Source organism: Miscanthus floridulus, chromosome 9 (genome assembly GCF_019320115.1).
Source record: "Miscanthus floridulus cultivar M001 chromosome 9, ASM1932011v1, whole genome shotgun sequence".
Lineage (NCBI taxonomy): Eukaryota > Viridiplantae > Streptophyta > Magnoliopsida > Poales > Poaceae > Miscanthus > Miscanthus floridulus.
In genome coordinates, this window is record NC_089588.1 from 108,474,489 (window position 1) to 108,544,759 (window position 70,271).

Sequence of the window (70,271 nt, forward strand, 5' to 3'; positions counted from 1 at the left end):
GCAACATGGCCCATTAGGGTTATTTGAGTCAAATGACACATGGCCTCACATGAACACATGAAATTTGACCCTTGTGGTCATGATCTGTATTTAGGGTTTTTGAAACACATCACATGAAATAACAACATTATGAAATAAACCTTATTTAGTGAATGCATTCAAAACTTTATACTATATGAATGCTTTGCAATGCACATGATGACATGTCAAATTTTAGTATTAGGTCAAAACACCAGAGGTGTTACAACGTGCGAGAATCGTACTATGCATAATGTCTCATAATACATCTCATAAGGGGTACATCATAGGGTACAACTTATGGAAGCTACTGTCATGACTCATGACCACGCAGGGTCATTCTACTCTAACTCGTACACCGCAGCTGGGATACGACTGTTCTGGATCTCGATCTCCTTGTTAGACTTGTGAAGTCGGGACACATACTTCAAGGCCTCGGCGAGCTCCTCAATAGGCTTGGCTCCAGGTAGGGTAGGGCAGGCATCTAGGTTGAGGTGAGTCGAGGCTAGCTCAAACTCCTCTATCCTAGGCTTCATCTTGCTGCGAATCTCCTTGGGCAGCTGATCCCACATTCCCTTCATCTCCCTGAGGTGCTTCCTGCCAGACTTCTGCCAAGCCTACCATGTCCTCTCACACTTGTCCTGTAGGTACTCGGTCTGCCTAAGTGCCTCGATCAGGTGACCCTGGTTGCGAACACCCTTCCTCCTGAACTCCTCTAGCTCTTAAGTCATGGTCTTGTTCCGAGATTGGATTTTTAGCATATCAATCCCCTTGGACCTTTCTCTGTCTCCTCTGCGGTTGAACTCGGCCTTCTTGTCATCCAACTCTCTCTGCAACTCCAAGAACTTGCTATCGAGGTAGCAGTTCCTGTTGCCTAGGTCGGCGGCTTTGTCCTGTAAGTCTGCGACCTCGGTTCTGTGGACTTCCTCACGATGGTTGGGCTCATCCTGTAGCTTGGCAACTGTCTCAAGTAGACTAGCTCGCTCCTGTGCTCCCTGCGAGTCTCGCTCCTGGTACTCCCACAGAAGGGCCTGGTCTTGACATCTCCTCTGCTCCAGCTGGGTCACATACCTGTCCTGCTCCAGTAGGTGGATAGCTGAGACACGAAGGCATTTGTCCTCCTCGGCAAAGATAACTCTACCAGCTGCGAAACTCTGCTCACTAGGGGTAAGGCTAAGGTCGAGGGCCTAGGGAAGTAGACGGAACTCTGTCGTCTTTAGGTGCTCGTAGTGGTCCCTCATCACTCTACGAAGTGCCTTCTGTGAGATAGCTCGCAGTCCCTCCTCAACTGTGTCCTCTATAATCAACTCGGTGAAAGCTGGGACAGAAGGTAAGGTAGTGCTAGCTAGGAACTCGACTGAGGTGACAACCGGTCCTTCGATTCCTCCTTCCTGAGCTGGCTTCCCGGTGCAGGTGACCTTGGCAAGCTCGTCGGGGATACCTAACATGACAAGAACTTGGCAGAGGGTCTATGCAAAACCCCCGAGCTCACGTAGGTTGAAGGTGAGCTTGGCTTGGTCCAGAGGTAGTGGTCCTAGAGGCGGCCAGTCGACGTTCGTTGTCATCTGCATGTTTTAAGGAACAGGTGTTAGCAGGTCAATAATAGATAAGCCTTGCATAAAAGTAAATGCAGGGTCGGTATATAACCGAAAGAAGGGCTATTCATGTCCTATTCTATCGTCCATTTCTAAGGGTTTCGTCCTATGGTCGAGTATGGCTCTGATACCAACTGAAGCGACCTGATTTCTGCGAAGGGAAATCCACAGAGTCGAAGTGTAATAAGACCGTTGTAGATCATATTACCCTAATTTCCAGTCGAATACCACATCCATACAACGATAATATCAGAGTACAAATAGTGCGGAATTACATAATTTATTACATCGCCGCATTGGCGGAATCCAAAGTAGCATTCATTCAGAACAGCTTGAAGATAAGATCGCCAAACTCGAGCGTAGGCACGAACCCCTCAACCATCAAACTCCTCGGAGCTATACTCCTCAACAGAACATGTGTGCCAAAATTTATCAGTACGATTTGTACTGGCCACTCCCACCCTATGAGCATTGCTTTGTGGAAATTGGATGCAAGTTGGATATAATCAAAAGGAACCTATATGGCTGGGGTTTCCGATGTATTTAGCATATCAAGTATATAATAGTATAGTAAAGTTTTAACACCATTCCCATACACATTCCGCCCCATTCCCTTTTCCGAGCCAGGTTTCGATCCTGGGATCGATATACCACCATCTCCATACTATCACCATACCATCGCTCAGTCGATAGGCTAACTCCCTCTTGGCACTGTCTCAAGGCCCGTAGCCCCTGGCTACGACCGACACTCTCTCACGGGGGAAGAAGAGAAGGACTCATCTCTCTATCTAGTTTAAGCGAAACCCAAGAAAGGTCCATAGCCGACAAGTTGGCACATGTATCGATCGATCAACCATACACTCTATAGAGGTTTTACATAACCACAAGATCCGCCTTCTTCACTGACCGTCATCAACTGGGCTGATTCCGGCCGCTTGCTAGCCTAGGATAATGCCACTCTACCATTCAGCCCTGGTACACCCCAAGTCTAGTCTGGGTTGGCTAAAACTGTGAGTCATGAGCCGGGTCCACAAGGTCTCCATGAAGTCTCAGAAGGGTGTGGGGGAAATCCTCCGCGCCCCGTACCTCCTTGCACTGTCCGCTATCAACCTAGCAGTAGTGGCAATATCCTACCAAGTAGTCCGGCCGTCCCGCACCATATAGGGCGAGTGGTACGTAAGGCTTCCCGGTGAATCTGAGTACTAGTAAGTCCTTAGGGATGACCAAGCCAGAATGTCTTCATCAGGGTTTCCATTTACCATGACACCACAGCACCTCCACCCTGGGCTCCTCCCATCACAGGTTCCCACCCGGGACCACCTCATATACCCTTTACCCACCACAGGTATCCATTTCCAGGGGTGCCCAGGTAGCACTACATGGCAAGACTTGCCCTAGGCTCATCGTATACTCCAACTTAGTCGACACAACCCTCATCCTCCACACACCCAAGTCACACACGCATCACTCTCCCCATAGTCCAGATATCACCAGTTTTCCACCACGCATGTAGTATATGCATAGTAGAAGTATAAGTAATGAAATATATAGCAGTAAGCGTGTGTCTAGCCTAATAGCAGGGTATGTAGGGGTAAGGTTGCATCAAGGTAAAGGCCTTCAAGTAAACATACTACCATGCAAGTCCTATCATAATCTGATCATAGCAGTAAAGTAAAGCAATAGCAGCTCTATATTAGCCATGCGTAATAGGTGCTACGAGATTGGTTGGGATGTGGCACCTTCAGTGTAGTCATCTCCGTACTCCTCACGGTATTCACGATCCTCGTCCGTCTGATTCTCCTCCGAGTCTGCAGACGATCGCATTGTAGTCGCGTTAGCAACGTCTATAGAATAGCACAAAGAAGCAATGAAAATTCAAAAGAGCCAAATACACTCAAACATGGGTTCATTGCGTAAAGCTTGATTTTAGATGAATTTTGGTCCTAGTTTCTTATTTTTCTGAGGTCGTATGAATATTTATGAATTTCCGAAGTTTAATTCATTTCTGAAAATGGAAAAGGCCGAATTAATCCTAGGCTGACACGTGTCACGCTGTGACTGGTCCACGTGGCATGCTGACGTCAGCATGATGTCAGCATGACGTCATCATCTTGGTTCCGAGCTGATAGGTGGGGTCCAGCTGACGTCAGCATGACGTCAGCAACGTCATCAGTTCCGACAGGTGGGTCCAGGGACTCTTGGGTCACTGACATGTGGGTCCGGTCAAAGTCAACATCAGTCAACGGGCGAGTCAATAGTCAACAGTCAACGGTCAATGGTCAGGGTCACTGACGTGTGGGGCCAGGGCTACTGACGTTAGCAGCTGATGTCATCGTGACGTCAGCACGACGTCACCCTGGCTGTGTTGTTACTGATAGGTGGGTCCCGCGTGACGTCGACATGACGTCAGCATGACATCACTGACTGACATGTGGGTCCTGAGTCTTTGTGACACTGACATGTGGGGCTAGGTCAACTGTCAACATTGACCGGTCAACGGTCAACTCGGACTGGGTCTCAAACGGGCTCTGGTGGGCTCGGGTTGGGCCGGTCTAGGCCGGGCTTTGGGCTGTCACGTGGCATGCTGTGGCGCTGCCACGTCATGTCCTTGGGCCTCTATTGGGCTCCGTCCACCGCTCAGCCCACACCGCGTGGCTCACGGTGGACCAGCGTTCATGGTCCATGGACAGTAGGCTGGGTCCTCGGTGGACCGAGTCCACCCTTCATCACCTCCATTGTGGTCTTCGTGAACCGGGTGCACGTGCGTGTGTGACCGGCGAGGAAGAATCCTCTGTTTCCTCCCTGGCGTGCTCCTGCCGGTGATGTGCTCTCCGGCGAGCTCCCACAACAGCTCAGGCGTCCAATTGAGGTGGGGAAAAGCCTTCCCATGCCATGGCGACTGCAACAGTGGGGTCAGGGCGACGGATAGGGCTTCCTAGGTCATTGGCCACGACGAATGGCGGCTCGAGCACAACCGACGTGCGGGGGTGGCACGAGTGCAGTGGCATAGGCCGAGTCTGTGGTGCGCGTGAGCGTCACGATGCTCCAGCGGGCATGTCGGGCAGGTTGAAGGGTCTTCTGGAGACCCCAGTGGCTTTGGCCACGGTGGCGGCTTGATTCGGCCATGGTGGAGGTTTGGTGGTGGTCTGGTGCTCGTGGCCAAGGCACTGCGGCTGGCTATCGACGACTCGGTCTACGTGGCTGTTCTCCAGACGTCACGGCGGTGCTACGACTACGTCCTAGTCCGGCGAGGCGGCCGGGTGCGCGAGTGGTGGTGCACGGCATGACGGCGGCATCGTGAGCATGGCGTGCACACGCTCTGCTACGGCATCCAAGGGCTCAGAGGTTGTCGCAGGTGTGCGCGTGAGTGTGCTGTGCTTGTGTACCTAGAGGCCAGAGATGGCCTTGGCCTACACGCTCACGGTATGGAGCACCATGGCCGGAGTAGCAAAGTCCGGCGGCAAGCAGGGGAGAGTCGGGCGCTCACCGTAGGTGTCGTGGAAGATTGGATGGCGACGCAGTGGCGAGTTGCGGCCGTGTAGCTCTGGAAGCCGTGCAGTGCTGACCCGTGACCGCGATGATGACGACGACGTCGCCCTTGGCTCCGCGACTTCGGCAGCACGCGGGTGGCTCCAATCCTCCTCTCCCGAACTCCTTCTCAGCCCTCTACTCTCGGTGCGGTGCGGCTGCTGGGCCACCAAGCGGCGGCGGTGGCTGAGGGAGCGTGGCTTTATAGCCGAGCACCATGCCTCCAATGGCGTCTGGTATCGTGCGGTGGAGAGGCGTGGGGCGCATCCGATGGTGGCGCGAGGTTGCGTGACCACGGCGCATGGGGGAGCAAAGCCATGCCCTGGGCGTGACCCCCTAGCCCACTCCTGCCAGCGCTGTCGGCCTCCGGTCACGCGGCAGTTGAGGCGTGGGCGTGGAGAAGATGAACAGGAAAGCTGACAGGTGGGGCTCGGCGGCAGTGAGAGCAAGCAAACGGGGAGGCGCGCAGGCGTGAGCAGCGCGCTGGCTGGCTTGCTGGGCCTACACGAGCTCGTGGGCCGGCCTGCTGCGGCTATGCGTGGGCCAGTGAAGCCAGGAGGGCGAGTCTGGGCCGGTTGGTTGCTTGGGCTGGCTTAGACTTTTCCTTTTTCTATTTTTCTTTTCTTCACCTTTGTTTGAATTCAAATTTGGTTTGGAATTTGAATTCAAAATTTGGTGTACCTTATTCATTGGAGTTTTAGGTAAGAGGCCCACAACATTCTTTTATATATATTAGGAACTTTATTTAGCTATTTTGTATAACAAAAATAGGGGTAGTTTTGTTATACAAAAATAGGATTATCTTTCCCTTTAAGCAATTATTCTTTGGTTTGAGTGATAACTACTTTATGACTTATTTCTTTAAAGGTGTTGTTAGACATTACATAAAACAATTGAAAATCCAAATCACTATTTGAGTTGACAATGTATGCTATGTTTCATTTGTCAGTATTTAAATAAACATGATAACAAATGGCATGCCATGCTCATGAAATTGTCTGGTTGGGTTACTTCTAATGCAACACTTAGGTTTGGCTCCTACAATGTCACTCATCATCACATGGGGTTTTGAAGAAAAATTTTGTAGTTGTGATTTTTAGTGTATGGATTTTTGGGTTGTTACACTAGTGACTATTGGAAATCATTTGGTAGAAAGAAAATGACTTAAACAAGAAGAAAGAAAAGGACTTAAAGAAGGAATCAAGGTTACTCATCAAGTTAAGTCTATCACTTGGATCAATCAATTAAGTCATTTCAGTGAGTATCAAGAATGATTCTTGGAGAAAGGTCACTTCTCCCTAGTGTAGGGGCTTACCGCCTATGTGTAGGTGAACCAAGTGTAGTACTTGGAAGGCTAACATGGAAGTGGTGATCTGAGGAACATTTGAGATGCTTAGTTGAAGCAATCAAAAGGGTTGATGAAGAAAAACAAGCAACACCTAAAAGAGAGCTAGTCATGATATTTCAAGTGGTATTCTCAAATTGATGCTCTCATGCAAGCAAAGATCAAAAGATAAAGCAAGCCAACTACAACAAGAAAGTGCACTTGATTATAAGTGGTATTCATTTCATATGGGTGAAGAATGAAATTCAACATGGTATCTATTGGTCTTCACCAAGCTTATAATTGGACTTCACATTGCTATTGGAGTAATGAATTGGAATCTATGTGACTATCCTCTACTCCAAAATAGCAAAGGTATTATTGTAATGTGCATGATCATTTCATCCCTTACTAGTATACGGTTAGTGCATATAGTACATACTTCATAGGATCATGCATAACAAATGAAATGCTTAAATTCATAGCCTACCACTATTGTTTGAATGATTACTTGATCTAGTGGTTAGTACATGAATTTGTTCATGAGCTAGTGAACCCAAGTACTTGACTCAATTTGGATTGCTAACAAGTGACAAGTACAACATTGGCAAGATAACCCTTGCAAGAGGTGTGAAGAAGCTTGTCGTTGGTTCAAACCGGACTTGAAAACTTAGGCAAATCAATTTAGTTCAAGTCAATCATAGAAGCTCATGATAGTGATAAGAGTACAAGCACAAGACAATAATGCAAATGGATATCTAGTTTGTTTGTATCAAATAGTATCTAGACTCAAGTATTTTATCAAGAATCTACAAGTTATGTCTAGATCAACTCACAAGTGATATCCTATAAGTGGTACTCATGAAGATAGCAAATGTTCAAGAAGTGGTTTTTATTGATAAATCAAACAATTGGTTCCATACTAGAAGATTCTTTTAAGTGATATCACATCTACACATAATATCAATCAAGCAAGACGATGGTTCCACAAGTGATCCTCAACTTTAAGTGATCATCAAATGAAGAATGCATCCCTCATCTACAAGAGCTCAAGTGTATCAAATGGATAACCTATACTATCACATAGGGGGAGGTGTACCACAAATTGATATCAAGATCAAAGATCCTATGTGTGGTATCTCAAGAAGCCCTACACAAGATACAAGTAGTACAAGTTACAAGTGGTATCTACAAATGGTGTCATTTCAACAAACAAGTGATGTCCATAAAAATGCAAGATTCAAGCCTCAACCATCTACCCCAAACGTATACCTTTGCATCAATGAGAAACTCACCTTTTATGGAAATTGATGACAAATGAGAGGTTGTACAAAGATATGAAAGCTTTTATAAGGGGAGAGATAAGATATGAAAGCTTAAGAGGTTGGACATGAATTTGGACAAAGAGGGAGCAACATTGAAGGAAAAAAGATGGATCAAAATTCTTGGACAAGAGAAGCACACAAGTAGGGGGAGCAAGCTCATGAACTTTGATTGATTGTATTTGATATGTGCATATTCATGTGCTTGCTTGCATTGCATAAGCTTTAAAATTCAATATGCATGCTTGTGTGGTGTATGCTAGTTGTAGAACTTGAATGATGATTTAATAACTAGCATGCATAGGATGATAGCTAGACACTTGGTATGCTTTTCAAAAGTAATGCTAGTACCTAGCTTTTAATGTTGATCTCACGAGGTATCTAATGCTTTTATGTCCAAGTGATATCTAGCTAACCATGGTGCTAAGGATGAACTTAAAGGTGCAACTCAATTGGTACACGCTTCAAAGGTTTATTCTATACACCTTAGCATCATTTGGTAGTAATTACTCTTCCACAATTTAAATCTATGCATATGTGCGAGCTTCAAAACAAACACTCTAGCACATATATAGGGGGAGCTAATACTACCATTTCGGGTTTGTGGTACTTGTCCAAAATCATTTTCACATGGTAAAATTGCTTGGGCAAGCAACATGAATCCAAAAAGAGCTTAATTTCCATATCTTTGTAGAGTTGTCATCAATTACCAAAAAGGGGGAGATTGAAAGGTCCTTGTGTGGTTTTGGTAATTGAGTGACAACCTAGGTGGACTAATTGTGTTTATGTAAGATACACAGGTGATTAGTCCACAGGTACATGTGTGTGAGCAACATATGCCATGAAGGTGAAAATGGCTTGGAGATGTTGCAAAGCTCACACATGTGATGCTGAAGGAGATTAAATGCACATGAGACATGACATTGAGTCATGTGATCAAGGTGGAGAAGATCAAGACAAGACGGCTTGATGGACCGGTTGTAAGCGTGAAGGGCAAGTCGAAGGCTTTGGAGTGATGGACCGTATGGCGGTGAAGCTTGAGCAAGACTTGGCGCCGATGGACGATGGCAACGGTGAAGAGCAAGTGAAGTCAAGATCGATGAACCAATATGATCACGTGATGATATGAAGTGGATCATATCATTGTTGATCATGTTGGTGCATGTGTTGCATCGACATTGAAGGAGATGGAATGGAATACGCAAGGCAAATGTATAACCTAGGGCATTTCATTTCACCGGTCATAGGTGTGTAGAGAAGTTTATGACCAGGTTTAGGATAGATGGCCGTACTATCAAGAGGGCCAAACTTGTTTGAATATCAGTCATCTAGTACCACTCGAGTGATCTAACTTTGCATCATCGCTAGGATCGAGTGGCATGGCAAGTTAAGTGGCTAATCCTTTGAAAAATGATTGTGAAAATGCTAACACACATACACATGATGGTGTACACTTGGTGGTGTTGGCACATTTGCAAAGGAGAAGAAGTTGGTGATGAAAACTGAAGCGACCTGATTTCCGCGAAGGGAAATCCACAGAGTCGAAGTGTAATAAGACCGTTGTAGATCATATTACCCAAATTTCCAGTCGAATACCACATCCATACAACGATAATATCAGAGTACAAATAGTGCGGAATTACATAATTTATTACATCGCCGCATTGGCGGAATCAAAAGTAGCATTCATTCATAACAGCTTGAAGATAAGATCGCCAAACTCAAGCGTAGGAACAAATCCCTCAACCGTCAAACTCATCGGAGCTATACTCCTCAACAGAACCTGTGTGCCAAAATATATCAGTATGATTTGTACTGGCGACTCCCACCCTATGAGTATTGCTTTGTGGAAGTTGGATGCAAGTGAGATATAATCAAAAAGGAACCTATAAGGCTAGGGTTTCCTATGTTTTAGCATATCAAGTATATAATATTATAGTTAAGTTTTAACACCATTTCCACACCCACTCCACCTTGTTTCCGTCCAGAGCCAGGTTTCAATCCTGGGATCGATATACCACCATCACCACATCATCACCACATCACTACCATACCATCGCTCAGTCGACAGGCCAACTCCCTCTCGGCACTATCTCAAGGCCCGTAGCCCCTGGCTACGACCGACACTCTCTCACGAGGGAAGAAGAGAAGGACTCATCTCTCTATCTAGTTTAAGCGAAACCCAAGAAAGGTCCATAGCCGACAAGTCGGCACATGTATCGATCGATCAACCATACACTCTGTAGAGGTTTTACATAATCGCAAGATCTGCCTTCTTCGCTGACCGTCGTCAACTAAACTGATTCTAGCCGCTTGCTAGCCTAGGATAATGCCACTCTACCATTCAGCCCTGGTACACCCCAAGTCTAGTCTGGGGTGGCTGAAATTATGAGTCATGAGTCGGGTCCACAAGGTCTCCATGAAGTCTTGGAAGGGTGTGGGGAAATTCCTCCGCGCCCCGTACCTCCTTACACTGTCCGCTATCAACCTAGCAGTAGTGGCAATATCCTACCAAGTAGTCCGATCGTCCCGCACCATATAGGGCGAGTGGTACGTAAGGCTTTCTGGTGAATCTGAGTACTAGTAAGTCCTTAGGGATGACCAAGCCAGAATGTCTTCATCAGGGTTTCCATTTATCATGCCACCACAGCACCTCCATCCCGGGCTCCTCCCATCATAGGTTCACACCTAGGACCACCTTATATACCATTTACCCACCACAGGTATCCATTTCCAAGGGTGCCTAGGTAGCACCCCATGGCAAGACTTGCCCCAGGCTTGTCGTATACTCCAACTTGGTCGACACAACCCTCACCCTCCACACACCCAAGTCACACACGCAGCACTCTCCCCATAGTCCAGATAACACCAGTTTCCACCACGCATTAATGTAGTATAAGCGTAGTAGAAGTGTAAGCAATGAAATATAGCAGTAAGCGTGTGTCTAGCCTAATAGCAGGGTATGCAGGGGTAATGTTGCGTCAAGGTAAAGGCCATCAAGTGAGCATAGTACCATGCAAGTCCTATCATAGTATGATTATAACAGTGAAGTAAAGCAATAGCAGTTCTATATTAGCCATGCGTAATAGGTGCTACGAGATTTGGTGGGATGTGGCACCTTCAGTGTAGTCGTCTTCGTACTCCTCACGGTACTCACGATCCTCATCCATCTGGTTCTCCTCCGAGTCTGCATACGTTCGAATTATAGTCGCATTAGCGATGTCTATATAATAGCATAAAGAAGCAATGAAAATTCAAAAGAGCCAAATGCACTCAAACATGGGTCCATTGCGTAAAGCTCAATTTTAGATGAATTTTGGTCCTGGTTTTGTATTTTTCTAAGGTCGTATGAATTAGTTATGAATTTCCGAAGTTTTAACCATTTTTTAAAATAAGAAAAGGCTGGATTAATATCGTGCTGACATGTGTCACGCTGTGACTGGTCCACGTGGCATGCTGACGTCAGCATGACGTCATCATCTCGATTCTGAGCTGGCAGGTGGGGTCCTGCTGACGTCATCTTGACGCCAGCATGACGTCATCAACGTCATCGTTTCCGACAGGTGGGGCCAAAGGCTCTTGGGTCACTGACTTGTGGGTCCGGTCAAAGTCAACGTTAAGTCAACGGGTGAGTCAACGGTCAACGGGTCATAGTCACTGACGTGTGGGGCCAGGGCTGCTGACATCAGCAGCTGACGTCACCATGATGTCACCTCAGCTGTGTTTGTTATTGGCAGGTGGGACCCGCGTGACGTCAGCATGATGTCATTTACTGACAAGTGGGTCCATAGTCTCTGTGTCGCTGACATGTGGGCCCGGTCAACAGTCAACGTTGACCGGTCAATGGTCAACTAGGTTGGGTCTCGACTGGGCTTTGGTGGGCCTAGACATGGGCTGGGCTTTGGCCCACCACGTGGCATGCTGTGGCGCTGCCACGTCGTAGCCAAGGGCCTCCACTGGGCTTCGTCCACAGCTCGGCCCACACCGCATGGCTCACGGTGAACTCGTGTTCACGGTCCATGGATCGTTGGCTGGGTCTTCGGTGGACCGAGTCCACCCTTCTTCCCTCTAGCATGGTCCATGTGCACCGGGTGCAGGCGTGTGTGGCCGGCGAGGAACGATTCCTCTGCTTCCTTCCCCGACGTGCCCCCGCCGGTGGTGTGCTCTTCGGCGAGCTCCCACAGCGGCGTTGGCGTCCAATTGAGGTGGGGAAAAGCTTCGTCAGGCCTCGGCGAATACGGTAGTGGGGTCAAGGTGGTGGCCAGGGCTTCCCAGGGCGTTGGCCATGGTGGTTGGCGGCTTGGTCGTGGCGGTGCTCGCTGGCGGGGTATCTAGGGGCTGTTCCAGGGGTCCTGGTGCCCCGTTCCCTTTCAGACGGCTAGCGGGCGATAGGGTAAAGTGTTGATGATGACCAAAGGGCGTGGCGGAGTCCGCGCGCGGTGGTGGTGCATGGTGGAGCTCCGGCTGGTGGTCTGGTGCTCGTGGCCAAGGCGCTACGGCCGGCTATCGGGGACTCGGTCTACGCGACTATCCTCCGGTCATCACAGTGGTGCTACGGCTACTTCCTAGTCCAGCGAGGTGGCTGGGTGCGCAAGTGGTGGCCGCGCCATGACGGCGGCGTCGTGAGCGCGGCGTGCGCGTGCTCTGCTACGGCGTCCAAGGGCTAGGAGGAGGTCTCAGCCAAAAAGACTCACCGAGTGGTGCTGGCGGCGTTCGGTGGTGGTGCGGTGGTGAGGCGCGTTGTCGGGGTAGGCGCTTAGGGCGGCGCTCCGACTCCGGTGATCGACGTCTCCAAGCTCTCTGCTCGCCCCCCCTCTTCTGAACTCCTTCTCGGCCCTCTTCTCTCGGTGCGGTGCGGGCTGTTGGGCCACCGAGCGGCGGCGTCATGGGCTGAGGAATCCCTAGGGCGCTCTGGCGTCGCTTTATAGCCCCGGTGCCCAAGCTTCATCCATGGCGGACGGGGCGGACGACTGGCGATGCATCGAGGGCATCGAACGGTATCGCGGGCGCAGGTGGTTGGCGCAGAGGTTGCATGGGTGCGGCACCTAAGGGAGCAAGGCCAGGTGATTCGCGTGACCCCGGGCCCGCGCCTGTCACTTTGGTTGGGACTTGTTCGGAGGCGGTGCCGGCGTGGGGAGGAAGATGACACTGTGGCGGGGGGTGGCTGACACGTGGGGTCAGGTTGGCAGCGACAGCAGGCGAAGCAGGAAGGCACGCGGGCATGAGCAGCGCACTGGGCTGGCTTGCTAGGCCGGCTGCTGCTGCGCGCAAGCTGGGCTGGCTAGCGGGCCTTCTTCTTTTCTTTTCCTTTTTCTGTTTTATTTTTCTTCTCCTTTGTTTAAATTCAAATTTGATTTGGAATTTGAATTCAAAATTGGTGTACCTTATTCATTGGAGTTTTAGATATGAGGCCCACAATATTCTTTTATATATATTAGGAACTTTATTTAGCTATTTTGTATAACAAAAATAGGTGTAGTTTTGTTATACAAAAATATAAATAGTTTTCTCTTTAAGCATTTATTTTTTGGTTTGATTAATAATTACTTTATGGTTTATTTCTTTAAAGGAGTTGTTAGGCATTACATAAAACAAATGGAAATCCAAATCACCATTTGAGTTAACAATGTATGCTATATTTTATTTGTCAGTATTTAAATAAACATAATTAACAAATGACATGCCATGCTCATGAAATTGTTTAGTTAGTTTACAACTAATGCAACACATAGGGTTGGCTCCTACAGATGTCACTCAACATTGCATGGGGTTTTGAAGAAAAAATTTTGTAGTTGTGATTTTTGGTGTGTGGATTTTTGGGTTGTTACAAAAATGAATGAGTCACGCTGGTTACAGAGTGACCGGACACGTCCGGTATTTGGCGGCGTACTTAGCGATCGAACGCGTCCGGTCTCCACACCGGACGCGTCCGGTGTGAATCAAAAAAGGCAGTGTTCGGCAGAGCAGTCGATCGGACATTGGTAGCATCTGGTCCGGTGTGACCAGACGCGTCCGGTCGTCGATGGGTGCTTACTATACTCGACCGAATGCTGAGGCTCAGCGTCCGGTCAGTTTCTAACTATCGCGTCCGGTCAGCCCTGGAAGCTTACTGGACTCGACCGGACACAGCGGTCGGGCGTCCGGTCGTTTCATGCTGAGCATCCGGTCATCTTGTCAGAGAGCCGTTGGAGGCAACGGTAGGACACGTGGTGGTCAGACAGCTACCGGACACGTCCGGTATAGCGACCGAACGTGTCCGGTATTCACGATCGGTGCGTCCGGTCGACCCGAAAAACGTCTAGTGAAGGGGTAACGGCTAGTTTAGCCTTTGGGGCTATAAATAGAAGTGGCCCTCGGCCATGGCTGGTGCTGAGCACCTTGGGGGACTTTGTGTCCATGCTTGAGAGTGCTTAGGAGCCCTCCATCTCACACATACTTGATAGTGATCATCCGATTATGTGAGTGAGCGATTCTAGTGCGATTGCATCATGAGGTTGCATCGAGTGGCACTAGGTGATCGAGTTGCAAGCCGATGGTGCTTGTTACTCTTGGAGGTTGCCACCTCCTAGATGGCTTGGTGGTGGTTTCCGTGGAAGCCCGCAAGAAGCTTGTGTGGAGCTCCAGTGAAGAGCTTTGTGAGGGGCATTGTGCTCGCCCCGTGGGAGCCGCGAAGAGCAACTTTAGTAAAGCGTGTCATTGAGATACCCTCACTTCCGGGGTAGGTTCTTGCGGCGCCCGACGTGCGGCCTTAGCGGGTGATGCTAATTAGCCGCCGAACCACCAAGTGAGCGGTCGACACAACGGGGACTAGCGTGTTGGCAAACACGTGAACCTCGGGAGAAAAATCATTGTGTCAACCTTGTTCTTCCCGTTGGTTTGCATCCCCATTACACAAGCTTGCAATTACTTTTATACATATTAAGCTTGTATAGTTGCTCTTGTAATTAGTTAGCTTGTGTAGCATACTAGTTACCTTCTTGCTTGTGTAGCATAGAAGTAGCTCCCTCGTGTGGCTAATTTGGTTTGCGTAACCTTGTTAGTCACATTGCTTAGTTTGTGTAGCTAAGTAATTGCGCTCTCTAATTTGGCATTGGTTGCCTTGTTATTGAGCATTGCTAGTGAGCTTAGTTGGCTTTGTGCTTTTGCTTACTAGCATGTATAGGAGCTCCCTTGTCGCTTAAAGTACTAGTGGCATAGGTTTGTGTGGGTTAGGAGAGCTCTAGCTAGCCCGGCACCTTTGTTGCTTAATTAGTATCTTTGAAAAGTGCTAGTGAATATAGATAGAGGGGTGTAGTCTTGGCTAGACCGATAGTTATAATTCCGCACTGGTTTCGGTTAGCCGACGCGATTAAGTTATAGAAAAGACTATTCACCCCCCTCTAGTCGCCATCTTGACCCTTTCACACTCTCTAAGTGTTTTGATCATCAAAACAAAATAGTTTCTACCATTTATACCTTTGTCTTGAGCCTTTTATTTTTCTCTTTCTTCTTTTCAAGTCCAAGCACTTGATCATCACCATGGCATCACCATCATCATGTCATGATCTTCAATTGCTTCACCACTTGGAATGTGCTACCTATCTCATAATCACTTGATAAACTAGGTTAGCACTTAGGGTTTCATCAATTCACCGAAACCAAACTAGAGCTTTCAATTGGGCCGGCGGCGCGAGGCAGGGCCAGCGACGTGAGGCTGGGCCGGCGTAGGGAGCGCGAGGCCAGCGACGATAGGGCCGAGGGTGGAGGAGCAGGCGACACGAGGTGGGACCGGGAGGCTAGCCGTCGGGGATGGGGGGGCGTGCGCCGACGGTGGGAGCACGGCATGGGAGGACGGCGGGCGTGGGCGCGGGGCACTGGGTGTGCGAGTGGCTGTGTGTGTGCGCGTGTGGCCGACCGTGGGGTGTATATAAGGTGGGTTTGCCGAGTGCCCTGATCTGACACTCGGCAAACCTAGATTTGTCGAGTGCCAGATCAGGGGCACTCGGCAAACCCATTTTTTCATTGTCACTGTGCGTGTGTCAGGCTGATGGGGGGGGTTTGCCGAGTGTCCCAGATCTGACACTCGGCCAGATGAGGGGCACTCGACAAACTTTTTTTTCATTTTCCTTCTTTTCCTTAACGTGTTTTTCTAAATTTGTTTCGATATACTTTGAAAATACCCTATCAAATTCACTCAACAATATATATTTGATTTTTCTACGAATATTATTCCATTATTTCATGCAGTTATAATTCAAATTCAATTTATATCAATTAAAATTCTATAATTGCACTTAATAAATTAAAAATTATCAAACAGATCCAAAAGTTTACCAAAATTTCACATGAAATAATCTATGTTCTTTATTGCCTATAGAAAATTTTTTGAAGTCAAACCCCAATTCGACCGTCACTTTGACTCTAAATCTTACCGAATCATTCTCAACGCTACGATTCTTCTTCTAAGATGCTTCGGTTTCTAGACATCGTACGTGACAGATTGTGCGAAACCTTCTCAATTTTTTACCATAGCCTCCATGTATGATATTATGAGATCTTGACAAATGTCATGATTTTGATACTTCGTTTGCTTTTTTAGAATTTAAAAACCATTCGGCCACACGTTCGGGGTCGTGTTTTCTTAACAAGATGTTTAAAATTTCTTTTCATTTTTCAGGTAAGGCCTCACACTGGACTCAATAACATGAATATCATTTTTGTACTCATTTTATTCTATTATTTGAATCACTTGCGGTTCAAATTTGACTTATACCAAAAAAAATCCTTGAAATGCAATAAACTAATTAAATATAGCAAACAGATCCAGAAATATACCAAATCTTAACATGAAGTACCACATGTTGTATGTGGAGAGTAGAAAAAGTTTCATAGTTAGAAGAGAAAAAACTTAATATTTCATGCAATTATAACTCAAATTCAATTTATATCAATTAAAATTCTATAATTGCACTTAATAAATTAAAATTATCAAACATATCCAAAAATAACCAAAATTTCACATGAAACAATCTATGTTCTCTATTACCTATACAACAAGTTTTGAAGTTAAACCCCAATTTGACCATCACTTTGACTCCAAATCTTACCGCATCCTTCTCAATGCTACGATTCTTCTTCTCAGATGCTTCGATTTGTAAACATCGTATGTGACAGATTGTGCGAAACCTTCTTAGTTTTTTACCACAGCCTCCACGTATGATATCATAAGATCTTGACAAATCTCATGATTTTTAGACTTCGTTTGCTTTTTTAGAATTTAAAAACCATTCGGTCACACGTTCGTGGTCAGGTTTCCTAAACAATATGTTCAAAATTTCTTGTCATTTCCTAGGTAAGGCCTCACACTGGACTCAATAACATGAATATTATTTTTACTCATTTTATTCTATTATTTGAATCACTTACGATTCAAATTTGACTTATACCAAAAAAATTCCTTAAAATACAGTAAACTAATTAAATATATCAAACAGATCTAGAAATATACCAAATATTAACATGAAGTACCACATGTTGTATGTGGAGAGTAGAAAAAGTTTCAAGGTCAGAAGAAAAAAAAACTTATTTATTTGCCGAGTGCTAAAAGACACTCGACAAACTTATTTATTTGCCGAGTGAAAAAAACACTCGGCAAACTCATTTCTTTGCCTAGTGCCACTAATGGACACTCGACAAACTCCTAACGGCCAACACACTAACTGACGGATGTCCACGTGGCGGTTTGTTGCCGAGTGTCTCTCTTTTGTCGAGTGTTGTTTTTAGCACTCGGTAAAGAGTTTGTTTGTCGAGTGCCATTATTTTGCCAAGTATGTTTTTTTGCAGCACTCGGCAAAGAGCTTGTTTGCCGAGTGCCCAATAGAATAAACTCGATAAACATTTTTGCACTCGGTAAATCTGCTGTTTTCGGTAGTGCACTGTCTTCGTCCATACCTACTTATATTCAGACCCTCCCTCGTACTGCAATTTCATTATTTTACTATATCTGAAATAAATTCGGGAAAAGAAAATTCTTGTGCGCAAAGTTATTATAGTATTTGTTGGGTATAAGTTTATTGGGCCAGAGATGCGTGTTGATTTTGTTTACCCCGTTAAAACACATAGGCACTTTGCTAGACAAAGCAATGAGCGAAGTTGACAAGAATCGTGTACAGATACAAATAGAAATGAATTTAAGTTCTCTTTTAGCCCCTCAACTGTTGGGTTCGTCTAATTTTGACCCTCAATTACAAAACCATCATATGCTGGTACCTCAACTGTCAAAACCGTTCAGTTTTAGCACCTGGATGCGGGCGGGGCTATGTTTGTCCGACGTGGAGCGGGTTTGACCATACCACATAGGACGTTGGCCTCCATCTCAACGACATGTGGGCCCCACATGTCAACCACTCATCCCCTCCCTCTCCATCCTCACGGCAGCGCCCCCACGCCACCATTGCCCGAGCGACGTTGGCGCCGTCCCCCACGCCAGCGCCGCCCCTATGCGGCCCCCACGTCTCATCGTGGCCAGCAGGCAAAATCCCGATGCCGCACCCTACCTATTGCCTACACCAGCCCTCCCGCGCGTGGCGCGCCCCATCGTTGGACTACGCCGCTGCGGCGCCACGGCCATGGTGTCGTCGCTGCCACAGCTGCCTACGCGTGAACCCGGGCTGAGCCCCCTCCGCCCTAGTCGCGCCCTCTGTCGAGCCCCCTCCGCTGAGCCGCGGCCGACCCCAAGACCACATGGGCCTGGCATTGCTCGCCGGTCGGCGTCCTCCGCTGCTGGCTAGTCCTACCGGCCACTCCCCCGCCGCCTCCTACCGGCGAGTCACCGGGGAGCAGGGCCCTATGGATCTGACCGGCTAGAGAGCAGGGTGTTACGGATCCGGTCGACATTGAGGCGGGGAAGAAGCCAGCCCGCACCCACACTGGGCGGCTGGCCCGCGCCAGCGAGAGGAGTAGAGGCCAGCGCCGCCACGTCGAAGAGAGCAGCGCCCTCGCCGTCGCGCCAGAAAGAGGAGGTGGCAGGGGAGTGGCCATGAGGATGGAGAGGGAGGGAATGAGTGGGTGACGTGTGGGCCCCACATGTCACTAAGATGGAGTTGGCGTCCTACGTGGCGGTCAATGCCAGCGTGACGTGGTCAAACCTGCTCCACATCGGACAAAACAGATCTGATGGTGCCTAGGTGCTAAAAGTAAACGGTTTTGATAGTTAGGGTACTCGCATTTGACGGTTTTATAGTTGATGGTCAAAATTAGACCAACTCAATAGATTAAGGTCCAAAAGTAACTTTTGTTTTTATTTCACCGAGCACAGTAATAAGAACACAAAACAACGGTCGCAACCTACAGAACGAAAAAAAGGAGAGGGCGCGAGATAACTACGACTGTAGATCTATGCCAACCACCGTACACAACGATTTTTTGCAAGCAAATAGTAAAAGAAGAGGAAGAGCCGAAGAGGTGAGCGATCGGAGATCGAAACCAAAATGGATTACTCGCCTCTTTTCGTCGGGCAATCGGACAACCTAATCTGAAGCCAAATCCGTACCCGTACACCTGCACATCACAGCAGAAAGGCGACGATGAGGGCCGAGCTACGACGGCGAAGTTGATGGGCAGGTGCGAGAGGCGGGGGATGGAGTTATACCAGAAACCAACGGGAACGTGGGGAGCCTGAGGATCCCGGTGCTCCGGCGGCGCGCGCTCCGCGCCGCCTTCTCCCGTGCTCCAGCCGCTGCGCCGGCGGCGGAGCGCGTCCGGAGAGACAAGCTAGTGGCGGTGGCAGGCCGAGCGGCGCGGGTGGAGGAGTGACCGAGTGAGGCTTTGGCCGACTCCCGAGCCGGAAAAGGACGCCTTGTCTGGCGGGCCCCAAGCGTCACATATGGGCCAAGTTCAACAATAAAAAACTCGGGCAGCCCACTAGCCCACCGAAGGCCGAAGCTTCCTCCTGCTTTGCCCGCTGCCCGGTCAACCATTCGGCGACACGCGCCACCCAACCTGCCTCCACGGCACCCACTGACAGTACAGCCCCACCGGACGCGCTGGCGGGCCCAGCGCGTCATCCTCCCGCGGCTAGCCCGCCGCCGCGTCGCGGAAGAAGGCTATACCTCGCTTCGCCGCTAGTCCACCTCTCCACCCGCCCGCACGCACACACCTAACCCCAGCTCCTCGCCAACCTCCCCGTCCCGTCCCGTCGATTCGATTCGGTCGAAGCGGGCGGGCGGAGGAGAGGCTAGGGATTCGGATGGGCGTGGCTCCGAGGAGGCTCTAGAGGCGCCAGCCGAGGTGGTGGTCCGTGGGGACGGGGAGGGGAGCGGCGGGCGGGAGGGCGGCGATGGAGGAGAAGGCGTCGTCGCCGCTGATCCCGCCGCCGTCGGAGATCGACCTGGAAGCGGGCGGCGGCGGGGAGCAGCTCCAGTGCCGGATCTGCCTCGAGACCGACGGTGAGGGAGGCTCCGCGGTCCCGGCCGGACTCGCGCGTGCCGTTGCTGGCTGCGTTTTTTTTAATATTTTGTTTCCCCTGATTGTTTTGGTCGGGATGGCAGGGCGGCGGAGATCTGACTGGTTGTGTGGGTGTGCGTGCGCAGGGAGGGACTTCATCGCGCCCTGCAAGTGCAAGGGGACGTCCAAGTACGTGCACCGCGACTGCCTCGACCACTGGAGGGCGGTAAAGGTGAGCGCTGCAGTGCTTACTCGGTTACCGCTCCTCCCCTTTGTGCGGGTGGATGCTCAGGAATTGCTAAATGATGTCGCTTAGAGTTGGGGTGGACGGGGTTTTGTCTGCATTTTCTGTTTGGAGCTGTTTCAGTGGCATCTGACTGCAGGAAGTGGTTGAATTGCATGGTGAATCCGTCCAAGGTTGAATCCGTGACTTGATTTGCCTCATCCTGTGAATACGTGGAGGATTGATCTTCTTGATTTGTTCTTAGATGTTGTAGCTTTTTGTTCTGTTTGGGTGCTGTTTGATACTCCCTCCATTCCAAAGTATAAGATGTTTTGTTTTTTCTAGACACACAGCTTTTGCAATGCACTTATATATATACACTATGTGTAGATACATAGCAATAGTAATTGCATCTAACAAAGACAAAACGTCTTATAGTTTCAAACAGGGGGAGTATTTTGCGATCTCTTAGTGCTGTAATTTGAAAAGAACTTAGCAGCATTTCTTGTAGATTGTCGATTCTTTTCTTATCAATCTTCTTAGTGACCTACATTGTTTTTTCCAGAATTTTGCTATAGATAATAGGAATATGTTATGAATGTGTTGAAGGTTACAGTTGTAATCTTCATGATTTATTGGTTTAGCTATGCAAATGGTGGAAGCTTTACACCTTTGCCTTCTGGAGATGTGTTGTGCATATCTATAATTGTCAAAATACTTTGTTCTTTTTTTGTGTAGTAGCAAGTCAGTGAGTAGTTGCAATCACTTAGCCAATAGAACATGAGATGCAGACCTTTTGTTCCCTCAATATTGGAGATGTGTTGCCTATCGGATTGGTTGAATTAGCTATTGACCTCTTATTGGAGCCATTTTTGCTTATGTTCCTATGTTTGGTTAATGCCATATTGAGTCTCATCTGTCTAATGGGCAAATGGAATTGGCTCATGTGTTTATGAAGCTTTGCTAGTTGCCTGGTTTTGTTGACATCACTTGGCATAGCTTCTTGTTTTCACAAGGCGCATTACATATTCGCATAACCTCTTTGCCCTTGTGCAGGTTTAGTGTGTTTGCTTTGGTTGGGTCGTTTCATCCTGTCACAGGCAAGTTGGATTGCTAGTAGCATGGTTTTTGTGGTGTTGGTGTGTGTGTTTGTAGGGCTCTTCCCCTATTTTTCTTCTTAATATAATGATGTGCAGCTCTCCTGCATGTTCGAGAATTTTTTTTTGCATGACATCATTGTTATTACACCTGATGTAAGTAAAATTTCAGTTTGTGCAAGTCAGTTTGACAGGACAGTAGCATAACTATAATGTATAATTTTATTTTATGCATGAGGCTACTGTTTCTCACAAATATCTTAACCTATTTGTGTTTTATCAGTTGGATCTATGGTTACATCAATAGAAATTTTTGAAACTGTTATGAATAACTTTATTCGGACAAAAAGTTATCTCAATCAGGCTTGCTTATTCATTAAAGTCCATCGAAGACTAGAAATTTGTTGTCACTATTTACACATGTAATAAAGATCTAGCTCAATCTGATTGAAACACATAGTTTGACATGACTTGAGTTCACCAAAAAGGGTATTCTTTTAAAGCTTATAAATTTCTGTGTATAATGAAAACTTGTCATGGTGGATTTTTTTCTTTGATGAAAGTTATTTGATTGAATTATAATAGGTCGATCATTTTCCCTGTTTCTTTAGCTTATATTTTACTCTTCACATGGAATTCCAATATGTGGGTGCCAGTGGTTAGACAGGGGTTCCCAGGTCAAAATCTGGTTGGTGGTATTGCACATTTTGCTTTCTGTTAGGGTGTTGGAATGTCTACATCCATTTGGAAGTTGTGCTGCTTGGTAACCGCAGATGCAGACTTGGATGGGATTTTACATTGAACTTGGATGGTTCAGGAGTTTGGGACTTAAAGGCTTTGTTGTTGTTGTTGTTGTTGTTGGATGGTTCAGGACTTCAGGTTATGCCAAGAAACATGTTAACGAACTGAGAACTATAGTTTACTGTTTGGGTTAGAAAGGCTGCACCTTTTTTCTGCCAAGTCATTCCTTGATATGTGAATTCTTTTGTGCAGCACAAATTAACTAGTGTCTCTTCCTGGTGTAAGTATATATAAGTATGAAAGAATTCGGTAGTTTGTCTTCATTTTGCTGCCTGTCCTATCTAGAGCTTGCTACCAAAAATTGATTGTTGATTTCTTTGCAAGATCAGTAAACTAACCAGGTTTCGATGCTTCACAAACAGGAGGGATTTGCATTTTCCCATTGTACCACCTGCAAGGCTCCATATTACTTGAGGGTTCATTCCCACACTGACAGGAAATGGCGAACACTGAAGTTTCGTTTCTTTGTTACTAGAGATATACTATTCATCTTTGCTCTAGTCCAGATTGTAAGTTTTTGAAACATTCTTTTATTCATATCCCTATCTACATTCAATTGAGTGACCAGTGGTATTTTCTTATTCCTTCATTCAGGTCATCTCTGCATTGGCATATTTGGTACATTTTATTGATGGGTACCAGCAATATTGGTTAAGGACAGCCTGGGGTTTTGATAATGAAGTTAGTTTTTATTATATATGTGGTAAACTGCTTAATCTTTCCTTTATTACTACTTTCACCTGTTTTTGCATGCCTGTTCGATAAAAATCATGCCCTGATTTCTATGATATCTATTGTCACCATGGATCCTTAGAACTCAGTAACTGCATGAGAATTTTTTAGGTTTATAAATTAATGTGAAAAAGAATATGAGTAAAGAATAAGGAAAAGCATTAGGATTCAGTGTTCTTTGTCAGAATAAAAATGCAATTATTGGGAGTTAACATGCAAGGTGCCATGAAAAGCTTTGCTTGCAACTTAAACATCTATCCATGGCCCAGATCAATCAGTGTTTGTTATTCTTATAGAAGTGATCAGATGTGTTTGCAATTATTATGATTCATAAAAAGCGTACAGGCATGTGACGAAACTGAGCTCAGAGAGAAGATGTTGAAAGTTGTATTATCATTGATATATAGAAAGTTGTATCATTGACATATATACTTCAACAATATGAGCCAAACTGCTCAAACTTTTACTGGAAGACTATGTTGCTAGCATTTTAGTCCATTCTGTGGCACATAATGTTTTCCTTCTGAACTGATTGTGAACTTATCTCTTGGTTACAGGTGCATTATTGTTTTTTGCTTTGTTGGGACTATCGGGATGCTTCATAACCTGTTATGACCGAAGAGTACGGAATGACTTGGCTCAGCCTTGTCGAGAATTATGTCTTTGTTGCTGTCAGCCAGGGTATGCATTTGGTTAGCTCAGTCTTCAAGTCATAAAATACTGTCTTAAACTAAAGCTATGTCTCTTAACCCCGAAAAACATTCGTCAACACAGTTATTGTGCCATAGTAAAAATGTACACAAAAGTAACGTAAAGAGATTGTGTTTTTTATCTAATTATTTGAATGGAGGCTAAACTTCATAAAAGATATACAGATGGTTTGTTGCAGCACTTACCCAGTTTCACTGGATTGATAAAGCACCCAATTTCACTGGACTGATGAAGCTTGTTCACCTGTGCATATGCATTTATCCTGTGTTCGTCATGTATTCTCACAGGCCATGGTTTTCATGCCTGTACTGTTTGATTGTACCGACATGTATTCTATTTCATTCAGGATGTGTGCAGATTGCCATCTACCTGGCACGCTTTGCATGTGGACTGACTGCACTACCTGCTTCGAAGGCTGCGCTACCACAGCTGGCGAGTGTGGTGGTTGCTTGGGAGGTGCTGGGGAAGCTGGGCTACCGTTGCTCCTCATCATGGGGGTTATTATGCTTGGGCTTTTCACGGTTATCGGCATATTCTACAGTGTCCTGGTCGCAACAATGGTTGGCCAGCGGATCTGGCAGCGGCATTATCACATTCTTGCCAAACGAATGCTAACCAAGGTGAGTACTTCCATGTGTTCATCAGCTGTCTCATCTACCATGGTTTTACTCATGTTTGGTGTCAATATCTTCCAGGAGTATGTCGTAGAGGATGTTGATGGCGAGCGCACAGACTGGTCTCCGCCGTCACTACCCGCGGAGCACATCAGCCAGCTGAAGTCTCTGGGGCTTCTATAATAGCTCACGCCATCACGTCGATGGCAGGTGATGACCATAAGCTAGGACTCGGCGTGGCATTACCCAGCTGTACAGAAGGCGATACAAAGCAGGAAGTCAGGCATTCTGTGTTGAAATGTGGCAATGTTGATATCTTATTTTTCTTTTTGTACATTGTAACGGCAAAGATTTCTTCCTGACAAACCAAACTCAAAATTTTTATACCAAGTGAAATCGCGTACTTTACTGAAGTCTGTGTGACCTGTCACACTGCAAATGACTTCATGTATGAACTCGTTCAGAATGACGACTGGGATTCATTGTACGAACCTCGAATTCTGTAACTGGGACCTCCGTAAACCATTGTTCGCCATTTCTACTCGATTCTGCATGCACAATATAAATAAAATGGATTTTTTTTGAAAGGAATAAAAAGGATTTAAAACTTACAAGCCCCAACTCCCAACTTCGGAAGCGGGCCTGTTGGGCTTAATACTTTGGTCCGATGGGTCCCATTTCCATTGACGCCTTACGTTATGAAGGCTTCCCCTTCCCAGCCAACGAGGCCTAGCTCACTTCGCTTCGCACTTTCTTCCCCACGAAACCAGAGCAAATCCGGCGAGCCGGTGCGGCGGCAGCGGCGGAGGAGGGAGACGACGGCGCGAGCAGGAGCATCAGGAGGAGGCAGCGGAGATGGATCCGGACTCGGTCAAGTCGACGCTCTCTAACCTTGCCTTCGGCAACGTCATCGCCGCCGCCGCCCGCGACCTCCAGAAGGTGACCGACTTCTCCCCCAATATTCCGGCGCCGCCTTACGCTGCCGCCCTGCCGCAACTCTGCCTTTTGTACCGCAACTGGATCGCGGAGTTTGACTAGGAGGTAGCTAGCACCCGCGCGCCGGATCTCAAGGCTGGCGCGCGCGTACGAGGAGTTTGATCCAGACTATGTTTTTTGATCGGAATAGTAGCTGCTGGTTTCGGCCCGCGAGTTGCTGAGTTGCGCCTCTGGGAACGTTTGCATGTTTGCTCGCAGATCAGTAAACTGGTTGCGAGTTCAAACGTAACCTGATGTTATGTTGGAGAGTTTAGTTGGGTGTGATCCATGGGAGTAATGGAATGTAAGTTTCAGGTGTTCGATAGAGTGATGGTGCTGGATGCACAAGTACTTCTTGTGAACAAATCATTTCATGGGTTTGCACAAACGAGTTTTGTCTAGCTGGGATGTACTGGATTTTGGTGTGGAGTGTGCTTCGGCCTTTGGGGAATAAGTAACTGGATTTTCCTGTCTTGGGAGCAGAGTTGTATCCGTTGCGAATCCTGGTATTCAAGTTGCTCTTCTTGAGTTCTCCACTCATCAAAAATATCTTATTAGTGAACTTCCTGATTTTACAATGTTTGGTCTAGGGGGGATAGTGTGTTTATTCATGAATATTGTACTTGTGACGCTTTGCATTGTCTCAGGTGGTTTGTGTATGGCAGTGAGTTTTTAGTTAAAGGGCTTATTTCAGCAGTGAGCATGAGCTAGGAATTGCTTGAAATTGGTAAAGTTTAGAACTCTTAGCCTGTTGGAGGACCATGGATTCGTCAATTTTTTTTTTTGTATAAGCCCCCTTACTTTGTACCCCTTTATATAGAAGAAGATGGATCGATTGACTCCTGCATACAACATTGTCTGGCTATCATGGAAAACTTCATTTACCAATTTCGTTATTTCTGACATTTTTTTACGGTCTGTTAACCCATATTAATTGTTTATTTGTTGTATCATTGTTTTCTTTCCATCATTGTACTGTGGTTGGCAGACTCCCCACCTTGTTTCTATCATTTTCAGTTGTTTTCGACTTTCCAGTATGGTATAGAGATTAAATGTTTCTCCTTTTTTCCTTTGAATTTCACTTCTGACATTGTAAATGGAGCATGTTTTCTATGTGTTCCATTATGGATTTTAATTTCGTCATGCTGACATTGCTGCACTTCATCTTAGGAAATGGTGGCTAAAGACAAAGCTCAAGCAGCACCTGCAAGCCATGATGAAGTTGATCTTGATGAGTTGATGGATGTGAGTAGAAGGAGAAATGTTTATTTACTTATCCCTTGTATTTGCCTTATTTGTATGGCACATAGTATTGTGTCATATTGTGGGTTGTCAAATTCATGGAACTTTTCACCAGGACCCAGAACTTGAGAAGTTGCACGCGGAGAGAATTGCTGCCCTTAAGGTACTGATCTCCATCTTTCACTTATGAAGCTTATGCAAGTGTCATGTTCTTTTTATTCATGAAAGCTCTCTATGCAACAGAAAGAGGCTGAGAAGCGTGAAGTGCTAAAAAGGCAAGGTCACGGTGAATACAGGGAGATAACTGAAGGGGACTTCCTTGGGGAGGTTACTGGCATTGAAAAAGTCATATGCCATTTCTATCACCGTGAATTTTACCGTTGCAAGTATGGCATAACTTACGTTCTTGTTTTTTGAGATATTGTTTTGCTTTTGGTACTTAAGGAAATTATTTTCTGTGAATATTTGCTAGGATCATGGATAAACATTTGAAGGCCCTTGCCCCAATCTATGTGGGAACAAAATTCGTCAAGCTTGATGCTGAAGTCTGTATACTACCACTTGGCTATAAATTACTTTCTTTTAAGAACCCTGAAGCCTAATGTTATCTATAACTTACTGCAGAATGCTCCATTCTTTGTGGCCAAACTGGCAATCAAAACATTGCCATGTGTAATATTGTTCAAGTAAGTGCACAAGTTTTTCATAACTCCTGCCTATTTGATAATGTTTATTGGTGTTTGGTACCCTGCAATCTTCCTGCTTCACCATACTATGATCCCTGTCCTATGTCAGGAAGGGTATTGCTGTTGACCGGTTAGTTGGGTTTCAAGATCTCAGAAGCAAAGACGATTTTTCAACAAGAGCATTGGAAAATATTCTCAAGATGAAAGGTAACCATGAAAACTATACGGCAGTCCTTGACAATTTTGGGATGACAATGCGTTAACGTCCAAAAACAAATTCTAGGGATAATTGATGAGAAGAAGAAAGATGATGACGATGATGAAGAAAGTGAGTCTAAGAATAGGAGGGTTAGATCTTCAACTGCTCAAGATTCTGACTCAGACTGAACATGAGATGAAGATTGGGGATTCACCTTTTTGCACTCTAGATTTTGTTTGTCTGTTCTGTACTGTAATTGATTTGTGTGACCCATGTATCGATACCAGATACCAGATACCAGAACAAGAGCATGTACAAGAGATTCTTTACTAACTCAGCATCTATTAGGGTTTGTGTAAAAGCTAGGGTTTGTGGCTGCCTTTTATTTTCTTGCTCATTTGTCATAAGATGGTACGACTGATTGTCTGCTGTGGGCATCAGATTTATTTTTTAGCGTCCGCTAGAGTGAAAAAGGTCGCATGATCACCATAATGGTCTGGCGGCTGGTTAGATGTGTGGGCCCCACGCGCCAATGCAAATCCGTTCGTACTTGAGATTCTCATTATTAGTATTAGGGTTTGAGCAATAATTGTCCGCTGTGTTCAGTCACTAGTCCACTAGTACTCTGAAGCACTGTCCGTGACCGACCGAACCACTCGCTTAAACATGAGAGTGTTTCGCTGCGGTTGCAGTAGATTTTTTTTTTAAAAGCCGACAGTAGAATATTGTGTCTCTTTGACCAAATACTAGATGGTCATTTCTTATGTTGCCCATTTTTTACCACATATGATTTGACCAACAATTGACACGTGTTTTACTGGCAATTTGTTTTGCCACCCATCGGAAACGGCATGTACTTTCTTTTTACAATTCTTTTCAATCATAGTATATGTATAAATGTAAACGCTCACTCTATAAATACACGCTCACGCACCCTAACTTATGAACACGTCTAAAATATTGAGCTGGCATATTTTAATTGATGAAGTAACATAGTTGAGAGAGAGAATTAAATAGTATTAGTCTTAAAACTAGAGGTGGTTACGTCTTACATATACAGGCTCTGTTCGCTTCGCTGAAAAAACAAGACGAAACACTGTTTTCGGCTGATTTGTTGTGAGAGAAAAACACTGTTCCAGCTGAAAAAACAATCTGAAAAAGACGGATTATAAGAGAAACGAACGGGGCCATACTAGGACGGTGGGAGTTTATCTAGAGAGGCATATTTTAATTGATGAAGTAACATAGTTGTCTCGCTACCAACGGATACATTGGCTACCATTAAAACCTATAAACACACTATGCACACACGCATCTTACCTTATAAGTACTTTTGAAATATTGAGTCGATATATGTAGAGATTGACGAAGTCACCATAAACATCTTACTGTCGAAGGATACGTCGCCTACCACTGAAAAACATCGTTAGATCCTAAAATACCTTTTTAAAATAAATTTGTGAACACCCAGGTCAAACCTAATGGGCAGGTTCCGTTACAAAGAACTTAACCGGTTGAGTTATACTTCATCCGCAGTGAACTTAACATTTATTTGTATAACTCGACAAAACGTGGATTCTGTCATGCAAAAAGAAACTTGTAGGATTAATGAAAATTCATTCTCATCTTTTTCACGCAAAACATGTCCAATTTCTAAGATGTGTTTTGTTTCTTAGTAAATTTTGGTGACCAAAGTTGGTCAAATCTAAAGCAATCGATTTGGTGACTAAAGTTTGACCATACCAAAATTTAGATTGGTTAGGAGATGGTAAAAACTAAAACACCCCTATGTTTGGATGCACCAGCTAAATTATAGCTAGCTAAATTTAGCTGTGGTGCATCCAAACACCCCATTCTATTAGCAGCTAAAAGGCCTCCCAACTAATGGGAACCAGGCAACCAGCTAATCCAATTAGCTTGGTTATTAGGAGATGGTAAAAACTAAAACACCTCTGTGTTTTACTAACTTAAAAGGCAAAACGGAGAAAAGAAGAAGAAACAAAATAAAGATTCTATTTGGCTGATCCCGCATCTGATAAGTGCTATTTTTGTTGTCTGAGGAAAAAAAAAAAAACCCTGCAGGACTGACGGGCTAAGTGAACAGCGCGCTCATTCTGCTACTGCACACTGCAGCGCCATTAGCCAGTAGCCCGGTACACCCCACTATCAGCAATTCGAGATTCCTGCGTCCCACTCCCACCCCCGCACCTCCGTTACTCCCCATTGCTCCCAGTCGCCTGGCTCCACCCACCCGGCCACCCCTGCCTCCCTGTTCTGTGCCCTCACACGGTCACCCCTCCGGCTCTCCCCTCGCCAAGAACCAACAAAACCCCATGCCTGCCTGCCACTGTGCGCACGTGAGCGACCCACTGCCCTGCTCGCCCGGGATCGAGCCGCGTTGGCCGCATTGCCGCGTCCGTCCTGGAGTCGCCGCCGCCACGGAGGTTTCGGTGAGTGAGGTTCTCTCGTCGCCTCTTTGACTAGCTGTTGAGCTGGGATTCTTGAGTTCTAGGCTACTGGACTGTGGAATCGGGTGGGGTAGGTAAGAAAGTATGTCTCTTTCCTGTGCTATAAATAAAGCCCTGGTGGTTTAAGGCGGGTTTTAGGTTAATCCTTGGGTGGATTCTTGGTTTGGTTTGGATTCTCTGATGCGCTGCATTTGATTGATTTGGGGATCCCTTGATCCGGGCTCTAGAGAGGTTCCCATACCGATTTCGGGGGCGCCTTGGTCTGGAATGAAAACCACATTCTACTGTATTGAGGATGAAGAAGAGGGGGGAAACATTTTTGCCCCAATTACCCCTTTTGCCCATTCCGTCCTGCTGGTAGGAATGTAGGATAATGCTGGTTTCAACTTTCAAGAACCGGATTTGCGTAGTGCCCTGGTCACCACCTGGGGATTTGGGGGCTGCATTAGGAAGATTACCGTGGTGCTGAAGTGCTGCTTTTGAGGTAGTAATGGGTTTTATCATTTTTTTTCTCTCACTATATGATACAGTTGTTTGATCAGAGGTTGGAATTGGAGAAAGGTCTCGCTTTACTGGTTCCTTTTCTTACTCTGTTGTGCCAGCTTATCTGCTGCCACAGCCCCTGCTTGCTTTAATCATAAGACTGCTTGCTTTAATCATGGCACAGGCTTCCAAGAAATACACTTTGACCATTGGCTTATGATGTGTTGTCAGTGTTGAGCGCTTGAGGTTATCTTGTGAAGCAACAAAAGATTGGTTGGTTCTTATACCTGCGCCATGTCCTACTCTTATAGTCTGATATCTTCAATCAGTGTCAATTGTTCTGCCCTTTTTATCTTTCGTGTACCAGATTAATTGTCTGCCTGAAATGACTATTGTGAGGCTGTGTAATGTGTGCCACTTCAGCTCAAGTTGGTGGCAGATGTGGCCAATTTTTGTGTACAGTGGCCCTACATTGAGTATTTAGTTATTGCCCTATTCAAGTGCTCTGTAGTTTGATTTAGGTCAATTCTGTTAAGTGTTAAATTCATTTCTGTATTTTACATGTTCTGTACTCTGACAAGTATTGTTTTTTTCTGTTGATAGGATCTGAGGAGCAAAGACCATTACTTGTCATAAGCAAGATTTCTAAATTGGTGGAGCTTTCATCTGTAGTTGGACTGTGATGAATTTACTGGTCTCTAGTATACAGTAGGGAATCAGTTTAGTGCAACTCAATGGGTTCTTCTCCTTCCAAAGCCACTGGAGAGGACGCCCTGGTTCTGTGCAAGGATCGGATGCGCCATATCAGACAAGCCATTGACTCAAGAGATGCACTGTCAGCAGCACACTTATCTTACACACAATCCCTCCGTACTGTGGGTACTGCACTGCGGCGGTATGCTGAGTCTGAGATCTTACCAGAATCATCACTCTCCATTTCAGAAGTGGATAAGTCGCCATCGCATTCCTCTATGGCATCTCCCTCGCCTTCACGTGCAGTAGAGAGTGTTGCCTCTCCGGCGCATCGAGCAAGTCCATTGACTACTCCGCCCTCAACAAGAATCCATTGCATGAAAGCAGCCGCAACCGCTCCTTTGACCTTTGTGATAGATCCAACTGCTGCTGAATTTGCGGGGCATGAATCCCCAGTCTCAGCTTTTGTCCCACCCCCGCCACCATTGCCTCCAGAATTGTGTACCACATGGGACTTCTTTGATCCCATTGATGCTGCTGGTAGCTCTTCCTCCAACAATGAGAATGGGGTAACCCTGAACTTCAGTAGATTGAAGGGTCTAAGAGAGTCAAGGGTAGCTGAAGTAGTTCCATTGAAAGAAGGTGAAGAAGAAATCATGTCTGACAGAAGGCATACAGAACTTCCTGATGATAATGCACTATCTAAGCAGGAAAGAGAGCCAGAGCAAGGTGAGACCAGGAAACCAAGTCAGTTGGTGGATACTTCAACCAAAGCTACCTCTGAGCAGGTTGCTGCGAAGTTGGGGGAAAGCGAAATGGAAAAAGAATTATGTGCAGAGGCAGAGGATCCTTCAGAGTTCATCACTCATCGAGCCAAAGATTTTGTGTCGAGCATGAAGGACATTGAATCCCGGTTTATGCGTGCAGCTGAAGCAGGAAATGAGGTTTCCAGAATGCTTGAAACCAAGAAAATCAGACTTGACATATGTGCTAAAATACCAGGTGATAATCATGAGTGTTGCATGTCTTTTTTTTTTCAGGATTGTGTCAGCATTTTTTGAATAATTTTTAATTCGTTATATTACCCAAATTCTAGGTTCTCCAGGCAAGCTACCTACTGCCCGATTTATGTCAGCACTTCAAGTGTGCTGCAATCGTGATGTTATTCTCAACCAGGGTAACCAGGGTGTTTTCATTATTCTCTTCCCTATCATAATGTTTTCCTGAAGTACTAATTTTAAGTGTCTCTGTAGAAACTGCACAGCATGTCTCAAAGGTTGTCACATGGAAGCGTTCTGTTTCATCTCTGTCATCATCATCTAAGAGTGCACTTATGACATCAATAATTAAAGATGATTTGGATGACAGTAATAGTGATTTTGTTGAGGAATTCGCCATGGTATCTGGAAGCCACTCTTCTACGTTGGACAGGCTACACGCATGGGAGAGAAAACTATACGATGAAATCAAGGTACATCATAAATACATATTCAGCAAGCTCATCTAATATGCTGTCAATCTCAAACCTTTTGCTAGTCTCATGAATACCTCTACATGGAATGCCTGTTCTTTTATAGATGTCAAGTAAAAACTGGTGTGTTTAATCTTCAAGCACTTATGACTTTATTTTTGAGACGTGGTACATTGTCACAAGGGTCGTTAAATGAGAACATGTAATGCATGATCTTTATTAATATTGCATTTTTTAGTCTAATAGTTCAAATGTAGTTTGTAGATCGTTTATTGTGTGCTAAGTGCTAACTACTCTCTCTATTCCAAATTATAAGACGTTTTGGCTTTTGCTATGCACTTAGATATACACTATGTCCAGATACACTGTAAAAACAATGTATCTAGAAAAGCCAAAACATCTTATAATTTGGAATGGAGGGAGTAGCAAAGAAACTAGGGTGTAGGCTATGAGATGTTTGGACACTTGATGGCATAACGAATCATTGTTACTGCCTTACCGCCTTACTTGGTTTATGTAGGCAAGTGAAAATGTTAGAAAGGCCTATGATGAGAAATGTAACCTCCTCCGGCGCCAATTTGCACGAGGCCTAAATGCGCAGCTGATTGATAAGACTAGAGCTGTTGTGAAGGATCTCCATTCCAGGGTATCTGTTGCGATTCAGGCTGTTGATGCAATCTCCAAAAGAATTGAGAAGATAAGGGATGAAGAACTGCAGCCACAGCTTGTCGAGCTAATTCAAGGGTATATATACCTGATAGACAGCATTTCTTATACCAGAATTTCGAATGCAAATCTTCCTGTTTCATTTTTTTACAGTGTATGTGAGTAAAGATTTTTTTTTCTCGAACACATAAGAGTTGCACGCCATTCCATTAATAGGTAGAAAATGGTCAATTACATGCCGATTCCACTGCTCTGGTTAATATCACACCAAGTTTAGTAAATATTTTAACTGTCAATATCACTCCAAATTTATTTTTGGCAGAATGATAGTACAATGCTGAGAATCAGAAGATTACAGTTCACAACCTATTCTCAGAAGTTACCTTGTTTTGCTGAAATATTCTGATGGCTCATAATTCTACCTTCAGTCTTAGCTGATCAAAATCCTGTTTTTGACATTTCTTGTCTACTAACCTTGATCTGACTTCATATAGGCTAATCAGAATGTGGAAATTGATGCTGGAATGTCACCACAAACAGTTCATCACGACCACATTGGCATACCATGTGAAAAACTCAACCCCAGTGCATCAAGGTGAGCACCGCCGCCAGGCGGCAATGCATCTGTGGAATGAGATGGACAGCTTCTCCTCCAGCTTCAGAAACTGGGTCACTGCTCACAAATCATATGTCGAGGCCCTCAATGCATGGCTCCAGAAGTGTGTCCTGCAGCCACCCCAGGACCGACGCAGGCGCAAGCGCAAGGTCTCCTTCCCTCCTCGCCAGGCCATATCCCCTCCCATATTCATCCTCTGCAGGGACTGGCTCGCCATGACAGAATCTCTCCCTGCTGACGAGCCATGCAAGTCCCTCAAAGATGTGATGCAGCTCCTCCGTGACTCGTTTGAGCACCACGACGAGCAGAACAAGCCAAGAAGCGAGTCGCAGGAGTGTGGGATGCTGGAGAACAATAGCGAGCAGGAGGCGGCAAAGAGTGGGAGTGTAGCATCAGCTGAAGGGCTGCAGTCGAGACTAACGGCGGTTCTTGACCGCCTGACAAAGTTCTCAGAGGCATCACTGAAGTGCTACGAGGAGCTCAAGCAGAACTATGAGATGGCCTGTGCTGATTATAAGAGAGTTGGACCAAATGCTCAGCTTTCTTAGGATTATGTTGATTGTGGTATATGACTTCTTGCTATCTGTTCTGGATGACAAATTCTAGTGTTTTGGTATATATTTTGTGAGCAATCAGGTTATAGTACAATCTTTGGCCTAATATTTACTGATTTAGTGGGTATGCCTCAGTGTTGGGCAGATTTTAAGCTTCATCACCTGCCATGCTTGGAAAGGCATATGAGAACCGTTTTCGCAAAGATATCACAGGCAAGATATCATGATTTCTGTGCGCAAGTAATCTGCTACTCATCTTGCAGCTATGGCATAGGTACCGGCATTACTTTTTACAGGAGTTCTGCAAGCATGTAATCTCCTACTCACCTTGCAGCAATGTCATAGGTACTGGCATTATTTTTACATTGATGGAGAATAAGCGGCTTCATTCGAAATTTATCGAACCAAGTGAAAATCAAATCTATATAGCCATTTTTAGCTCACTGATAAAAATATTCATTCAAAACAATTGAGCCAAAAAAATCTGACAATTCATTCACAAGGAGCCAGTGCTTTGCATTTACTGTTTACATATACTACTGAAACTTATTTGCTCATCTATATATACCTTAATTGCAACTTCGTAATATATGAACTTATCGGACCTATTGTTTGTATGTATATACTCTACTAGAAGCCCACATACTGGGTGTATTGTGCATAGGCCTCCGATTGCATTCCAATTGGGGCACGGATGATGAGATCTGGAAGGTCAAATGCGTCGATGAGTTCTCGTGCCACTAGCCTCACTTGGTAACTGAGGTAGTCTGTCAGCTTATGAATAGCCTGCAGACATACAAGGGAGTACTGCTGTCAGGTTCTGGGATTCAGGTTACAGTGTGAAGCTAGAGCTAAAATTGCAGTATGAGATGAGACCACACACCTTAGCTTTGTTTGGGGCAACATAGTCTACATTCCGATATGTTCCAATATCTTTCCAGATCCTGTCGAGCGCATAAAGGTCGCACACCAGCTTCAATACTCCCCGTGTTTTTTCGTCAGGGCAACTGCATGTATGCATTGTAAGTGGTTGCCAATTGTGGTCACAATAAAGAGCCAGAATATTTCAAAAGAGGTATGAAAGACATCTGAACTATTAGCTGCCTCAGATATAGTTTAACTACAGTTTATTTGTTGTGGTTTGCCCGTTCAGTAAAACAGAAAAGCTAGGATAACAAGGGTTAAAACAAAAAAGGAGTTCCAAGTAGCTAAAGCCGGGTGTCCATAACAGAATAATATAAAGAGCTCAGCACTACAAGGGTTCTGCTATTCAATGATTTTGTGGCTTGATGATTCAAAGAGTTCATTCGAAGCACAAAGAATCCGAACCAAAGCGGGTGCAAAAATGCAATCAGAAGAAACTCACTAGAAGAATTTACGTTTTCACTGATTCAATGTACTTTGCAAGGATGACAGACTCAATGTGTGATTCTGCAAGTGTAAGCAGGTGATTCAAGCATCTATTCCACGCACCAAAACCTCCAAGTGTCTTGCTATGTTTCTGTAGCCGAGCAGCGACACTATGTAGCAACCGAGATGTTCGGTACTGAGAAGAAAGGTTGCCCAATCAGTACCGGAAGTGAACATGAGAGAACTCTCAGTAAATAGGAAGAAATGACTCACTCTGAATGCATCCAGCTGGAAATTAGGATCCCGCAGATGATCTTCGCCCTCCCATCGGGCAGTGACAGGATTAGGCTGGGACAGGTAAGTACCCATGGAGTCTCTCAAGTAATTCCAGGTAACTGAAAGTGTCCCTCCCTTAAATTTCTCCTGGTATTGCTTCAGGAGATCTCCAGCAACCTACAAGAGCATGAGAAGATGCACATTATTTAAGGAAAAGTAACTTCATAGCATTTTTAGAAACTGATCCCAACTTCTTCTGAGCTCAGGTTATTTGAGCAAACATGCCCCTCAAATATTGTCAGTCTGAAAACAAACCATCAGCTGGCTCTTATGAAGGATGCGATCAGTACCTGCTGCAGAAGAACTGTGTTATCCCCCTCAAACGTTTGGAATATATCATGGTCATTGCGCAGAGCTCCAAAACGATTTACAGCAGCATAGCCATGGCCACCACATGCTTCTCTGCATATGCTTATAGACTTTGCTGTATATGAAGTTATGTAGGCCTTCAACCCAGATGAAAGAACATGTACGTCAACAATAAGATCCTCATCATTGGTTTTCTTCATTTCCGAGTACTTATCCACTAACTGTACCGTGGCAAAGTGAAACCCATATGACGATGCTAACATGGGCATTAATTTGTTCTGGTGAGACTGATAATCCAACACACTGATCTCAGGCTGCTTAGGTGGACCGAATTGGTGGCGCAGAAGAGCATACCTCACAGCAATTGTTACTGCGACTTTGAGAACACCCACAGAACAATATGCAATGCCAACTCGACCACCGACAAGCTCCCCAAGGGTTGCTGCAAATCTTTTGTTAATTGTGGGCAGACTGCTTGTGTATTTTCCATCCCGTGACACATCACCAAATCGATTCAGAAGATTATCTCTGGGTATCCTAACTGAGCGGAATCTCAGTGCACCATTGTCTACACCATTAAGGCCAATCTTGTGCCCACAATCATTGATCTCGATTCCAGGAAGAACAGCATGAGTTTCAAGGTCCCGTGTGGGGACGATAAATGCATGGATGCCCATATCAGCAGGTTCCCCTCCTTTTCCTTGAAGGGGTAAAATTAACCTTGCAAAGACAGTAGCAAATTTTCCATGAACTGCAGCATTGCCAATCCACCACTTAATAGCTCCATCATTTGGGGTGTTAATAATGAATTCATCAGTGACAGGATCAAATGTAGCGGTAGTCTGGGGCTTGGACATTCGATCCTATTTGCAGGAAAAGAGTAATAATGGTAAGGGGAATTGAGTATCAATTCTTTTGAATATGTAACAGTGCGTTAGGTGCTGGGTACAAGCCCTACTGTACGCCATTCAAAATAAATAAAACACAACAGTATTGAGGCACTGTAGCTGCACTGTACATTGATAGACTGCCAAGCAACAAAAGAATAGAGACATCACTGATTAGTGGATAATAAATAAATAAGTGGAGAACCTAACCATGATGTAGTTCTGTCATTGCAAAACAGCCTGGATAATCCAAATTGTCAATTCCATCAAAGTACTTATCTCTGTGCTTTTTGGTTCCTAGATTTATGACAGAACCACCCCAGAGGCTGCATTAGCAAGGACGTTAAGGTAGTACAATATGAGAGACTAAGACTGCCATTAGGTAGAGAGTATATAGCTGGCTACAAAATTTAATCCACAAGGACACTTTCACAAATTCAAATATGTTGAAATGTACAACTGATAATAATGGCAGCAGAGTTTGGATCTGGGCCCATCATCAAAATAAACAAAACCATATAGTAGAGAAAAAAAGTGTCCACATTGATTGTGATTTCAAGGCAAGTAGTTTGATCATTATCATCTGTCTGATCAGTTTAATGGCTGAAAAACAGCCGCAGCAGAAAGTTCTCCAAAAGCAACCTCAACTGCTCAAGTACATTTTTGCGTGAGATTGAACAAATCATGGTCCTGAGTAATTAATGCATCTTTATGGTAATATGTTAAGCAGGACCTCATTCGCAAGAAGGAAACTGAAATCCTATGTACACCCAAAACGGAAAATTTCATCCCAATAAAAGAAGGGGAAATAATGGAAAAGAAAATGAGCTCAAACTCTGTTTTCATAAACCCTGTCACTGAAAACCACTCGCACCAATACAGGTGAGGCTTCAATGGAGAATAGTTCAATTCAGATATTAACAAACCCAACCTCATTCTCACAGCAGTAAGCATCCTTATAATCCTTTTGAATGTGACAACAGATTGCATGTGAAGCCTATAAAGAAAAGGTTGCTAGGTATTTGTACAGACAGCTGGATCAGTTCAATTGGCCCATAAATTAGGTAGCATGGTCTATGTACCCTGTCCCCTATGATCGATCATGTTATATTAAATAGCATACTTGAATTTTCGGCTTTCTTTAAAGCAGGCACACAAAAGTCATGCAGCCTAAAATTTTACAACGAATTGGGCCTTGTTTAGTTGGCGAAATTTTTGGCGAAATGGTACTGTAGCACTTTCGTTGTTATTTGACAATTAGTGTCCAATCATAATCTAATTAGGCTTAAAAGATTCGTCTCGTGAATTTCGTCTAAACTGTGTAATTAATTTTATTTTTTATTTATATTTAATACTTCATGCATGCGTCTAAAGATTCGATGTGATGGGGAATTTTGAAAAAATTTGCAAAATTTTGAGAACTAAACACTACCTTGGAAGCGGGGGCAGATAATTTTTGTTCGTAACCGTCATCCCCTAGTAAAATTAGTTACCACGTATTTTAGCCATAAGCCCTCTGCAGTGCTGATTAACAAACAACTAACGCCAATGAACACTGATCTAACTCCATCACCTACCGACATGTGTGTGTCAACATTAATAATAATTGTTCATGAGGTCTATACATCTTGTGTTTACCTCCGACTGTTGGAAGGTTTACAGTTTTGTTGACTACCTCCAGCTATCCAAAACAAAGTGACAAGATATGGAATCCCTAAATTTTGCATTGGATACAACATCAGCATAGTGATTTTTAATTTACCTTAGGTGTTAATTAATTAAATCAAAAGTCTGTCACATGTTCTAGATACTGACTTTAATGAACTCGCTCTTGATGGCATCATTATCCCACATGGACAATGGACATTGACTTTGGATTTATCCTATGGACTAATGGAAGCATTTAATGAACCTCAATTAGGGGTTACTCTCATTATAGATGAAAGGAAATTGTGCCTTACTGTTGTTAAGGTATTGCGTCCATAAAGATCTTCGATAAGAATATCTTGTGGAAAGAAATGCACATTCTTCGTGGTTCACTCTTTAGGAGTTTTATGAACAATAAATAAACTCATATAGCTTGAGGCTAATCATGAGTGGATCATGTCTCTAGATTTTCAAACTATTAAAGACTATGATCATATTGTTCATACAATTTGCTTCCACTAGTAAAAGCAAAAGGCCTAATGTGCAATATGAGTAATGGCAATATGAACCCAAGAATGACAGAGTAATGTCATATATGTGGTTGTGTTTAGCATAGCGCTAAACAATGCCGTACTCTTAAATTTATAGTTGATATATATATCAACATTCTATAAGGGATGAAACATGAGTTACAGAAATAAGATATGAAGGGTGCTTCAATCTTAAAATCTGAAGTTACATAAGAGATTGGTTGTTTATGCTGGATCTTATGGGATCACATAACAACACTTCTCCTTTTCTCGTAAAGAGAACATAATATAGATGGGCAACATGATCATCGAATATGCTTCGAATGATTCGTTTTGAGATTCGGTATAATCTCATGGTCAGTAAATAATATGTGATAATGTCCATCGAAGATGTTGTAATACTTGTGTTGTCAACGCATAACTATTGTGGGTATCATATTGATGTATTTGATACTCAGCAATATTTATGGATTTCTATATATTAGACGAGAATCTCATTAAACTCTTGTCATATATAGATAGTACGAGAATCTTTCCAATGTGGAATGATATGTGCCTAGTGAGCATTTGTTCCACAAACTCTATAACTAGGGAAGCAAAATGTTTTTGGTTCTTATGACAAGAAGAGAGAATATTTTGGCCATCGCTGATGCGATGCAGTTTGGCCTATTTTGCCACTATCATTCTTCCTTAGATACTGAGTTAGCAATTGAGAATATTTAATTATGTCCCAATTCAACTCGCATCTTACTAAATTATAGAGATATCCAAATGTGTTTTTGTATGTGAACACAAAAGGACAACATTGGATATGGCATATAAGTAATGAGATAAGTCTCATTTTGGTTGTATTATGTATACAACCATCCCCGCACAACATGTTGCGTGTAAGATAAATTTTCACACTGTTGATGCATTCCGGATTTAGAATGAACAACTTGGCCATCATATGGGATGATGTGGAAAATTATTGGCAATTCTTTTGGTCAAGATTTCCCCAAAGTATGGATACGATAACTGTCACAAGAGAATATGTGTGGGTTCGATACAAAGATTGTATGAATAGTTCAGGCATTTCATGGTTGTAAAGATACATCTATAAGATGATCTAAAATGTGTGAAAGTATCCACACTCAGTCATGCATTTGGTAAATAATGGCTCTTGTTGTGAGCTCATAATCCTAAACACTTCTAAATTTTTGTACCTAAAATGATGATTGTTTGGTATAACAAGAATTTAGTTACATATCCGAAAGGATAAATGGAATCTATGAGTATGACATCAAGTTCATAGCAGGACCGTTGTTAGTGAATTGCTATTTGTCAACCTCGTGTTGGGGTCAGGTAGATTTACACACTCCTAATTTGAGATTAACTGCATATCCCCCATATGCATTTAGTACGTGAGAATCCAAAAAGATTTCCTATTTGCGTAAGATTGAGTACGTTGTATACGTACCAATCTCACAATCACATCATACATTGATGTGTACACACAGGAAACTGAGGATCAATGTGAGATTTCAATCTCCGTCGATTGTTAAGCATTTAGATCTCTTATGGAGGATCCATTTACGACTGATATGCTAGTTTTATTTTGATAATGAGCATTTTCAGGCATTAAGGGGAGATTTGATGTACCATATATAATGCTAGGAAATTATTTGGAATGCATAAAGCATTTCAAGCTTAGGATCACATACTAAATGTTGAGTTCAAAGAATGATTGATTTGCATAATATTACAAATAAACTACCAAATGCATTTACTGGTTGCTAAGGTGTCTTATAAATTTTTTAAATTTTAAATTTAAAAAAATCAAACATAGTTAGATGATCTCAAATGAAAAAGTTGTCAACTACAAACTTCTATAACTTTTTGAGACCTACAACTTTTATTTTGGTCATCTTTTCTTGTGACTTTATTTGAATAATTCAAAATTTGAATTTTAAAAAATGACTACTTCAAACAAAATTTTGAACTAGTAAATGATTTTAGCTGAAAAGTCATCAACAACAAAGTTGTAGAACTCATCAAGATTTACAACCTTTATTTATGTCATTTGTTCATCTGACAAATTGATAGTATACATTGTTCACAAATTTACATATCTCTCTTATAGTTCACGAAACTAAACGAGAGATACATAAATTTATGAACAATTTTACCATCATTTGCTCGGATGAAGAAATGACCAAAATAAAAGTTGTAGATCTTGATGAGTTCTACAACTTTGTTGTTGATGACTTTTTTATTTGAAATCATTTTCTCCTTCAAATTGTTGATTTAATTTACCATTTTTAAATTCAAATTTTGAATTGATAAAACAAAGTGACATGAAAATGACCAAAATAATAGGTGTAACAACACAACAAATTGATAGAGCATCATTTTAGAAAAAATTAAGAAAAAAATAATCAAATTTAAAGTTAGTACGAGGAAGAAAGACTAGTTAGAAGTTTTAGCCAGAGATTAAAAAGAGAAATCAGCGTTCTTCAACAATTTAAAAATTGAATTTTCAACAGCCTTTTGAAATAGTAAATAATTTCAAATGAAAAAGTTATAAACAACAAAGTTCTATAACTTTTTGAGATCTACAACTTTAATTTTTGTCGTTTGGACAAATTTAAATTTTAATACTTATTTTTTACTATTTAGCATCTATTTGTAGGGGTGCCTCTATATCTAGCCACCCCTATAAATCAGATTTGTAAGGACGGCTAGATATAGAGCCGCCCCTATAAATAGGGTCATTTTTAGGGACGTCTAGTAACACCAGCCACCCCTACAAATGGATTTGCAGGGGCAGCTCGTTTAAGAACCATTTGTAGGGGCGGGTCAATATAGAGCCGCCTCTAAAAGAAGGCGTTGCTATAAATCATTTTTGTAGTAGTGATTTATCTGTGGTTCAAAAACCTTATAAGATATTTACCAAATATTTTGTTAATTAAAGAAAAAAATAGAACTATATTTAGGCCATGTTTGGATCTATGGGGCTAAAGTTTAGCTCACCCCTTTTGTCACCTTTTAACCCTCATGGATCTAAACAGGAGGGCTAATAGTGGGGGCTAAAATTTAGCCCACCCCTTCTTCATTAGCCCCTCCAAGGTGGGCTAAAGAGGGCTAAAAGTGGTCCATTCGTAGCAAAAGAAGGCGCATATGACCCCCAACCACCCTCTTTTAGTCATGTGCATGAGTATTAATTAAGGACAAATGGGTCATGGCAAGGTAAATGGCTAATCTTTAGCCCCTGGATCCAAACAGCCCATGGGCTAAACTTTAGCCCCTTCATTCTGAGGGCTGATCTTTAGCCCGGGCTAAAGTTTAGTCTCATGGATGCAAACACGGCCTTAAAATCACTCTAAACCAGGAAAAACATAGTTTGAATGGTTTTAGAATTCAGTGATGTCCGATTAGTTGATGGCCAAAATTTAGTTGTCAAAACTTGGAGAAGCCAAGATTTGGTTTGGTACTAAAATTTTTGCAATATCTCACAATTGGTATACCAAATCTATGGTAAATATTTATTTCTATGTTTTGATATATTTTTTTTCTCAAATCTTTGGCATGGCAAAATTTGATAGCCAGCCAAGCTGGCCCAAAATGCCTGGTTTTGGAGTTGGGAAAAAAATCAGACTATAGTGATGGTAGAATAGAATTTGCATTTTGTGCTGTCCATGAGCACCAGATAGAAGAACTTGTCGAGAGGGAGTTGGTCCACTAAACCAGACACGACTAGCAAACGAGTTTGAGACAGATGATCCATTGTTTGGAGCAGTGCTGATAGCTCTGGATTGGGATGGTGGAGGGCTAGCTTCCGTGGTGTCTCTATAATGTCTCCATCACTTGCTTTAGGTAAACGTGCCACAGGTAAAAGCAAAACCTTTCACATATAATAACTGATTTTCCATTGGCAGGCCTCAGCTTCATCAGGAATATCTCTGTGCCTCCAGTTAAGAGCAAGTATAATAGCAGGCTGTAAGCCGACTAAATGCTGAGGTGGAGGAGAGAGGGGAGGAGAGAGAGGAGAAGCGGGCTGTAAGCTTACAGCCGGTTTGGGCACAAGAACCAAGAAAGTCTGTGAGAGAGACAAGTGTGCCATATATTAACTGTAAAGAGCTAACTACTATATGAGTAGGCTGAGAGAAGGCTGCAAGAAATCTTACAGCCGGCAAGCCGGCTGTATTATTAGCCTTGCTCTAATTAGCTGCTACCGGAGTGATGATATTCCTATCGACTAGTTTCGAGAAATACTTCTCAGCTTCTTCTTCATCGTCTTTTCCCATAATATCCGGATTATGTGTCAATCCTTCATGTGAGAACAATTTCATGATGAGACAATCCTTCTCGAATAGGTAGCCCTGTGAAAATATGCTTGTCATGTACAACAACAATAACTTCGATTTGTAAGAAAGATTATTGTAAGTATGTGGTAGTGATTCTTCAAACTGTTTCAGTGATCTGGGGACTTTCTCCACACAAGACAATGCGGAGCTCTGTTTGTGCACCTCCTGTTGCTTCAGTTCTTCTTTTAACCAGTCGGCCATACCAGTTATGAAAGGAGGTATACCTTTGCATCGCCTCAAGATTTCATCACACATTAGTTTCAGATTCCTTGGCAGCTGATCATCCACGCCAAATAATTCCAACAGCCCCGCGACCCCTACGGCTGTTGGAATTTGATCTTGGCCAACATGTTTGTTGAATGGTAGAAATTGTTGGGAAGTTACTATCAGCTAGTTGGAGTTCATGGATGGGTGCCACAATGTCATCAAAACACACAATAGAGAGTTTGTTGTGACTATATGGATAGCAACCTAGTAGTGGCTGACAATGTTGAGTGGGTTCTTTGGTCATGAACGCGATGTTCTGCACTAGCAATCATTCTATAGAAAGTTTGAGCACTTGCTGTAGGCTCCTCATCATTACCTAGTGATGGTGCAGCTGCAGCTAAATCTGCCAACATATCATCCATTCTATCCGTCTCACCAAAACCCTAAGTCCTTGCTGTTGGTAGCGCCTCTCACCATGTGCGGTCCAAGTTTTGTAGTTGGACTAAAACCCATTTTGACATAGATGCAGCTCTACCTTGCCCCTTGTGTGTCGAAAATAATTCCTACACACAACACAAGGGCATTTGATGGTACCCTCTTGTGCTACAGACTGATTAGAGAATGCAAAATCCAGGAACTGTTTTGTATGCTCAACCCAATCACATGTTGGTCTACCACACTTCCATCCACTTTAAATCCATTCAGGCTCATCCATAGTTTAGTATTGCTGTCAACATTCACAAAAGTGCTATAATTAGGTGTCCACTACAATTATTTATAGATATAGTTTCATATAGAAAGCAGAAGATATTGCCTTTGACGTGGCTCTAATAAGCCTAAGTTTGAATCTATATCACGTTTCTATTGCCTAAGAAAAGAGCTAGCTCAGCTGGATTTTTTTCTATGTGCAAACAGACAATTAACTAGCTCAGCTGCACTTTTTTCTATGTGCAAACAGACAATTGGCTAGCTCAGGTGACTCGCAAAAAAAAATAGCTAGCTCAGGTAGACTACCTAATTGCAATAATTTGTATATAAATTAAACAACTTTTCTAAGCCTAAATTAACTGACATTTACTGCAAACAACTAATACTACTCCAGAAATCACAATTCACACTTATGATTTGGTATACATAAAAAAATGCAAGGGATGAATCAAGGATGCATTTGGTTGGAGTGTGAACGGGAGCGGAGCAGTTCCATCCCAATTTCTAGAGTATTTGGTTCATGGACATCAGGAATGGAACGGTTCCACTAGAGAATATTTAATCATTATCTTTCACCAGCTCACTCCTCTTTTTCGACCGAATGCAGCCATCCTTCCTCGGCGACATGAAGCACCATCTCTCTCTCTCTCTCTCTCTCTCTCTTCTCTCTCTTCCTCCCCTCTCTCTCCATATCATCTACTCGGTGGGCTGGTGGAGGCGGGGCCTAGCGACGGCGCGAGCTCGCGGTGCCGGGTGGTGGAAGCAGGCGCGGGTAAGCGACGCCGTGTGCTTGCATGGCTGGCAGCTATCAGAGGCGCAGCAGCCAGGTGTCGCACTCACAGGCATGTGTGCGACGGTCGAGCGGCATGCGAGTGGCAGCGCGTGCTGCGGAAGATATACTGAAGGGGAAAGAGGATTGGTTGGCTGACGAGCGGACCCTACTATGACGGGCGTTAACAGAACTGGTGCCAGTCCATCCTCGTTTCACTAACCAAACCGTAAATAGAATCATTCCATTCCTTCAACCAAACATGGACATAGAACCTTTGGATTCCTAAAATCAAGGATAGATCCATCCAACGCATCCCAAATCGATCACCTCTTGCGGCAGGATCTCCTTCTCCCACTCTCGTGGCAGCAAATCTCCTCCTCTTATGGCAACGGCCTGGATTGGCAGGGCCGAATGCTATGTTCTTGGGGCGGTGGCGTGTGCTGTCTTGCACGAAGAGGGGCGGTGATGGTCGTGAGTGGAGGGAGGTGTTGACGGATGGGCATGGGCGGAGGTGCCGGCCATTATGACCGAGACTCAGGCAGAGGAGCCAGTCGCGCGGGTAGTGGAGCAAGCCCCGCGGGTGGAGGAGCCGGCTGTGTTAGCCAGGGCACAAACTTATGAGCTAGTCGTGCTTGCTGGGGCCAGAGCGGAGGGGCAGCCCGCGACGGGCGTGGGAGGCGCCCGCGATGGGTGTGGAAGGTGGCGTGGGGTGGGGAGATTTTGCTTGGGTTGGTGGATTTTCTTTTAACCATATATCCATCAAGATGTGGACCCTCCGAAAATATAGCACGACACCTGCGCGCCACTGTCCTTTTTTCTCACGCACACTTCTGTTTCCACACTTCACGCGCGTTGAATAGTGAACCGACAGGAAACAAACTCCTATGTGTGAAGTCCGTCATGAATCTGATTCCCTCTCCTAACGGCCATCAATTTTTCCTGTATGTTTTCCAAACCGACAGGAATTCTTTGCCTGATTCTCTTCAGGTTTTCACAGCCACATGAATTTTACTACTTTCCTATCGGTTTTTAGAAAACCGTCAGTATTAATTGTAGCCGACAGGATTGCTGCTGTCGCTGGTAGTGGCGCCCATCTTGTCAGTGTCAACGCGCTGTTTCTTCGATAGATGGAGGTGATCTCGTGGATGACTGGCACGTACATGCACCTTCGCAAGGTTCCTCATATGACGATCGCTGTCTACCACGGCCGGGAAACGGCCTTAATCGGCTCTGATAGGTGGAAGATGAACACAATATATGCTGCTAACGTTGCAGCCTTTTTCAGGCTTTTCATTGCTTATTTTATACACGCGGAACACAAACATGCATACATGGGTTTGAAGCCCGGGTCCCTCGCCACTCTACGCACGCCGCGCGGATCGGCTGTTTTCTCGCGATGACACCCGACATACATGCACGGCGCGCGAGCGCATCGTGGCGAGGCCACACACCCGAATAACGCGGCCACGGCATGGACGGGGTACACCTGTATCCACCCGTGGTTCTACGCAACACAAGTTCTGCAACAACAATCAGTATTACAACAGGGATTACAGCTGAAAACAAATTAGAAATGAAGTAGTATCAAATTCATATTAGCTGCGTGTGTTGCTATCTATATAGCGCCCGCTAGGGCACGGAGGAGGATGGTCTCGACGGTGATCCCAGGGCCGAAGCCGATGAGCAGTCCCCATTCCAGGCCTTCTCCTGGGGTAGGGAGGCCCTGCTCCTTCGACCTCCGCCTCATCTCCTCCATCACGAGAATAACACACGAGCTGCGTGTGTTGCCGTACTGCCTCATCACATGCCTCGACGCCGCCAGCTTCTGGCCGGTGAGCCCCAGCGCCGTCTCCACTCTGTCCAGTATTTGCCTGCCGCCTGCATGCACCACCCAGAACACCTCGTCGTTCAAGTCTGGTGGCAGTGGCATCGTCGTCGTCATCGGCAAGTGGCTGCCGCCGATCTCTATCATCTCTTGCAGCGCGCGCTCCACCGAGCGGCCCAGGGCACCGGATACATGCAACGGAACGTCCGGTTGCAGGGTGAACACTATCCCCTCGTCCCGCAGCTTGGACACGATGGCGTCTCCCGTCCCAGGTACAATCTCCTGAGACGTTGACACGAGCTCAAACATGGCGTGCTCGTCTGGAGATGGGTTACACCCCACCACGACCGCGCCTGCCGCGTCGCCGAAGAGCGCCTGCCCGACGAGGTTTCCCAGGTGGTCCTCGGAGGGCCCACGCAACGACAAGGCGTACACCTCGCAGGCGACCACGAGGACCCGGGCGCCGGGGTTGTTTTCCGCGAGGTCCTTGGAGACGCGGATGGCGGAGCAGCCGCTGTGGCAGCCAGCCTGGTACATCATGAGACGCTTGGTTGAGAGTGGGAGGCCGAGGAGCTTCACGAGCTCCCAGTCCGCACCAGGCAAGCAGCCACTGCTCGTCGTGCTGACGACGAGGTGTGTGATGTCGGAGGCGTGCCTGCCCCAGTCTTCTATGGCCTTGCGCGCCGCCGCCGCACCGAGCCGAGGTACGCCCTCGTCAGTGATCTCCTGCCGAAGGGTCAGGGAAGGAGACTTGTAGGCTGTCGCTGACGGGTTGCTCCTCAACCACTCGTCGGACATGTAGAAGTGTCGCTTCTCTGTCGTTGTCTTCTCGCCTGCATTTATATTTCATGTAAACGACTAGTATTGTTATAATTAAATTCATCAAATTCTTTTGCAGACTTCTCTGTTGACAACGTTAATTAGAAGACTCTAATGATTTGACAACAAATAAAAAAACAGAAAAATATTGTGTGCATGCCAAGGGAAGCAAACACACGTATATTAGATACATAATAAATATTGGAGACTTACAAATCTTGGCAAACCTAGCCTTTAGATCCACCAGATGTTTACTGTCGGTTATATCAAAATAGTAATCCGGGAAAGACTTTTGCTCAAACACATGCTCCGGGAGTGCTTTCCCTATACCCATGATAGTTGCTCGTCCACTACCATAATGAGGTCTTCCCATGGCTAGAGTCTCCAGATCTCCTGCCCTCAGCAGACTCATGGTACGGTGGAGTACTGTGGTGGAGAGATGGGGATTATGATGATGATTAGCACCTTCTGATCTCAGCTACAAGGTCTGGTATTAAATATATAGGCGCTGATCATGAGGAAGGCCAGCTTTATTTTGACTTTTTTAAGATTTCGACAGCAAGTGGTATACAATTGCTAGGCAATAAATCAATATTTTTACGAAATATCAAATTTATCAGGTCCTTGTCCGCCGCTCATAGCCCTGGAGTTCTGGCACTACTACACAAATCTTTTGGGAGGTGGGCGTTTTGGCAGGCAAAGCAACCGCCTCCGACAAAAGGACTGTGTTAATGCAGACCTACGGAGGCGGTCAATCAATCAGAAAAAAAGAAAAACCCGTTGACAAGCCTGCTGAGCCCATCAATGCGCCACCGCGCCGCTAGATGGATCTACGCGCCATCTCCATCGTCATCGCTAGATCCGATCGCACCCATCCTTGATCCGCCGCTGGGGCCACCACTGCCCACGATCCACCGCTAGCGGACGCCACCGCCCTTGATCCACCACCGGAAGACGGGCCCGTCCTGGATCCGCCGCCGGGGAGCGTGCCCACCCTAGATTCGCCGCGGGTGTGGTCCACCCCGCACGCCGCCGGCCTCGAGTCGCTAGGAGCTCCGCCACCAACGCGCAGCAGTCGTGGATCCACGAGATCCGCCGCCGGGAGCTACGCAGCCGGCGCACGACATAGCCGCGCGAGCTCCACCGCCAGGCATGTGACGCGGCCACGCAAGCTCTGCCGCCCATATCTTTTTTGCATCCTGCAAGTCGTTTCTGCACCTTTCAGTTAGGCTAGATGTGATCCATCTCACACCCAAGTGGGATTTCCGGGCCGGACTGTCCCTGAACGTGCATTTATGCTCCCTTCACTCGTATTCAAGGACACTTCGCTGAGTGTACTATTTAAATCACATGTATTTATGAAGTTTTTTGAGGGACACATTGACTCGACATTGTGAGAGGACCATGCTCAATGACCATATTGCCCTTCGACAAATTAAATCGATAAAAATGACTATTTTGCGGAGGCAATGAGAGGCGATAGGAAGTGATTCCAACCATTGTAAAAGATCCCAAGATAATATTTTGTGCATTATTTGACAGCAGCATAGACTGAGCTTGCAATATTTTACTGTTTTGTACAGACTGATACGTAAATAGTTCCCTCGGGTCTTCTGGTTTGCTCTGTGATTGCATTGTTTTTGAAGTTAATTGATTTGGTGAAGATCGCTTCTTCTGGTTGGTTCCAGCAACCACGTACCTTTTTTTATATTAACAATACCAATATCTTGTTTATTGTGCTTTGTTTAATTGCAGGTCTGATAGCAACAGCAACGAAAGAGCCATCGAGATCTTGTGCTGGCTGGGTTATGCAGTGCCATGGAGATCTTGTGTGCTGGCTGGGTTACGATGTGTGTGAACTTGTGGTTCCTGTGTTGTATGAACATTAAGTTTGTGCTGTAGGAACCTATGGATTGGAGTGCTTTTCTGTTTCTGGAATCAGTACAAATTGAATTTGGTGGAGCTCAGGCCGGGCCCTAATACTACTGCCCTGTGCATTTTCAAATTCGTCAAATTTCTATGACAAAAAAAAAACAAATGTAATTACGTAATACTTGCCACATCATTTGGCACGTACTGCCACGTCATCGCACACGTGCTGCCACGTCAACACACATGTGACACCACAGAAATGTTCAAATGAGAACGACACGTGTCAACCTCTCCATCCCACATGTGTCAACCTCTGCATCAAACACGTATCTGCTGGATATGCCAGCTGAAACAGTTCTGTGACAGGGGCTAAATCGTCATGTTTCTAACCTTATCTATGACGAAATATGCTAAATCATCACTGTGCAACAAATGTGACGCGACAAAGGTGACGAACCGAATTTCGTCATAACATCATCACATATATGTTTCAGTGACGAATTTGGCGTTTACTATGACCAAACTGATTCGTCTTAGATGTCGATTTTTCTAGTAGTGAACAATTTTAGGACTGAGCTGTAAAAATTTACGGACCCATATTCTACCGTGGTTTTGGGTTTAAAATTGGGCTTCCAAACATGCCATTAGACGCAAACATTGCCCGCTTTTGCTTTCGTCACACACTCACAGAGACAAAACACACACTACCCCAGCTCAGTTCTTTCCCGTCGGTACGGAGTACTCCCCTCGGTCCCCAACCTTCCGTCAGAAACGCTGACTCTTCCCCTACGTTCGCCATATACCGAAGGGAAAGGGTCAGGCACCGTCGGGGACGCTGCATGCAAGGCCGAAAAATAGAACTCGCGCGCTTCTGGAAAAGGATCGGCCCACGCAGCAGAGACAGAGGCGAAAAGAAAAGCGCGCGGCTGGCAAGCGCACAAGGCGCGCAAGGGGAAATTTCCCCATCCTTATCCTCTCCCCAGTCCCCCAGTCCCATGCGCCGCCCGAGCTTCTCTTCTCCTGTCCTCCCCCCAGATCTGGCTCTTCCTCGGTCCTCGCCTTCCGAGGTGGCTCGGGCCTCTGTGCTCGGGGCTCGGGCCTCTGGGCGGCGCGGGTGGAGCGGCGCTGTGGCAGGCGCCGCCGCGACGGACGGCGCGGGCGTGGCTTCTGGCTCCACGACGGACGGCGCCGCGTACGAGGGCGCAGGCCGCTGCCGGCTCCGCGGCGGGATGGGCGACGCGAACCTGCAGGTGGGTGTGGAGGACCTAGTGGGTGGTGGCGTGGATGCGGCGTAGGCGCCACAGCACAGGCGGCATCCATGTGTCAGTAGTCTGGTGCAGGTGAGCAACCCTTCGCTGCCGTAGTTGCTAGCAATATCAGGCTATCAACGCTGCTTCTCCTCTCCCTACGGTAAGACGTTGCAGACACTTGTTCTTGGTACCTTATAAATCGATCTGGTAGATTTTTTAATTATGCCTTTGCAAATCTGGAATTTTAGATTATTGCAATTCTTGAATTGTTATTTTTTTTCATTGCTTTCATTCAGTTACTTGCTGTCAAACTCCCCAATAGGCAATAGCTATGAAATCTGCCAATGTAAGAATGATTTGTTACTCTGCTACAGAAATATTTATTTGAAGTGAAAGTAGGGGTAGAGATTTTGTGGGCACGGTACATCTACAAATTCTATTGCACGTATATAGGCTGCAGATGCATCTTGGAACTACCTTGTTTCTCTGAACTATTCATGCTCAATAATGAACATGGTGAAGGATTTTATTCTGTACAGACTTTGCGAGGCATCATTGGCAGTTAAATAAATATTTAATGTTCATATCATAGCCTGACGTATTGAGATAACTGTTTTAGCAAGATATCTTATTGATTGCTTGTCACTACTAGCTAGCTATCTTGTTAGTTATGCAGATTTAGAATTAGATTGCTAGTTAATCATGTTGATTCATGCTATATGTTTCCTGCTGCTTGTAGTTAACCTGCTGATTCATGCTATATAAAACACTAAATATGATTGTGCATACTAAGATTAGTGCTATTGACCGCACATTCTTTCTTGATTATATATATATATATATATATATATATATATATATATATATATATATATATATATATATATATATATATATATATATATATATATTGCAGTCAGTTTACTTGGAAGAATGAGCATGAAGATGGACATGCCTGCTTTAACAATGTCATCTCGCTCGGTCAGTTCATAGTTCTTGAGGTTCAGTAACTTGCAACTAAATCCATCTACATGCTTTAATTCTGCACACATACTTCAATGATTATGTTAAACTTTGCCTTCAGCCCACATCAAAATTGAAGGGTTGCTCAAATCCTGAAAATGTCGAACATGAGAAATCCTGAAAATGTCGAACATGAGATGTTGTGACTGCCTTTTCTATTATCAAGTTTATTAGGATTTTGTGTCAAGTTGATGTCAAGTTGAGGTGTGGGAGCAAGTCCTGTGTTGTGAGAGATCTGTAGCAATTATGGTGAGGCAGAATAACATGAAGCCATTTTTGTCTAATGCAACTATGTGTTACAACAATTGGATAGGAAATTTTCCAAAATGAGATAAGCTTCTTGGTAGCTACTGATATTCAACATATTCCAAACTAGCCAATCAAACAAGGGAAAATTCCAAAATGAGATGAGCTTCTTAGTAATTAATAAAATCATAAGGTCATTCATTCTGTAGTCTCTAGTCTCTACCCTCAAATCGATAGTGCCAAGACTCACTACAACTGATGCAAATGCAGACAACTCTATTATCTAATTACTCACAAGCTGACACAATAGAGATGACACCATCTGACACAATTTACCCTTAGAGTGCTAGTACACTGAATTTTATTTGAATAATCTTTCCTGCAACTACAAGTGTACACTGATGATAATGCAAGCAAACACACTGGTATCCTCTTGTGTTGTGCAGCTGCATTTTGCATCATTCAGCAAGTACTTCTGCATAGTTATTTTTAGTATGTGATTTCTGCACAGTTTTGTTTTTTTTTGGGAGAAGAAATGACATGGTAAGATCAGGCTACCATGTGACAAGACTGAATATTCTTATTCTTCGTGCTGGACAGACAATCTTTTAAATCTGAATATTTTGGTTCTAAAGATAGGTTCTAGTGCACTATCTTGTTGAAGTTTTCTGAACTACAGTTAGAATAGTAAAGAGCTTACTATTATGCAGACAGAAAACAGTGCCAATCACCTTCTTGAACAGTTACTCATAGCAACTAATGTTGTAAAGGCATATTCGACTAGATGTGTATCCAGATGTGCAGTTTATTTGTCCTCACTGAGCTGTGCGTTATTACAAAAATGAAGCTGCTGCATAGTGCCATCCAAAATGTCGCAGATCTTCCCCTACTTCTGTAACACAACGGTGAGATCCCTGACTGCGTTGGCTCTTACTGTATGGTACAAAAAAAATTTTGGTCTGGTGCAACTATTGTTATTTACATGCATCGGACCGAGGTGCTAGATACATGTTTTACTAGGACTATTTTAGTGTTCTATTTGTATCTGAACTGCAATTAGAAGATTCTACTTCTACACTTGCTGTGAAAGTATGATCTCTTGGCTACATCCATGACATATGATCTCATGAATGGTTCCATTTATCGTTTTGGTTGTAGAGAGGGACCGGACATGTGTAGTAGCTGCTGCATTGCCATCGGCCTGTTAAGAAGCAATAGTTACTTGACTTCTATTTCTTACATTTGTAGCACTGCAGCTTCGCTCTTCTGTCTTTATTTTGCAAGACAACTAGAATGTAGCTTAAGATTGATTTGTTGAACATTTACTATCTGATGTATGTACAATTTTAAGATATGATTATATGTACAAAGACTGTAACATTTACCGCTTGTGTGGATGCATGATTAAATGATGATTATTTGATTATATGTGCCAAGACTACCTGGTGTGACATTTAGGATGCATGATTAAAAGAGCTATGAATCACTGATTTGAATGGTTAAATTATGCTTTATGGATATGTAGAACTGGCATTCCCTGATGGTTAGCAACAGTTAGGAAAGGTCCTAGGTTTCTCCTGACGGTTGGTACCTGACTAGAAAGATTTAGTTTTTTCCTGATGGTCTAAAGCCGACGGGAAAGATTTAGATTTTCCCTGACGGATGGTAACCGACAGGGAAGGTTTCCGTGACGGTAGATGAAAAAACTGACGCAGAAGACTTTCCCTGACGGTTCCCACCGTCAGGAATCAATCAATGACGGTTTTCCGTCAGGGAAGGTAGACTTTCCCTGTCAGTCTATCCCTGACGGCGTATCCCTGACGGTTACCGTCACGGATGACTTTTCCTGACGGTATTGGCTACTTTCCCTGACGGAGTCGGCCGTCAGGAAAAAAATTGTCTGGGGTAGTGACAGAGGGGCTAATTCTGTGAATGGAGAAAGCTGCTGCCTTCAGGTCCAGGAGATCTTTTGCTTTAGCTAACGTGTCTTGCCACAAATAATATGTTGAATACTTACAGATGACTTGTACACCCTGGAAATGCTAAATGTTATTCATCCTCGGCTAATAGACAGCATGTGAGCGGAGCACCTTAAAGAACTGTCGTCCTTCACTACGGGATACGGGAGCTTTGCCCTAAAAACACTCGGCAACCTCTTTGCCGAGTATTTCACTCGTCAATCGACACCCGGCTAAGATTTTGACGGCAAACGTTCTTTGCCGATTGTTTTTTATCGGACACTCGACAAAGTCTTTGCCGAGTGCCCAAAAAACACTCGGCAAACATTTTTCGGAAAAAAAAAACAAGCACCCTGGCCGCCGCCCACCACCGAGCTGCCTCCCGCCGCCACGCCACGCCCGAGCTGCCTCCCGCCGCCTCCACGCCCGAGCTGCCTCCCGCCGCCACCAAGCCCGCCACGCCACCACGCCCGAGCTGCCGGTGCCGAAGCTAGGGCCCACCTCGACCACGACCACCTCACGGCTGGCCATCGCGCCCACCACCACGAAGACCGCGCCCACCACCTCGGAGTCCGCTGCCTCTCGTGGGGCCCCCGATGCGAGGCCTCGCCCCGCGAATCCCCACCGGATCTAGGGAGGAGGGGCGGTGCGGCGGTCGGATCCACAGAAGAGGGGCGGGGCGGCGGCCGGAGAAAGGGAGAGGAGGGGCGGGGCGGCGGCTGGAGAGGGAGGCGCGGTGGTGCGGGAAAGGAGGAGGGGCCGGGCGCGCGGATTTGGAGAGAAGGAGGCGGGACGGTGCGTGAAAGGAGGAGGGAGGCGGGGCTGTGCGGGAAACGAGGATGGCCGGGGAGTTATAGCAAAATTTCTTTGCCGAGTGTTCTAGATCTGAGCACTCGGCAAAGTTTTTTTTTCAATTTTTTTCTTCTACTTCTTTTTCAGAAAAAGATTTTATTTCTTTGCGGAGTGTTTTTTTAACACTCGGCAAACCCCCTCTTTGCCGAGTATTCTTTGACACTCGGCAAACCCCCTTTTTGCCGAGTGTTTTTAGCGCAGCACTCGGCAAAGAACTTGTTCGCCGAGTGCCCGAGGAAATACACTCGGCAAACATAAAAACAATCGGCAAATTTGAGGATTCCGGTAGTGCTTCATCCTTTGCACACCTTAAAGAATTACTCACATTACAAGCAAGCATCACTTGATATCTTGTCTTCTGCCACACAAAAATGCACAAAGAGAGATTCATTATGGAAAGATAAGGCAGCCACTACGCCAGATTGCATTTGTAGGGGCGGCTCCAGATGGTCTGTAGCATCGGTTTTGGCCGCCACCCCTATCAAACTGTGACTACAAATCACCGATTTGTAGGGGCGGTTGGCCAGCCGCCCCTACAAATCAATTTCCAGAAATCACGAAAAAAGGGGCAAAAAAATAGCATTTTTTTAATCCGAGAAGGTCCCCACCGGCAGCCACACACCGACTCTATGGTTGCAGCATTTTTCACGATTTTTGCACACTTTGCATCGGCTGGGATTCGAACCCACAACTTCTCTCTCACGCATAAACTCCTCTACCACTGCACCTCACGATCACATGTGTCTACTATCCATTTTGGTTCCCCATATATTATACAAAACTGAGCATAAATTGATTGTTTGAGGCACTAAACTAATTCAAATAAAAAAGTTGTCAGCTACAAAGTTTTATAACTTTTCAGAATCTACAACTTTCATTTTAGTAGTTTCTCCATCCGAGGTCACTTATAAAATTTGAATTTCAAATTTGAGAAATTCGAACGTAGTTTTCCATGACAAGCACTAGTAGAGAACAGACATTTGATCCTCGGCCAAAATGGGCTCTAGTCCCGGCATTTTTTGCGCCCGGGACTAGAGATACCTTTAGTCCCGGTTGGTGGCTACAACCGGGACTAAAGGTATCTACCAACGGCTACTGCACCAGACAGAGGTGGCAGGGACCTTTAGTCCCTGTTGGAGCCACCAACCGGGACTAAAGGTAGACTTTTACTCCCGGTTGGTGGCTCCAACCGGGACTAAAGGTCTCTGCCACCTCTGTCTAGCGCAGGAGCCGTTGGGAGGGACCTTTAGTCCCAGTTGGAGTCACCAACCGGGACCACCAACCGGGACTAAAGGTCCCCCTTTATATATCGGCCGTCTCCTTCTTCCTCCCCGAGCCCGAGCTCAGCACATTTTGAAGCTCACTGCACTAGTGTTCTTGCTTCCTCCCTCCATTGTTCCTCCATCCATTCTTCGATTCCTCCGTCGATTCTTCAGTTGTAAAGGTTACCAATCTCATACTCTCATTTTTCACCATTGTCTTATCTCATTTTGTTCACTATATATATATGGTTCTTTATTGTGGTTTTTTTCATTTGTAAGCAATTTGAGCTCAAAATCACTTCAAGCTTGCATATTTACATGAAGGAAGGCTAAAGTAGCTATTAAAAACTAGTATTCACCATTCATTTGTAGCATGCATAGCACACTTCATTGTTTAGAGATATAGAGAATTTTAGAGTTTTTTAATTTTATTTGTTTATAAAATGAGAAATTTATAGTGTATTAAAAAATGAGTATAGGGACTAGTGCCTCCGACTGGTATGACAGATGCAATGCAAGGCCGTGCAATAGAAAGCAAATCCGTTCTCTTTTGACGATACGCCCGAACAGCCGGGCCTAACAGATTTGGTGGTTGAACGGGTCCGTCGGCCGTCGCCGTGCGACTGTACGACAAAGAACGACATCGATCGACCATAGTATTTTATTGTCCGGAGTCCAGTCCGGGGTGCAATGCAACGCAATGACAATTGACAATGCGTTGCTAGGTCAAAATATGGTCATTTCTATGGACTCCGCGACTAAACATTTTATTTTAACTTTTTATGAAATGAAAAACTTAGAAAATAGTTAGAAAATTATAGAAAATCCGTACTAGTTGAACTTGCGGACCGTGTTCAGCTCGGCGAGCATGTTCTCTGCCGAGTGGTAACGGACATCAAGGAGGAGCTTTGATTCTACGATGGAGAGCAGCAACGGTCGTGGAAGACCGTGTTCCCTTCCTCGTAGAATCGGAGCTCTTCCTTGACCAAGTACGGTGCCGTCCGGTGGAGAAATGCTCGCCGAGATGATCACGTAAGCAAGGTCAACTAGTACGGATGGTTATTTATTAAAACATGTTTTTGAGCTATAAATTCTGCTGGCCGTCTTCTTCCTCCCCGAGCCCGCCCGAGAGCTTAAGTTCAAATTTAAGCAGTGTTCTTGCTCTTTCTCCATCCATTCTTCGATTCCTCCATCGATTTCTTCGATTCCTCCATCGATTCTTCGGTTCTAAAGGTTACCAACTTCATACTCTCATGTTTCATCATTGTCTTATCCCATTTTGTTCACTATATATATATATGGTTCTTTATTGTGGTTTTTTTCATTTGTAAGCAATTTGAGCTCAAAATCACTTCAAGCTTGCATATTTACATGAAGGAAGGTTAAAGTAGCTAGTTGAACTAGCGGACCGTGTTCATTTTGGCGAGCATGTTCTCTGCCGAGCGGTAACGGACGTCAAGGAGGAGCTTTGATTCTACGAGGGAGAGCGGCAACGGTCGTGGAAGACCGTGTTCCCTTCCTCGTAGAATTGGAGCTCTTCCGTGGCCAAGTACGGTGCTGTCTGGTGGAGAAATGCTCGCCGAGATGATCACGTAAGCAAGGTCAACTAGTACGGATGGTTATTTATTCACACGTCTCGATATCATCGCAGTAGTCTGTCAATCACCATACCCAAACATAGTATATATATAAATATAAACGATAATCGATTGTTATGTGTGTACACTCCCATTCTTCTGTTAATTTGCGGAAATATCATGTGAATTACTTACCTGCCGCAGTAAAAGACGAGAACACAATGACCATTAAAAATATCATTGTTTAGAGATATAGATAATTTTATAGTTTCTTAATTTTATTTGTTTATAAAATGAGAAATTTATAGTGTATTAAAAAATGAGTATTGAGAGTAGATGACAACTGCTTCCGGGTCCTCGGCCTCTCATGGGTTTCCAAAGCGACTTAGGCCGGGCCTCCCTCTCATTCCATGCGGCAAGTGTCGTGATGAGACGAAGATTGTGATGGAGTATCGAGTGAAGAAGGAGGGTCCCAACAAAGATCGTATCTTCTACAAGTGTCCGGATCGCAATGTGAGTTATTTTATCGTATTTAATGATTATGGTTAGTTTATACCTATTTTCATGATGGTTGTGATTAAAGTTCTAATTTTTTATTTTAATTTCAGTGGGATGGCAGTGGACGATGTTCAGGCTTCTACTGGGAGGAAGAGTATGTTGAACTCGTGCAAAAATATCTTGCACAACAGGCAGATACGATGGCTAATGAGGCAGTGATCCAGCCGAAGAAGCCCAAAGATGTTGCACAATCGGAGGATCTGTCTGTTTTAGTTGAGATTGGTCACGAAATCCTTGTGCTCCTGAAATATATTTTAGCTTTAGTTCTTTTAGTGGTAGTTGGGATTGTCTACATTATAGTGATGCTTTCATAAATTTGTATCTTTTGTGGTGGCACGCATGTTGTATAAATAATTAATTATGATCTAGGTTTTAATATGGTATTTATGTCATGTAATGCAGATGAGCCGGCATTGGATGTACAATGCTGATCGCCGCTCCCAAGAGTTCATTGACGGCGTGCATTCTTTGTTACGTGCGGATGAGGCAAACAAACGCGACGGTTTCATGTGTTGCCCATGTGCCATATGTAAGAATACAGTGGAATATCCTTGCTCAAGGACTCTTCATTCACACTTGTTCAAGTCGGGTTTCATGCCAAACTATATTTGTTGGACGAAGCATGGAGAAACAGGCGTGGTAATGGAAGAAGGTGAAGAAGAACAATGGGACGATCGATGTGTACCTGAGACCACTTATTGATGAACTTCTCATTTTGTGGAATAAAGAAGGTGAACGTGTGTGGGATGAGTACAAACAGGAACACTTTGATCTGCGAGCATTGTTGTTCGTAACAATCAATGATTGGCCTGCTCTAAGTAATCTTTCAGGATAGTCAAACAAGGGATATAATGCATGCACACACTGCTTCGGTGATATTAGAGGTGTATTCTTGAAAAAATGTCGAAAGGTCGTGTACCTTGGCCATCATCGATTTCTTCCTGCAAATCACCCCGTAAGAAAGAAAGGCAAGCATTTTAAAGGGAAGGCAGACCACCTGACCAAGCCTCGCAACCGAACCGGTGAAGATGTACTCGATATGGTCAATGATGTGAAAGTCGTCTTTGGGGACACAAATGTACTAGGCCAGAGTCTATACAACCCTCAAGCCTTATGTGATCTGGGGACGCAAATGTACCTGCTAAACAAGTGGTACATGCAGGCGTCTACCGGTGGAGACTTCTGCGTTGGTGTCAGAATTAGAGACGAACATTGGTTCCGTGGCGATGATGTTATGTATGTTGACTTTGCAGAATTTCATCAACTATGCCACCTGACCTCTCTGGACAAAGTTATCATTAGCTGCTATTGCCTGTAAGTAATAATTCTTTCGATCTATTATTAAACTCCTCATATGTGTGTATATGCATATAAATTATCCTAACAAGTACTATATATATGCAGATTTATAATGACAGAGCTCAGAAAGGAAGGCTGCAATGAAATTGGTTTTGTTGATCCCCATATAGTATTCAAAGACCCAGTTACTCCAAAGACTAATTGGAAGTCTGAGTCAGAGAGTAACCTCATGAACTTCTTAGTGAACCAACGCCACAAGAAGGATATACTCTTTCCCTACAACTTCAAGTGAGTGTTAATAATGTTGATCATCCTTAATGGCTCATATGTTGATTCTAGTTAATTAATGAGTGTTATGCGTTATATCCTATAAACACATGCAACAATCACTGGATATTGATGGACATCGATCTGGTGAAAAGTCACTTGATAATCTATGACTCGATGAGAAAACCACAACAAGACTACCAAGATATGATAGATATTATCTAGAGATAATTTCGGTATCTCTAGCAACTATATATACACACAAACATGATGATTAACTATATCTGATGACGTGGCAAATTTTTTATTGGGCAGTGTTTGGAAAACCTTTATTGAGAAGCAACATATGGGAAAATGCAAAGCGCCACTGGATGTAATCCCTTTGAAAGTAAGTCCCCTAAATCGCATCATCTTTATTAATTAAACATATAGCTTTCACCGGATCACCAGATTGGATGACAAATCTTTTTCTCGTAAAGTGGTGTCTGAGGCAGGAACAGGGGAACAACTGCTGTGGTTACTATGTTTGCAAGTTTATCAAGGTGGTCTCCCAAAGAACTCCTACAGAGAGACTCAAAGTACGTTAAAAATACACTATATATTCATTTAATTATTATTATTGATTGTGTTACTATGTCTTTATATATATATATATATATATACATATATTAATTTATTTTCCTTTAATTCAAACCTATAGGCTCGATGGTTGGAGAAAAAGGTCATACGGCAAGACCAAATCAAAGCAATTCAAGAGTCTATAGCCGGATTTTTTAATGAGCAGGTCATCGATTCCAAGGGCGAGTTCTACTTCGACCCAACACTGCCATGGAAGCCAAGCTAGAGGATGAGAGGAAACTTGTTATATCACAACAACTGTAATGCAATCTTTTGTAATATATGCACATGAAATAATATAATGTAAAATACACATATGCATGCATGCATGTAAAAATATATATGATGCATGCATGCATATATATATATATATATATATATATATATATATATATATATATATATATATATATATATATATATATATATATATATTTCTCTGCTTGAATTGTGTGATGTAATACTTTCATTGTGCTTGAACCGAAACATACTATACACGCGTATAAATGTATAATTAGCAGCGTACAATACGACTTCGAAAACCTATTTTGAAAAGAAAACAAAAAAATGAAAAGAACAGAAAAAAGAAAAAAAACCTTTAGTCCCGGTTCGTATTACCAACCGGGACTAAAGGGTGCCGGCCATCGTGGCATGTCAGGAGGCACCTTTAGTCCCGGTTGGTGTTACCCACCGGGACTAAAGGTCCCCCTTTAGTCCCGGTTCCTGACCCAGGACTAAAGGACCCCCCTTTAGTCCCGGATGCTTGCTCCCGGGTGGGGAACCGAGACTAGAGGGGGTTCCCCACCGGGAGTAAAGCTCTGTTCTCTACCAGTGAAGATGATTTCAAATGAGAAAGTTATTGACTACAAAGTTTCATAACTTTTCAAGATCTACAACTTTCATTTTGGTTGTTTCTTCATCCGAGGTCGTTTACAAAATTTAAATTTTAGTGCTTAATTTTTAATACTCGACGTCTATTTGTAAAGGCAGTTGAATATTGAGCCGCACCTACAAATCCGATTTATAGGGGCGACTGGATATAGAGCCGCCCCTACACATGGAGCCATTTATAGGGGCGGCTGATAACACTGGCCACCCCTACAAATCCATTTGTAAGGGCGGCTCATTTGGCAACCATTTGTAGGGGCGGCTCAATATAGAGCCGCCCCTACATAGAAAGGGAGGCGTTGCCACAAATCGTTTCTGTAGTAGTGAGCCGAAACGTGCGACTTGATGATCAACAGGACTCCATTAAAAGGACTCTCATTAGTAGAGGGATGTTACTATATATGCAATCGATGTATAAAAGAGTTATAAACCAAATTGCTATACCTTGAAATAAAGCGCTATGGAAGTTAAAATTACCTCTAAAAGTTAAGATATTTGTTTGGCTCCTATTACAGAGCCGGGGTCATCTTAACAAAAGGCAATATATTAAAGTGAAATTAGAAGGGTGACACGAAGTGCTGTTTTTGTAACAACAACGAAACCATCCAACATTTGTTTTTTGAGAGTCATGTAGCACGTTTTGTTTGTTGGATTGTTCATGTAGTATTAATTTGGCTTGCCACCTCCAATGAATATGACTAGTTTTTCTCCATATGTGGTTACAACAAGTTGAACCAAAATCGAGGTCTCAAATTTGAGTAGGGGCGAGTGCAATATTTTGGTCGGTTGACAAGAAATGATGAATTTTTTATATAGAAAAATGTTACACTCTTATTTACATGTTATTTTCAGGGTGACCTTTTGGATATGTCTTTGGTCTACTCTTCAGAAGGAGGAAGACCAATCCAATTTAAAGTTCTAATATTGGAGACAACAACAATGGAGATTTTCGTGAAAAATTAATGGATGGTTGTCTTCTCATAGGCTTAGTGCTTAGCTCATCGTTTGCTCTTTTAGATCCTTGCTTATGTATGGTTTATATTGTCAATACCTTGTGTTAAGTTTAGCACCATATCGAAAATTGATCGTGGGACAGCACACTTAGGCCCAAAATCTTGTTTGGTTGTCGGTTCTGTTGGACCAGAGTCTGATGTGGCTCTGGCTGTTACTATTGTAGAAATGATTTTAGGATACATCCTTTTATTGAAAGAGGTAGTCAAAAAGTGTCACTATTATAAAAGATGACTGCTGGCTTTCAGATGCAGCATGCTTGCAAAGGGCTCAAGGCTGCATGCATGCTATGAATTCCCCCCTAAGTGTCCTGGCAATCTCAAAGCAGTCATGGCGAGTGATGGCTTCCGACATCTAAAGAGCAGTTGTCCGTCTCTCCTCGAGGAGCCGCTAGCAGTGGCTGCCCCATGACCTGCTATAATCGGAAGAAGCTAAAATATGTAGTTTTTTCTTCTTCTTTTTTAACATTCATGTGGGCAAATCCAATCTCAGGAAGCCAAAATAGTGTGAGTTTGTATCCAGTTGATTGATGTGAAGTCGTTGCATTAATGTAGTCAAAATAGTGTGGTCAGATCATACTGTTTTCAGTTGTTCAATGCTACAGTGTTCCCATTAGAGCACATCCAATAATAGAGGTCCATACACTACTACACAAAGACTTTACAGCTAACGAGCAGTTTTTTGCTCGTTGATCTGCATGGTTATTGACATTTTTACGGGTGGGTTCAAATAAAATTCAATGAGTTTGATTCCAGTTTGTATCTCATCTTTGCTTAGCTTTCCTTGCAGCCCGCGGTAATTTTCTTGCGTACCAGTGATTTCCTTCCTTAATTTGGCCTTCATTTTCAACCACTCAGGCATCAGATTCTTTACAACTGATTGACGCAGCGCAGAATATTGTAATTATTTTTATTTTTGTTCGAGGCAACTACGCAAACCCTTCCACCATCCCGACGTCCCGGCACCGAGGCCAAAGCTCGATCCGGGAATCTCGCAGAGAATCTTTGTATATATTCAATAAAACTGTCTGTTAAAACAAATACGTATTATAAATGCATTGCAAGTTGTATTCACCCAACGTAACGTGCGTCGAGGCCAAAGCTCGATCCGGAAATCTCGCGGAGAACTTTTCTACGTATTCAATGCAAACGTTACTACTCTGTCCACAAAATGTACATTATTTTTCACGATAGGGAATTATAGCCCGCTTTTCATTAAGCAGAGAGCTTTACACGATGCAGCTACGAGAGAATTCTCATAGCACAAATTACAATCCACCAAGCTAGTGGTGAGTGATCTGGAATAGAAACTAAGAACAAGAAAAATGATACAAAAGAGGACGACTGCCCACGACACCTAAAACCTACGAACTAAGCCTGTAAGAAAAAAGGATACAACATCGCAATGGTCGCCTACACAGAAGACTGTCCAGCAGCAACGGCGGCAAAGCATCCGCCAACGAACCAAACGGCGGCAAAGCATCCGCCGACGAACCAACCAACGGCCAAGCATCCGTCAGGGAAGAAGCGAAGACACCCACTACGGCAAAGCATCCGTAGCAGGGGAAGGGCCAAGTCACTCTCGGCAGCAAAGCATCTGCCAGAGAGGAGGCCAACGACAACGGCGGCAAAGCATCCGCCAACAAACCAAACGGCAGCAAAGCATCCGTCAACGAACCAACCAGTGGCCAAGCATCCGTCGGGGGATAAGCAGTAGCGGCAAAGCATCCGCTACGATATCCACGACAACAAACCGGACAAGGTCAACAGATGCAGGACAGACCAATGCGAGTGGAAATGAAGCACAACAGGCACAGTGAGGGACTCCTCAAGGAACCGACGGCAGGACTAGGCCGATTCTTCAACGACGCCTTCAGGAAGGGGAGGATGCCCATGGCAGTGACATGGACGCCGTCGCCACTGGCCTTAGAGGCCTCTAAGGCAGTGCTTTCGCCCAGAATCCGGCGCTGGTGGCATAGGAGCATGGGGCTCAGAGAACGACGCCTCCAGGGAGGTAAGTGACGCCAAAGACGCCCCCGTCGTCCGCCCGGACACCAACGGACTAAGCTTTCGCCTAGAGCACCATGCATCTAGAGGCACCGCCCCCATGAGGGGGAGAAACGCTGCGCCACCAACCGCAAAGCAGTAGATCCGGGGCAGAGTAGGGCAGATCCAAACACGGGAAGCCCAGATCCGCCCTGGCGGCCGGTCAGTTCATCGGAGGAGGTAGGTGTCGGCGATGGGGGGCGGACGGCAGAAGGCCAACCCAAGCCAGCCGCACCCTCTGCCATGTTTCGGGCAGCCGCGGACAGGCCAGCAAGCAGAGGTGCACAAAGCACTGCAGCAGGGTCCCCACTGCACGCGACGCGACCTCGGGCTGCGCGAGCCGACTGTGCCTGTCGTAGATCCATCCATGGGGAGGGTAGACCGCGCGGATGTCCTGGCCGTCGGAGAAAGGGCCCGATGCGCCGCAAGCAACCCACCGCGGCTGAAGCGACCCTGAGGAGGTGTCACCGCGCCCATCGAAGGTCCGGTGAGGGAGAGGGCAATTCCAGCCGCGAGGGCCCCGGATCCGTCCGTTCTGCCGGCCCACCTCGTCGCCGGAGAAGGCACCTCCAGGTCATGCCACATGGCTCCCCGTGCACGGATCCAGGTAGGTAGCCCCGGGATCCATCAATGGAGAGCCAGGATCTGACCCGTCCCGGCCGCTCTGGCCGCCGGCCACCATGGAGCGGAGCGAGGTCGGATAGAAGAAAGGGAGAGGGAGGGGAGGGAGAAGGGGGCTGCGGTCGACTACCTTGTTGGGCACCACCACGGGTCGCCATCACTGCTCGTAGGTGAGCAGCGACGGCGGCCAGGGGGCTGCACCGACGGGGAACTTTGGTGGCGGCGGCGGGTCGCCCCCGAGTCGCCCTGGGGGAGACAACGCGGGGGGCTCGGCAAGAGCACCAACTGTGAACTGCCATTAAAAAGTACAATTTTAGTTGTAGTTTTTATAATCATGTTTAAAATTTAACAAATATATATAGATAAAAAGGGTGCATTTTTTCTACTCCTAGGAGTAGTTACTCCCACCTTCAATAAACTGCATTGCGTATGTGTGCATACTAATTTATTAGTTTAAGTATGTTTATATACTCATTTTATGATACTCCAAATCATAGAACTTGAAAATGTTTCAAAAGAACCCATATTTTTAACATATTTTTTTATATTATTATAGTAGTATATAAAATAAGTATAACCATATACTCAATGTATACTTGGATACTTGATATAGATACTACCCTAGAGGGTCTAGTATGATCATATACTTCGTCAACATACATTTGGTTGGGCCATACATATACACCCTAAATCTAAAGATATACACATGAGAGTAACTACTCCCGGGGAGTAGGAAATAATTTCCCTAGAATACTAATGTTTATGACATCAAATAATTATAGTATTGTCCACTAAAAATGTAATTTTAGTTGTAGTCTTGATTAAGATGTATAAAGTTTAACCAAATATATTAAGGAGTATAAAGTTTAACCAAATATATAGCCAAAAATATTAATGTTTATGATATTAAATAAGTATGGTATGAAAATACATTCTTTCCTAAAATAAATCTCCATCTCGCATTTTGAGAAGTCAATAATTCTAAACCTTTTTTATGGTTATACAGTACAACTCAGACAGTAACAACGCACGTACATTCATCCCTATGAAGGCTCAGACACTCACAACGCGTGTACATTCACCCTATGAACATATGCACGCATACCCTACCCCTATGAGCATTTTCGAAGACAGGGCCAGATCAAGCTTTGTCTATCACTGAAAGCACAACACCATTAAATCCTGAAAAATTCGCTTCTACGGAGAGTCGAACCCCAGGACCTGAGATGCTAGTGCTACTGAGCTCTTGTAACCACTATGCTACAGGCCATTTCACATTGTATAATTCTTAATTATGACTAGGTTTAAAGAAAATTGTATCAACATTTATACCTCTAAATAGATTTACTATGAATATGAAAATATATAACGTGATTAATCTAATGACACTTATCTGATATCATAAATATTATTACTTTTTTATATATTTGATGAAAGTCGAGATTGTTTGACTCCTCAAAAGGAGGAGACACGGAGACCTATTTTTGGGTTGGAGGGAGTATATATCTCATGACAAATCTGATGATACTTATTTGATATTATAAATATTGACAAATTTTACTTTAACCTGGTACTGGGCTATAATTATATTCTTTTGTGGGCGGAGAGAGTATAATGCAGTGCTAGTTGTGTGGGGTAATAAAAATCATTCACTATATATCTCTCTACACTTCAACAACTTCTATGTATCTTGTTCGCCACTTTAAAAATACTATTTAAAAAGAATTTTAGGAGATACTCTTTGATTACCAGAGGCGGGCCGTAAATATGGTCAGATGGATCTCAGGAAAACGCCCCCACTCCACCGCACCACGGGAAAACATCCGCCGGTTACGTCGATATGGCCGACTAGAGGGGTGAACTGTCTTTTCTAAACTTAAACGCGTCGGCTAACTAAAACTAATGCGGAATTAAACTATACGGTCTAGCCCATACTACACTCTTCTATCTATTATGATGAATAGCACCTTACGAATAATCCTACACAAGATAATACTAAGGTGCCGAGCTAGTGAGAGATTACCTAATGAAATCAAGTTATTAGCAAGGTCACGTAAAACTATACAACTAGTCAAGCAAGCACATGAGAGCTCCTACATACTATTGAACAAAGTAAACACAAAGCACAAGTAACTACACTAGCACTATTAAAGCTACACAAGCTAAACTACTTAGCCACACAAGCTAAGAATTAGAGCAAATGCTTAGCTACACGGGAGCAACAACATCACTAGCACAAGTAATAACAATAAAAACAAGCAACTGTAGGGATGCGAACCGAGCGGGATCAAATGGATGACACAGTGATTTTTATCCTAAAACTCAGTGGTTTGCCAACCACTTAATCCCTATTGAGGTAAGCCCAAGGTTGTCGCCGATCCTCTTGATAATCGCAAGCACACAAGTTCACACTCACCCCTCGAGGTGTGCTCCTAACTTGAGCTCTAGCACTTGACCTGGTTGGACCGCTTAGCGTTGTTCACACCTCGCTTTACTCAAGTTGCTCTTTGCAATCTCCCGTGGGGCGAGCACAACACCCACTATACAACAGCGCATCTTTAGCGTCGATAAATCAAGATATAACGACCGACCGCCCGTTAGAAATATTTTACGTCTGACCTTCCAACGGTGTTTTGGTATTTTTGACAACCCCATGCGACGTTTAATTTTGGGTTGTGGTATAGTGACCCCTCACAATTGCGATCTCACCACGGAGCACCACAATCTCCGTGCGTCCTACGACGGAGTCCACTAGCCACCAATCCGTCTATGAGGCAGCAACCTTAAGAGTAATAAGCACCACCAGCATGCCTTTAAGGCCATCACACTAAGGCATGTATGTTATGGAGACTAGCAATAGGTCCTTAAAGCGAGGAACAAACATCCATAGAAAATCACATTAAAACATAACTAAGTCTGCTTGTTAGTGTAAATCTTGAACACATAAAGATTGCAAGGAATGTAAGTGTAAGAATGTAAGAAATGGGCAACTCCCTCCATCCGAGAGTAAATAAACTTCAAGAGTTGCTCTAAGTCAAATTATTTTAAGTTTGAAAAAATTGAAAGAAAAGAATACAAATATTTAGAACACCAAATTAGTATTAGTAATGTACTTATGTGGTGTTATAGATGTGGTTATCCTTTTTTATAAAGCTGATCAAATTTAAAATAATTTGACTTAAAGATGGTTTTGAAAAATGATTTATTTTGGGATTGATGGAGCAATACGCTGTACGTCAACACAAGATAAAAACTATCTAGAAGAGCCAAGACGATCTATGCTCTAGCTAGAACTAGAACAGAGAGAGTAGTACTAAATCCGTTCTAAATTATAGTTCGTTTGACTTTTTTAACCCTAAGTTTGACCACTCGTGATATTCAAATTTTTGTGCTAAATATCAATTCTATTATTGTGGCTTGCTTTATTAATAAAAGTTCTTCAAAAATGACTTACATTTGACTATGTTTGGATAAATTTTTTGAATAAGACGAACGGTCAAACTTGGGGTGAAAAAAGTCAAACGAATTATAATTTGAAATGGAGGGAGTAGTTTTTTATGGGAAAGGGGAAATGCTGTCGGTCACCATAAAGAATCCCTCCTTGCTTCTCCCATACTCAGACCTCACTACTACAGAATGGACTTGTTGTCTTGGGCGGTAACGACCTTTAGTCCCGGTTACCGCGCCGAGACAACGATCCCGGGACTAAAGGTGCCACCTTTAGTCCCGGGTCATCGAGCCGGGACTAAAGAGGGACCTTTAGTCCCGGTTGGTGTTACCAATCGGGACTAAAGACCCTCCAGCCGAGCAAACGTGGCCGCACCCTTTAGTCCCGGTTGGTAACCCCAACCGGGACTAAAGGTTCCTTTTCTTTTTCTTTTTTTTAATTTGTTTTTAGTTCAGTTACACGTATTTGTTTAATATATAATATGTTTTTATGTACGTATTCTACGCTGCTAATATAAATACACGCACGCATATAATTACATCTAATTTTCATCTCGAGCATTATTATATTTGTCGGATACCGTGAGAAGGGGTACCCTAAGCAAGAACCAAAAAACGACTGCTTAGACTTCGTAAAGATCGAAACCAGCTAACAACCGCTGGCCTCGGCCGACTCTCCGACTCGCCCGAGGCCCCCTCATCGCTGGCCTCGGGCGACCTCTCACCAAAGGCCTCGGCCAATTTTCCGTATCGCTCGAGGCCCCCTCACCGCTGGCCTCGGGCGATCCCCCACCGAAGGCCTCGGCCGACCCCCTCTCGTCGCAGGCCTCGGCCGGGTCGCCGACCCTCCGCCTCACGCGAGGCGGGCTCGGCAACACTCCGCTGCCTCTTCCTTCACCTGTCCCTCTGACAAAACGTCGCGTCGCATTAACTCAGCCAACTGCTGCCACTGACATCGGCCGCATGCTCGGCACAGTACAGTGGAATGGCCGATGGGACGGGAGGCAGGACTGGGCAGGGGTTACCCGCCACTGTGCCCACCGCTATGCACATGGTTGACGCCCATGCCTCACTGTGCTACCAACTCCTGCTCCGAGAACAACGCGGCGTGGGGAGCCACGTCCGGGATACTGTGGCCTCGGAATCAGTACCCAGGACCAATAATTCCCTCCAAAGCCTCGGCAGTTTGCTTCAGGGGCTCGGCAGCCTGAGGATCCATGTCCGCCGAGCCCCCCACGATGGCTCGGCCTCGGCATCTGCAGAGCCTTGGCTCCCTACGACGTCATCGCACGATGACCGG

The 70,271-nt window shown here is 44.5% G+C and overlaps 5 protein-coding genes and 1 pseudogene across 7 annotated transcripts; 3 read left to right on the forward strand and 3 right to left on the reverse strand.

Moving 5' to 3' along the window:
* Nucleotides 1–9,368: 9,368 nt before the first annotated feature.
* Nucleotides 9,369–19,744, reverse strand: LOC136480535 (uncharacterized). Its single transcript, XM_066478047.1, has 4 exons — nucleotides 19,417–19,744; nucleotides 19,269–19,325; nucleotides 10,906–10,974; nucleotides 9,369–9,570 (listed from the first exon to the last, which is right to left on the reverse strand). The coding sequence occupies exons 1-4, from the start codon at nucleotides 19,742–19,744 to the stop codon at nucleotides 9,530–9,532; spliced, it is 495 nt and encodes a 164-aa protein (XP_066334144.1). The 3' UTR covers nucleotides 9,369–9,529.
* Nucleotides 19,745–19,953: 209 nt separating this feature from the next.
* LOC136484093 (uncharacterized) lies at nucleotides 19,954–24,801 on the forward strand. Of its 2 annotated transcripts, none has more exons than XM_066481252.1 (7): nucleotides 19,954–20,212; nucleotides 20,315–20,442; nucleotides 22,694–22,840; nucleotides 22,926–23,034; nucleotides 23,621–23,744; nucleotides 24,121–24,394; nucleotides 24,470–24,801. In XM_066481252.1, the coding sequence occupies exons 1-7, from the start codon at nucleotides 20,104–20,106 to the stop codon at nucleotides 24,569–24,571; spliced, it is 993 nt and encodes a 330-aa protein (XP_066337349.1). In that variant the 5' UTR covers nucleotides 19,954–20,103; the 3' UTR covers nucleotides 24,572–24,801. The 2 variants fall into 2 exon arrangements, with proteins under 2 accessions (XP_066337349.1, XP_066337350.1); XM_066481253.1 differs by having other exon boundaries at nucleotides 19,956–20,212; nucleotides 20,357–20,442.
* A 305-nt stretch (nucleotides 24,802–25,106) lies between these two features.
* LOC136482592 (thioredoxin domain-containing protein PLP3B-like) lies at nucleotides 25,107–27,823 on the forward strand. Its single transcript, XM_066479812.1, has 8 exons — nucleotides 25,107–25,327; nucleotides 26,534–26,608; nucleotides 26,721–26,768; nucleotides 26,849–26,991; nucleotides 27,078–27,150; nucleotides 27,230–27,291; nucleotides 27,401–27,498; nucleotides 27,575–27,823. Exons 1-8 carry the CDS (start codon nucleotides 25,244–25,246, stop codon nucleotides 27,676–27,678), a joined length of 687 nt encoding a protein of 228 aa, XP_066335909.1. The 5' UTR covers nucleotides 25,107–25,243; the 3' UTR covers nucleotides 27,679–27,823.
* Nucleotides 27,824–29,683: 1,860 nt separating this feature from the next.
* On the forward strand, nucleotides 29,684–34,721 carry LOC136482593 (protein ALTERED PHOSPHATE STARVATION RESPONSE 1-like). Of its 2 annotated transcripts, XM_066479814.1 has the most exons (7): nucleotides 29,684–29,940; nucleotides 30,626–30,714; nucleotides 31,045–32,136; nucleotides 32,231–32,311; nucleotides 32,388–32,605; nucleotides 33,126–33,349; nucleotides 33,766–34,721. In XM_066479814.1, the coding sequence occupies exons 3-7, from the start codon at nucleotides 31,176–31,178 to the stop codon at nucleotides 34,433–34,435; spliced, it is 2,154 nt and encodes a 717-aa protein (XP_066335911.1). In that variant the 5' UTR covers nucleotides 29,684–29,940; nucleotides 30,626–30,714; nucleotides 31,045–31,175; the 3' UTR covers nucleotides 34,436–34,721. The 2 variants fall into 2 exon arrangements, with proteins under 2 accessions (XP_066335911.1, XP_066335910.1); XM_066479813.1 differs by lacking the exon at nucleotides 30,626–30,714.
* Nucleotides 34,722–35,031: 310 nt separating this feature from the next.
* Nucleotides 35,032–44,047, reverse strand: LOC136480536 (acyl-coenzyme A oxidase 2, peroxisomal-like; annotated as a pseudogene).
* A 2,764-nt stretch (nucleotides 44,048–46,811) lies between these two features.
* LOC136482594 (chalcone synthase E-like) lies at nucleotides 46,812–48,627 on the reverse strand. The gene is made up of 2 exons (XM_066479815.1): nucleotides 48,391–48,627; nucleotides 46,812–48,191 (listed from the first exon to the last, which is right to left on the reverse strand). Exons 1-2 carry the CDS (start codon nucleotides 48,587–48,589, stop codon nucleotides 47,149–47,151), a joined length of 1,242 nt encoding a protein of 413 aa, XP_066335912.1. The 5' UTR covers nucleotides 48,590–48,627; the 3' UTR covers nucleotides 46,812–47,148.
* Between the last annotated feature and the right edge of the window lie 21,644 nt (nucleotides 48,628–70,271).

What these genes read in the sequence shown, in the direction of transcription:
- LOC136480535 (XM_066478047.1), bottom strand. Translation starts at nt 19,744, where the DNA reads ATGGTTGACCGGGCAGCGGGCAAAGCAGGAGGAAGCTTCGGCCTTCGG. An exon ending in CACGTTCCCGTTGGTTTCTG is followed by an intron (nt 19,326 to 19,416) that starts GTATAACTCCAT and finishes TGTGATGTGCAG; the next exon opens with GTGTACGGGTACGGATTTGG. An exon ending in CGATTGCCCGACGAAAAGAG is followed by an intron (nt 10,975 to 19,268) that starts GCGAGTAATCCA and finishes GAACGTATGCAG; the next exon opens with ACTCGGAGGAGAACCAGATG.
- LOC136484093 (XM_066481252.1), top strand. Translation starts at nt 20,104, where the DNA reads ATGGAGGAGAAGGCGTCGTCGCCGCTGATCCCGCCGCCGTCGGAGATC. An exon ending in GATCTGCCTCGAGACCGACG is followed by an intron (nt 20,213 to 20,314) that starts GTGAGGGAGGCT and finishes TCGGGATGGCAG; the next exon opens with GGCGGCGGAGATCTGACTGG. An exon ending in TCTTTGCTCTAGTCCAGATT is followed by an intron (nt 22,841 to 22,925) that starts GTAAGTTTTTGA and finishes TCCTTCATTCAG; the next exon opens with GTCATCTCTGCATTGGCATA.
- LOC136482592 (XM_066479812.1), top strand. Translation starts at nt 25,244, where the DNA reads ATGGATCCGGACTCGGTCAAGTCGACGCTCTCTAACCTTGCCTTCGGC. An exon ending in TCGTCAAGCTTGATGCTGAA is followed by an intron (nt 27,151 to 27,229) that starts GTCTGTATACTA and finishes AACTTACTGCAG; the next exon opens with AATGCTCCATTCTTTGTGGC. An exon ending in AAATATTCTCAAGATGAAAG is followed by an intron (nt 27,499 to 27,574) that starts GTAACCATGAAA and finishes AACAAATTCTAG; the next exon opens with GGATAATTGATGAGAAGAAG.
- LOC136482593 (XM_066479814.1), top strand. Translation starts at nt 31,176, where the DNA reads ATGGGTTCTTCTCCTTCCAAAGCCACTGGAGAGGACGCCCTGGTTCTG. An exon ending in CATATGTGCTAAAATACCAG is followed by an intron (nt 32,137 to 32,230) that starts GTGATAATCATG and finishes CCCAAATTCTAG; the next exon opens with GTTCTCCAGGCAAGCTACCT. An exon ending in AACTATACGATGAAATCAAG is followed by an intron (nt 32,606 to 33,125) that starts GTACATCATAAA and finishes TGGTTTATGTAG; the next exon opens with GCAAGTGAAAATGTTAGAAA.
- LOC136482594 (XM_066479815.1), bottom strand. Translation starts at nt 48,589, where the DNA reads ATGAGTCTGCTGAGGGCAGGAGATCTGGAGACTCTAGCCATGGGAAGA. An exon ending in GGCTAGGTTTGCCAAGATTT is followed by an intron (nt 48,192 to 48,390) that starts GTAAGTCTCCAA and finishes ATATAAATGCAG; the next exon opens with GCGAGAAGACAACGACAGAG.